We start from the raw sequence: 59,538 nt of genomic DNA, 5'->3' as shown, positions 1-59,538 counted from the left end.
CCAAGTTCACTGGGGCTGGGGGCCAGCTCTATGTCCTGAACCCCAAGAGGGACCATGTCCCCTCCTGCCATCAAGACCCGGCAGCTCCAAGTTCTCCGCCCAGCATTGGGTCCCCGCCTAATTGTCCCCTGACCCCCTGGGTGAGGACAAGAGGGACAGTCTGGAGCCTCCGTGCCCTGAGATTTAGAATGGAGGCCAAGGGTGCCTGAAATGCTCTCAGGAGCCGGGCTAGGAAAACATTCCTGGAGCAGCAAGTGACAGGGGACCCCTGAGATCAAAGTCCACACACTCCCTTCTGCAACCCTAGGAACCCTCCGTCCTGTGCCTGGGAAGCAGGCATCAGTAGGGCTCAACTCCAGGGGTCCTCCCCAGTGGGGCAGGAGCACTTGGGGTTCATCAGGAGGAAAGGCGAGGTCCAAGGTCCAAAGCAGTGCTGAAGCAGACCGGCGGGTCGGGTGGGAGGCCTTGGGGCCCAGAGCCGGTCCGGGTCCGGAGGGGAGGGGCCTGCGCGCAGAGGCCCCGCCCCCTGCTTCCACCCTGGAGCAGGTGACAGCAGAAAGGGCAGGATCCTTCTGTGTCTGTTAGGAGGACCCACACTGTCGTGTTCATGGTCTTCTATCTCTAGGGTCAGTGCCTCTTTTCCTGAGTGGAGGGTAACCCTCTCAGGGAAACCGGTCACGTGCTCACAGGGTTGAAGTGGATGACACAGAACCCAGAGCTAAGCCTCCTGTCCCTGCTTGATTGTCTGGAACGAGATAAATGGCTCTTATGCGAATAATAATAGTAAATAAATAGCTGACATTATAGACACTCACTAAACATATTATGACAGTCTGCACATATATTACATTCTTCCATCCTGAGAGCCAGACACTATTATTTTATGCTCTAGAGCAGAGAAGACTGAGGCTCAGAGAGTTTTGTGACTAAGTGACACAGGTTGGACTGACACTCTTGCAGGCTGACTGCAGCCTCCTACCCTTGCCCCCCACAAGATAACCAGGACAGGTGAGGACACTGAACACCCGGGGGGAAGCGCTAACATGGCTGTCAGAACCCTCTGCATACTCGGTGACCTCTCTGGCCCTCATCCTCCCATCTCTCCAGCCATGAGCACAGCTGGACTGTCCTGAGCACCCGAGCAGCTCTGAATAAGGAGAGGCAGGGTCAGCATCCAGTGACATCATAATCAACACAGCATGGCCAGGCGATGAGACAGTGTGATTTAGATTCAGCCCTCTGACTATGGGCTCTGTGACCTTAGGCAAGTTGCTTTGCCTGTCAGTAACTAGCAGTCACTCCAGACCATGCAGGTTCACTGAGTTTGCTCAAATGATGGTACAGTGACTTATTCTGTGGGGCTTATTGAAGGACATGCACAGGCCCTAGGGACACTGGATAAGCAAGGTTCCTATCTGTCTGTGCCCTCACCCTGAGCACGGTTGCAAACCAATGAGCCTTTCTCCAGGCACTTATTGGGAGCTGCATTAATGTCAGTGTGCACATAGAGATCGTAATAGCCACCATTCAGGAAGCCTGTGCCAGGAATCAAGCCACTGTCTTATTTACTCCCCCACATAGAAATGTCATCTTTTAAATTCTTTATTTATTTATATTTGGCTGTTCTGGGCCTTCGCTGCTGAGTATGTGCTTTCTCTAGTTACAATGCGCAGGCTTCTCATTGCAGTGGTTTCTCTTGTCGGGGAGAACAGGCTCAAGAGTTGTGGCGCACAGGCTAGATGCTCCGTGGCATGTGGCATCTTCCCAGATCAAAGATTAGACCCATGCCTCCTGCATTGGCAGGAGGATACTTTATCACTGAACCACCAATTGAAGTATTATCTTCTTCTTTATAGGCAAGAGGAAATGGAATCCCAGAGTATATCAATAACTTGCCTCTGTCAGGAAGTGGCAAGGTGGCTGTGAACAAGGGTGCCTGACCCCCAAACCCATGCACTCAGCACAGGCTGGCCCTTCTACAGGGCACGTGTAGGCAATCTGAGACCTGACTTCTGAGCCACGTGACTGCTCTTTTTTTGAACGTCAAATAGCAATTCCCTCCAGCAACCGCCAGGGGGCGAAACACCTGGAGTTGATTATCATTCCCTCAGCACATAGGACCCTGACAGGCTACAGTCCACAGAGTTGCTAAGAGCCTGACAGGACTGAAACCACTTAGCACGCACGCACCGGGCGCTTCAAACTACTGAAAAGCCATCACCCTGCAGAGGAAGGTGTGAAGTTCTCTATCTGAAACCAAGTCTCAAGTACACTTGCTTTTGCTAGAAAAGAGACTGGAAATTCCCTCCAAATCTAAATCACTTTGTGACTTTCAAGTAGCAAAGGGCTGAATTTTCAAGGAAGGGTGGACTTCAGCCTGACTTAGGGAGGAACTGTCAAAGATTCAGAGCCAAGTCATCACAGGGAGCTCTCAGGAAAAACGGGTGTCTTGTCACTGGAACTGGCCAAGCCAAGACTGATGTTCACTCTGGGGATGCCAAGCACAGCATCTGAGGCATGTTTGGTCTCACCGTGGGGCATTTGTAAAGTGTTTCCCACCAGGCTCCTCTGTCCACAGGTTTCTCAGGTAAGAATACTGGAGTGGGTTGCCATTTCCTCCTCCAGGGGATCTTCCGGAACCAGAGATCTTATCTGCATCTCCTGTGTCTTTTGTATTGCAGGAGGATTCCTTACCCACTGAGCCTTCAGGAAGACTAGATTATTAAAATATCTCATTAATGAAAGATAATTCACACACCAGAAAATTCATCTTTTTAAAAATTTGTTTTATTCATTTTTGCCACACCATGTGACATGTGAGATCTTAATTCTCCCACCAGCAATTGAACCCATCCCCACTGCATAGCAAGCGTGGAGCCGTAACTATTGGCCCTCCAGGGAAGCTCAAAATTCACCTTTTTAAGGCTTACGGCTCAGTGGTTTTTCAGTATATTCACAGTTGTGCAACCATCACCACTGTGCAACCCCAGAACATTTTCATCACCTCACAGAGAAGCCTCTACCCAGTAGCACTCACACATCATTCCCCGCCCCCCACACTCCAGGCATTCAGCAAACTCTGTCCTACTTCCTGCCTCTATGGATTTGCTTAATCTGAACATTTCATATCAATAGAATCATACAATCTCTGTCCTTTCATATCTGGCTCCTTTCATTAGCGTAATATTCAATATTTTCAAGGTTCATCCCTCTTTAGCATGTACCAGTACTTCATTTTTTTACGGCTCAATAATATTGCATTGTACAGACAGATATTATTTCATTTGTCCATTCATCAGTTCCTAGACATTTGGTTTTTTCCTGCTTTGGCCATGGTGAATTGCTGCTACTTGTGTACACGTTTTTGCTGGGACATATTTTCAAATATTGTTGGTATATAACTAGAAGTGGAATCGCTGGGTGATATGATGACTCTCGGAGAAGGCAATGGCACCCCACTCCAGTACTCTTGCCTGGAAAATCCCATGGATGGAGGAGCCTGGTAGGCTGCAATCCATGGGGTCGCTAAGAGTCGGACACGACTAAGCGACTTCACTTTCACTTTTCACTTTCATGCATTGGAGAAGAAAATGGCAACCCACTCCAGTGTTCTTGCCTGGAGAATCCCAGGGACGGGGGAGCCTGGTGGGCTTCCGTCTATGGGGTCACACAGAGTTGGACACGACTGAAGTGACCTAGCAGCAGCAGCATGATGACTCTGTGTTCGATATTTTAGGAAAACATTTTGGCCACACCACATGGCATACAGGATCTTAGTTCCATGACCAGGGATCAAGACCATTCCACCTGCAGTGGAAGCATGAAGTCTTAACCACTGGACAGCAGGGGAGTCGCCGTGTGGGATTTTTGAGGAACTGCCAAACACTATCCTAATGCAGTCATAACTATATTAGAGTTGCTTTTCCCCTCAACAGTAGATCATGACTGCCTGTTCCTGTTAAGAAACAGAGGTATGCATCACTAGGTTGAGTGAAAGGATAGCACTGCCTTAGCCGGCTGTACCAGACTGTGTTTAGAGAATGCCCCATTGATTGGACATATAATGATTGTATTAGACGGGCTTGAGCATCTTCTTTCCCCTAGTAGGTAAGGGCACTGTCACAGGTGTGCTCAGAGCACTCTGCATCCCTCTACTTTGGTGCTGCCACATTGCATTGCAACCCACCTATCACCTCCCTCTGCTTCTGTCTTATTACATGGTGACTCCTCCAGGAGATGGACCATGTCTTAGATTTATCTTTGTCTCCATAATACTTGGCATGCATGGTAAGTCGCTTCAGTCGTGTCCGACTCTTTGAGACCTTATGGACTGTAGCCTGCCGAGGCTCCTCTGTCCATGGGATTCTCCATGCCAGAATACTGGAGTTGGTGGCCAGGCCCTCCTCCAGGGGATTTCCCGACCCAGTGACCAAACCTGCATCTCCCTGTCTAGCAGGCAGGTTCTTTGCCACTAGCGCCACCTGGAAAGACGAATAACACTTAGCATAGAGCCCGGCATTTGGTAAATGTTTGGAGAATGAATGCATAAATGAAATAATGAATAAATGGAAGGAAGGGTGGAGGGATGGCTGGCTGAATGAATAATTAGAGTCAAAGACGATGGAGAGGTTGAGTCCCTTTACTGTTAGAACATTCTCTCCAAAGATTGCTGCCTGGAAAGGTAATGTGTTCCCTGACCCTGGAGGTGTGCAGCAGGAGGCTGAGTCACTTGGCAGGAACACTGTAAACTTAATCTAGGCATCAGAAGGGTGACTGGATGAAATTCAAGATGCTTCTAAAATAAGAACATGGAACTCTGAAATAAGCCCCTTAATTTTCTAGCTGGGCAACTATGGGGCTGAGAGTCGCTCTGAAAGTTTTCCAGTTGTTCTGAGGGCCCCAGAACAAAGGCTCCCGTTGTCTGAAGGCCTCTGTCTGCTTGTGCCTGCCCTGGGAATCTCACAGAGCACTAAGCTTAGAGTCCAGGAAGGGAGATGCATTTAGGAAACAAATTGAAGTGTCTGTGGCTACCTGTAATTGGAGAGTTAGGTCCGGGTTCTTGATTTAAAAGAGGGTGAAGTCTTGGTGAGCCACGCCCCAACCACCCACAAGGAAGGGAGGCCAGTTTTTCTGTTATTGAGCTGCTGGGGCAGGAGCTTGTGGAGGGAGCTTTGGGCCCAGAGTGAAACGGCCCTCTGGGCAGGGCAGAGACCTGTGGACACAGGAGCAGCTGTCTTTCCACAATGTGGCTCTTCGCGCTGGTTCTGACCGCCATCTCTACTTTCACAGCTTGGGGTGAGTCCTCCTGAATGCACATAGCTGGGGCTTCTTTGGAGATCCTTTTGGGGAACATGGGAGAGGAGTTGTGCATGGGGCAAAGCAGAGACAGGCCAGGCTCTGCAGCAGCGCGGGCTCTGTGAACTTGGATGGTGTAGCCCAGCCCGTGTCTCGCAGCAGGAGACACAGGGGGGCGTACACACCCTAGACTTGGCTGCGGGTCACCACTCCAGAGAAGGACAACAAGCTCACCTCCCACATTCCTCCGAGGACTTTGGCGAGCTCCTCCATGTCTTTCCTTCTTGATTATTAACACGGATATGGAGCGGGTCCTTACCAGAATCCTGGAAGGGGGTCTTTGTTTTTTTTGACTAAGTCCTGTCTGACTCTTTCGCAACCCCATGGAGCCCGCCAGGCTTGTCTGTCTATGGGATTTCCGAGGGGAGAATATTGGAGTGCGTTGCCATTTCCTTCTTCAGGGGATCTTCTGCACCCAGGGATCGAACCCGCGTCTCCTGCACTGCAGGTGGAATCTTTACCACTGAGCCACCCGGGAAGCCTTACCAGAATATTAATACCGGCTCTGGAGTCAGCAGTGTGGGTTGCCATCGCGGCTCAGCACTTAAGAGCTATGTGTTCTTAGACAAGTTATGTCCCTTTGCTGTGCCTTGGTTTTGCATTTTGAAAATGGGGGTGAGAACTGTATCTACGTCAATGGGCTGTTGTGAGATGGAAATGGGCTGTTGCTTCTAAAGAGTGCCTGAGATAGAGAAAGTGAAAAAAGAGATACAGGAGTTGTTTTCAAAGACAGTGTATTAACAGAAAGTTTGGGGTATTCTGAGGCCCACAGATCAGGAGTGTGTGTCTAAGTCCCTTCAGTCGTGTCAGACTCTGTGAAACGCTATGGACTGTAGCCCTCCTGGCTCCTCTGTTCATGGGGTTCTCCAGGCAAGAATTCTGGAGTGGGTTGCCATTCCCTACTCCAGGGGATCTTCCCAACCCAGGGATTGAACCCACGTCTCTTACATCTACGTATATTGGCAAGCAGGATAAGGAGCCAACTGCCATTGAAAAGATGATTAAGACACATTTCCCTGAAGAAGAAGGCATGGCCTTACCGTGGTGGGGCAGGTTATGAAGACAGGGGTGGGTCTCTAGGAAGAGGGAATAAAAAGAAATTGGGATTAAGGCCTTCATCTTGGTCACTGATGGCAAAGGAAGAGGTGAGACCGGATAAGCAGGTCTGGGAGTCCCAAGGGAGCCAATGTCAACAGATTACGCGCTGCGCACAGTTTTCAGGTATTTTGCAATGGAGTGATTGGGGCAGGGTGATAGTGACTGATGTGGAGGGCCTATAAAGAAGGGGTTTGGGGTACAGGCTATGGCAGGCTGGAAGGGAAAGTTCGTTCCTGTCTCCAGGGATTGGCTAACTCTGGGAGGGGCAGTCCCCCCAGAATCAGCAAGGCTCCAGCTGTCAGAGCATCAGAATCCGGGACATAGAGGACATGGTTAATACAAGGGTGCAACAAGGGACCTCAGAATGCATCGGTACCATTTTACAGATGGAAAAACTGAGGCTCAGAGAGGGAAACGTACGTACCCAAGGTCAGCTGGAAAGTCACGCTCTGAATTCTGTCTCTGTCTCCTGAGTCCAGATCCCATGCTCTGGCCATCAGTGCAACCCGGGCTGCACTGGGTTTTCTCTTCCTCCTGGTGCTGTGACACTGTGAGAGGCCCGGAACCGAGGGGAAGTGCCGAATAAGAAGCACATTAAAGTTGATTATCCCCTTTCTGCTGGTTTACCCGGGCAGGTCCATACCATTTCCACCTTTAAAAAGTCCGTACAGGCTTCCTCCATTTCCTCGGTTACCTCATCTCTGAAATGGACATAATGGTGTCTCCTTAGCCATACTTTTCTGATGAGAGTGCCCACGTGGTACATAGTAAGCACTCTATACACAAGCATGTAACACAAGTGTCAACCTCTGCTGTCACCATCAGTGCCTTTGCCTCTCAACCCAACACCCACATTTTCACCCTTGCCAATCGGGCATCTGTCCACGTCATATCTCTTGAAGGCTGTCATCGGATGTGTCTATAAGACCAGATCTGGGTTATTCTTCTCTGTTCTGGCCACACACTTTGAGAGAGAGGTTGGCCTTTCGTCTGTATCTAAAGGCGAACAATTGGCAGGTTGAGAGGCTGGAAATCGTTTCCTGTTAGGATGCTTAAACAAACTGCAGCTGTTGAGGACGGACAAGAGAGGACTTGGGGGATGAGCATGAACAGGGGTCAACACGAAGGCCACCTGCCTCATGAAGGTGCAGGATGTCCCCAAGCAGGGAGGACCAGGCCTGACGTGTCAACTGCAGGAGACGCATTTGAGCTCAGGGAGAAAAAACCGCCTGCTCCGCGGGAATGGGACAGACAGAATGTGACCCCCAGTCTTGCTCCCTCCGATGACCCTGCTCAGAGTCATCGGAAGGAGCCTCTTCAAGCTGATTGTGTGTCTCTCTCTTACTCCAGGATGGTTCACTGTTGCTCTTACCCCCTAAATAAAGCCTGAACGGTTGACCTGGCATTTGGGACTCTCCCAGCCATGAACCTTCCAGGATTATGCTCCACCCACGTGACTCTTCCTGGAGTCAGGAGGAAGACCCATCGCCCTTCCTCAGGCAGGCCTTGTGCTTTGCTGTCTCAGAGCCTCCTCTCTGCGCAGTCTCGTCTCTCTCTGTACCTTTATACCCCCTCTTCCACCTCCCGGGGTCACTCCTTCCACCACTGCAAGTCCCAGATGCGAGTCACCGCTTCCACAAAGCCATTAGTCAGAGGGCCTCACTCCCTCTTCTGTCTCCTATGGCACCTTACTCGGTACCTCTCCCAGGACAGGGGCCACTTCTCCCCACAGGAGGGTCAGGTATGTGTGTGCTCATTCTCCACGTAAGGTCAGATGTTTGAGAAGAGTAGCCGCCTCTTGCTCATCCTCTCATTCAGCATGCAGCTCACCGCCGGGATCCAGTGGTGACTGATTCCAGAGGCTCCTAAGTGTGGAAACTGAGTGCCATCTTCATTCCCAGCAACTTTCTTCATGCATTTATGTCTTATGTGATGCTGTGACACCTCCAATTGCAATTCATTCCTTTAGGTATCCCTGTGAGTTAGGAAGGACAGTTAGCTTCACTCTCTCTTATATAAGAAGAAACTGAGGCTTAGAGAGTTGAGAGGACATTAAAGATCACATGGGAAAGGTAACAAAATCCACACAGACTCCACTTCACCGTCACCACTGATGTGTCCTCATTTCCTCCCAATGTCCAGCAGGGCTGGCGCCCTCACCGCCTCTCGTGGACACCGCTCAGGGCAGAGTCCTGGGGAAACACGTCAGCTTAAAAGGATTTGCTCAGCCTGTGGCCGTCTTCCTGGGAGTCCCCTTTGCCAAGCCTCCTCTTGGATCCTTGAGGTTTGCTCCGCCGCAGCCTGCAGAACCATGGACCTTCGTGAAGAATGCCACCTCTCACCCTCCCATGTAAGTCGGGGGTGTGGCTTTGGCATCTTTCAGTGGGGATGTTAGTCTCAAAGGGATGCAGGAAGGAACCATGCTAGTCCTGTGAGTGGCTCATACTTCGTCCTGGAATCTTCAAGATATTGTAGATCCTTATCAACCTTCTAGAACTCTCACAGATTTCTAGAGCCCTTTATTCAACTAATATTTATTGAACAACTTTCCCAGGTATTTTCTAGTTTCCTGGAATCCACTAGTGACCAGAACAAAAATCCCACCTTCATGGAGCTTGCATTGTAACTGGGGCAGACAGATAGTAAGAAGTATGCAAATTAATACATAGATTATGTAATGTATCAGAATATGATAAATGCTGTGGGAAAAAATAGAAAGTGGAGCAGGTGAAGGGTTTCAAAAGTAACGATTCTGTTAACCTAAAACAAGAAAACAACCAGATATTTTCCCACAGAACCAGGGGTTTACTAGGAGCGGCAAAGAATTGCCATTGAGGATATGCAACTATGGCAAACCACATGCAAGTCAGGTAAAACAAAGGAAATTCTTTTATAGAAGCCAAGGGGAAGTTAGGAGGCACTGTTAGAAACAAAAAGTCCAGTGGAGGAAACTGGGAGTTTGTTATGTAGTGGCTTTTAATCCTCTGAGGAATGACAGTCTCTCATTGGCTGAGCTGTTGCCAAGCGAGGAGTTAATCTTTCTCATAGTAAAGTCCTGTCACTTCCAGCCAGAGGTGCAAAGTCTGTCTCCACCTCATGAAATCTGTATTGAGGTGAAGTGGTATGTTCCTGAGAACTGCCCCTCCTGGCCTCTGCATTTTACTTTAGTGAGGTTTCCCTTTATTAATTTTCACAGTCCTATTTATTTTCCTTCTTGAACTTCACCGTAGTGAGGAGTAAGGTGAGTCAGGAGATCTGTGGGTGGTAGTGCTCTGGGGGTGTTGATTGCACAAGTTCTCAGCTCCCAGTGTGTCTTGCTACCTCGGCACAAGCAGAACCACGGTTGATGTTTTCTAGTTAGCTGGCCAAGTTGGGCAAAGAAGCCACACAGCTGCTTCCCAAGGCATCTCGGATGTCTGCAACCTTTGAGTCACATATTATTTATCTCAGCAAGAGATTTCTGATTATTTCCAGGGTCCTGCATCTTACTACATTCTTTTCCTTTCTTCTCTTCTCTCCTGTCCTTACTCCCTTCCATCTTCCCTTTCTTTTAAAAAACATTCATTCTTTTTCTTTCCTGATTATAAGTAATAAGTAGTACATACTTATTACATAAAAGTGAGGGAACTTCCCTGGTAGTCCAGTGGCTAGGACTCCATGCTCCCCAATGTAGGGGGTGTGGGCTCAATCTGTGGTCAGGGAACTAGATTCCAAGTGCCGCAACTATGAGGTCTTGTGCTGCAACTGAAAACGCCCACATGCCACAACGAAGACCTGGTGCAGCCAAATATGAATAAATAAAATTTTGGGGGCTTCCCTGGTGGCTCAGAGGTTAAAGCGTCTGCCTCCAATGAGGGAGACCCGGGTTCGATCCCTGGGTCAGGAAGATCCCCTGGAGAAGGAAACGGTAACCCACTCCAATATTCTTGCCTGGAGAATCCCATGGACGGAGAAGCCTGGTAGGCTACAGTCCAAGGGGTGGCAAAGAGTCGGACACGACTGAGCGACGGAACGGAACGGAATTAATTTTTTTAAAGTATGGAAGTACAGGTGAGTAAAGTTAAGAAAATGAAAATCACACAGTTCCACCACCAAGCAAGAACTGCTATTCATATTTTAGATTCTATTTTTTCCAGTCTTTTATCTGTTGCATACTTTCTCCCTTAAAATGGAATCACATAATTTTCCCTACCCATTTCTAACGTGTGCGTGTGTGTGTTTCCCACGTCAAAAAGCAATTCTTGCACACCATGTGGGTACATAACAATTCAACTAATTCTGTCGCGGTTTTGCCAGAGATAGCATCAGATTCCATCCGTGAAGGGCTCAGTCCTGCATAACCTCCCTCTACTTCAAATGCCAATTCCAAGTTGTCACCTGTGCATCTGACCACAACTGGCTATAAATCAGAGGTTTCTGTGACCCCCTTCCTGGGTTCTAGTAATTTACCAGAGCAGCTCACAGAACTCAAGAAACTAGTTTCCTCACTAGATTACCATTTCATTATGAAGGATATCGGAGGATACACACCACTAGCCAAATGAAGAGATACATAAGATGAGGTCGCTGACAGAGGACCCAGCACGGTGGCCACCTCCCTGGTTGTCCAGTGGTTAAGAATCTGCCCTTCCACTGCAAAGGGTTCAATCCCTGGTCAGGGAAGTAAGATCTCACATACCACGCAGTACAGAAGAAAAAGCATTCTGTTTTGCCAGGACAATCTCTGAACCTGTCCTTTGGAGTTTTCATGGAGTCTTCATTATATGGGCCGGGTGACTGAAATAATTGGTGATTCATTCCCCTCCATTCCATCTCCCCTTTCCAGAGTTCAGGGGGTTGTGACAGAAGGTTCCCACCCTCTAATTATGTGATTAGTTCTCTGGCAACCGGTTCCTACTCTTAGGTGCAGTCCACAAGTCACCTCATTCACCCAATAGTATACACCACTCAGGAAATTACCGATACAAGGGTTTTCTCTCTCTCTTTAGTCACTAAGTCGTGTCCGATGGACTACCCCATGGACTATAGCCTGCCAGGCTCCTCGGTCCATGGGATTCTCCAGGCAAGAATACTGGAGTCGGTTGCCATTTCCTTCTCCAATACAAGGGTTTTAAGAGCTAGCTATTTAGTGAAGCTGGCCAAAGATCAAATACATATTTCTTCTTATATCACAGTATCATATTACACTATACAAATAATTTAGATGCCTGCTTTGTTTATGAAAGTATATCATGAACATCATTCTGTGTCGTTAAATATCACAATCTGACCTTTGATCACTATATTACATTGGGTATTGAATCATAATTTCTTTACCCAATCCTGTATTTGCAATTCTTCATTGTTGTTGATGTTTTTGATAATATAAGTAGCACTTTGTTGAACATCTTATAGCTAACTCTTCCTGCATGTTCATAAATATTTTTGGATTAAGTTCCTTCCAAGAAATGATATTTTAAAGTAAGTATTTTAAAAAATTTCCCTTCAGAAATATTCCAACTGCACCCATTTAATTAATACATGAAAAGCTCCATTAACTAAATTTTTGGCAATGCTTGGGGTTATTAAAAATGGCTTCCACGTATTGAACAGTCATTATATAATCATTTTTTTATTCTGCATTGATTTGAATATTAGTGAGATTGACTGATCCCTTTATTAAATGTTGAATTTCTTCTTTTATGAATACTGTACCCCCTCATGTTGGTCATATGGGGAAAGCTCCCCCAGGATGTAAATCAGGAGGTTCTCTTTGGAGCTCTGACTCTGCCACTTGACAACTGTATCATCCAAGCACCTCGGCGCCTCAGTTACCTCATTGACATACTGGAGGTCATCACGCCTGCCTTCTGAAAATCTGGAAACGTGGTTTGTAATGTTCTTGGAAACATAAGCGCTGCATAGTCTGGCTCTTCCTGGCTGTGTGACCTTGGGCAGGTTCTCTAACCTCTTTATGCCTCAGTTTCTCAACCATAAAATGGGGATAATAATAGAACCTATGTCAGAGAACACTGAATGAGTTAATATATAAGGAGATTTAAAACAACAATTGACACGTCTAGAGGACTGAATAAATATTACCTATTATCACCTCTGGTGCCTCTTTCTCTATAAATCAACTTGTTTTAAAATATATAAATTTATGTCTTTTTTACTGTGCTGTGTCTTCGTTACTGTCCACCAGCTCTCACTAGTTCTGGAGAGCGGGGAGTACTCTCTAGTTGCAATGCTTGGACTTCCCGATGCACGGGCTTCTCATTGCGGTGGCCTCTATGTTGGGGAGCACAGGCCCCAGGGTGCTTGAGTTTCAGGACTTGCTGCACGTGGACTTGGTCGTTGTGGTTCCAGGGCTCTAGAATGCAGGCACAGAGGTGTGGCTAGCGGGCTTAGCTTCTCTGAGGCATGAGGAATCTTAGTTCCCCAATTAGGGATCGAACCTGTGTCCCCTGCATTGGCAAGTGGATTCTTAATCACTGGACCACCAGGGAAGCCACATGTTGCATATTTTAGATATCCTATTACGGCAACCTGTAGCTCCAGGCTGTGATGAGTTGCTGACAGAATTTTAGCATGTCACTGCTGCAAGATCCTTACAGAAATCCTCCCCTCACTACACCAGACAGATTGGGGCCCAGAGCAGGCAAGGCATTTGCCCAAGGAAACCCAGCATATCAGGAAGAGGCAGGGCTAGGATGCAGTTCTAATGCTGCCCCACAAATATTTGACCCTGATCAGTTGTAGACCCTAAATATCTGCCGTTTGATTGATTTCTCCTGGTTTCTGGAAGTCTCCTGTGGACTAGAATGTGTTTCCCTGTGGGCAGAGTATAGGCTCTCTACAGCGGGCGTCATACAGCGCTGGTGTGGACCCAGGCATGCAGGAAATGGTCCCATCAGCACTTTAGGGCAGCATCCTACCTTGACCTGGGGCATTCCAGAGGCCTAGGAAGGGAAGAGGGTCAGGTCTGACCGTACATGGTCCTGGGAGACCTTGATTAGCCTGCGGATTCCCATCGCATGCCCCAGGTATGGTAAGAACAACTCTATTTACTGGCCTGAAGCTGGCAGTCCAAGGCCTTTGATGACCACAGGAGACATCTCCTTGGTCAGCTCTGATTAAACCTCAAGAATTCTCTCTCCTTGCCCCGCACAGGTGCTCCCAAGACCCAGTGGGGGCGCAGTTGCTCTCGGATCTCTTTACCAACAGAAAAGAGAACATTGGCCTCACATTTTCCGAAAACTGTCTTTACCTAAATATATACACCCCTGCTGACTTGACGAAGAGAAGCAGGCTGCCGGTAAGCAGTGGGAAACACTGGTCAAGGCTGGTGTAGACAGGAAGGGGTTGAAGGCAGTGTTGGGTGGAGGTGTCTTGGGCCCGAGGGTCTTCTGGGGCCCGAGGGCTTTCTTCAGCACCACAGCCAAACCTGACATCAGGGAGCGCAGGTTGCCCACGCCTGTTTCCCCTCGGCCAGAGTAGGGCCCCTGGGGGAGATTGCTGCACATCTGCAATGCACATTTGAATTTTTCCAGGGTCTCTCATGCTAATAGATGGACAAGAAGGATGACTTTAACTGCCAGGTTAGGAATCTGATACCCAGAGAGGGTAAAACGTCACTTCCATAAAGTTAGAGCTGGAAGGAATCTTGGAGATAAGCCAACAAGCCAACGCTTCCTTTACAGACAGAGAAACTGAGGTCCTGTGAGGGGAAGGCGAGGTCGCAGAGTAGGGGTGGCAGGACTGGAGCACGGGGCTCCTGGAACAGCCGGGAGCTCTCTGACACACGCTAGCACGGAGCCTGTGTGTGGCCTTTCCTCAGCACACAGAGACCCTCTCTGACAGCTTCCTGTGACTTGGTGTCACAGGTTGGGGGGCAGAGCCTGGAGCAACAAAGATGTATTTTCCTTGGCCTTTGCCAGCTATCAAGATTTTCTTGTATTTAATTTCACTTCCTAATTGTTTTGGCTAAAGCTGATGACCCAGTGAGTCAGCATTTCCAGAAAACATGGAACCCAGAGACAGAGCCGACTTCTAGACTCAAGCTGGACGTCTTCAGGGCAGGTCTGCTGGAAAAGGAGCAGTCAGTGAGGGTAGAGACAGGGCTGGGCACACCCAGCCATCGCCCAGGAACACCCCTGGCATGGTGCCCAGATTCGGAGAAGGGTGTCTGTGAACTTGTGAGTAGAAGCTCAGAGAGGTGGGGACAACTTTTCACTCATTCATTTCTTTTCCCTGTCATGTACTCAGTGCTCCCATAGACAGAGCTAGAGTTAAGGCTTAGGAGAAAGGAAAAGCATAAAACCATGACCACACAGCCCCTGCCTTCGAGGATCCGCACAGAACTGGACTGGCCTCTTCAGGAGATCACTGCTGACCAGCCTGGTCTCAGCGATCACTGCAAACTCAGTCCCTCCACCTGGAGGTAGTCAGGGAACAGAAGTGTTGGAGGAGCAGGGGCTCTGGGAACCTGAGGCTGGAGAATCTCTACTGTGGACACAGACTCTGGAACCACAGGGTCTGGGGGTAAATCCTTGTTCCACTTTTTACTGTTTCCTCAAATTGGGGATCATCACACACAAGTGTCCAGTGACGAATATGAAGATGTATGGCAGTGTCTGGCACAGCACATGAGGCTAATCTTCCTGATGCATTAGTTAGAGGTGAAGGGAAGGAATTCCTCCTGCCCCAACAGCCAACCTCCTGCACCATGGCCGTTGGCTGCTGTGTGCCGGGTGGCTCGACATGTGGCCTCTGCAGCCAGAATGCTTGGGGTCAAATCCTATCTCCACTGCCTAGAGGCTGCGTGACCTCAGGGTGGTTCAGTGCCTCAGTTTTCTTGTCTATGAAAAGGGACAATAGTAATTCCTTTCAATGCATGGTTTATTTTAAATGCTTAGAATAATACTTGTCACATAATTTAAATATGAGTTCTTTGATTTTTTGATTAACCAAATGTTTCTGTTGTTTTAGTCGTTTTCACTTTCGTTCTCTGTGAGCTCCTTAAACTGAGGGCTGTGTGTTATGAACTATCATGTTCACGCTCATCCTCAGTATTACTCAACCTAGTAGGTTTTCAGATCATATTCATCAAATGGTTGAAGACTTCTTGGAGGAGGTAGTTTTAGGCTGGGCGTGGGAGGATGGGTGAGATTTGGGGAGTGGAGGAGGCAGCAGGAAGGCATATTAAGATGAGGTACCACCCAGGGCGTGTGCTTCTTAACACGATCATTCATTCACTTGAGAAGTTGAATTCACCACACAGAAGGTAACTAAGATGAAGCTGAAACCAGCTTCTAACCAAGGGCTTCTGCATGCTGAGTGTGCTGAGCTGGGTGAGGGGTCCAGGAGTGAGGGTGGTGGGAGTGTTGGGGAGGAGAGGATGCTTGAGCTTGGCTGTCCCATGATGATGTTCTCAGCATGAGGAGCTGAGAGCAGGTGGCACTGGGGCAGGGGAGATAGGCAGGGGCAGCCAGGGAGCCCTGAGTGGGGTGGTGGCCTGGGCCGCAGCTGGAGAACGGGGAGGTGACCAAACCAGACAGCCTCTGAGGTCTTCCCCAGCTCTGCCTCCAGTGACCCTGTGGTTGCATCCTCCCCGTGCAGGTGATGGTGTGGATCCACGGAGGTGGTCTCATGATGGGCGGGGCATCAACCTATGATGGGCTGGCCCTCTCTGCCCATGAAAACGTGGTGGTGGTGACCATTCAGTACCGCCTGGGCATCTGGGGATTCTTCAGGTAAGACCCTGGACTCGCCTGGTGGCACCTTGCCCCCAGTGTGGAGGTGTTAGAGCCCCACTCCCATCAGGCAAGCCCTCAAGGGATCCTCGTTAGGTTTCCTACTAAGACATCTGAGTCCTCTCCGAATTGGGCTCCACCTACCTTCTCATTCCCCAGCCACCCTGGTGCACTTACTTCTGAGCTCTTACACAGAAAACTCCTAATCTCCCTGACAACTCCTACTATTCCTACCAAGCCCAACCCAGTTGTTATCTCATCTGAACTACTTGTCTCTTTTTCACTGTGCTGCCTGGCACGTTGCTCTGTCTTTAAGATGAGAGTTACCATGCAGCCGAGCACTTAGAGGCTCACACATCTTTCGTCCTGGGGAAGTAAAGAAGGGGTAGACTCATGTGGGAGCTCTGTGAAGTCTTGTAGGTGAAGGAATGGGTGCCTGGAACTGGGAAGTTATAAGGAGCATCTGACTACAGGGGTTCATCTGCTGGGAGGAGCGTTGGGTCCACTCACCCCATTTCCTTCCTGGACTTTGGCACATGCCTGAGTGAAGTCTTAAGTCTCCCACGTGGATTCTCTGGGGACAGGAACCAGGTTTCCAGCAGGCAGTTACTGAGCTTTTCCCAAATGCACTGGTGCCAGGAGATCTTACCCTGAGATGCTAGGGGATGGGCCAGGGGAGGGTTGTCCCAGGGGAGTCATGTCCCAGGATGTATCCCCTTCACGGAGACCCCTCAGCTCTTCCCCACCATGGCCCGTGTCTGCTCCAGCAACAGTGTAACTGCGCGTACTCGTCCCAATTCCTCTCCCCCAGCCTCTCCTCTTCCACGTGAGCCAGGGTTTTATCTCGACTGTACCAGATGCTCAATCAGTAGATGAAGGATAGATATTTAGAGCCCTACAGCAGAATAGGATGGAAGAAAATGAAGATCCCGTGTGAGGGCTGTGGAAGCCCAGTCCTTTCCAGAAGGCTCACCTGGACCCCCAGCCCCATCTCTGGTCCTCAGGGCCGTGCCAGGACCTCTCTGCTCCCAGCCCCACCCTGTTCTCTTACTCACAGCACAGGGGACGAGCACAGCCGGGGAAACTGGGGTCACTTGGACCAGGTGGCCGCACTGCACTGGGTCCAGGAGAACATTGCCAACTTTGGAGGGGATCCAGGCTCTGTGACCATCTTTGGAGAGTCAGCAGGAGGGGAAAGTGTCTCCGTTCTTGTAAGTCTTCCTGGCCCTGATGGGCTGCTGATGGGACCCCTTGCAGACCAGCCCATCTAGTCCTGGGACCTTTACTTCCAAGACCTGGATTCAAGGCTGACCCGACTCTGTTCAGCATCAGACGGTGGAGAGTTAATGGCCAGACTCCCCTTGGCCCCCGGGAAGCTCAGGGCTCAGCTTAGCCTCCGGGGCCGTAGCTGCAGCCACAGCTGCGACAGACACACTCTTCCTGTCCTGTGTCGGTTGAGCTCATCCTCTCCTTCTTAATCATTTTAACATTTGGACTCGCCTCACTTCTCCTGAGATTAGGGGTGGGTGTAAATGATTAATCAGAGGATCCAACTTGAGGTTGGTCTGAGTGCCCTTGTCTGACTTGAAGCCAGGCCTGCAGTTCAGGGAGACACGAGCACTAGGAACAGGTTGGGGTCCCCGCTGAGGGCTCTGAGGCTTGTCCATGCCCAGGAGGGAGGGCAGCAGTCTCTGGGGCTGAGGGATGGAGCTGGGCTGGGGAGAAGGGGAAGAGGAGGGATGGGGATGGGACAGGGGACGAGGGCCACTGACAGGACCTGGGAGTGTGGTGTGGGGAATGGGAATGAGGGAGGCACCAGGGAAGCAAAGCTGGAAAGCCAGATTAGAAGGTGCTGGGAGCTGTGAGAAACACTCCAGCTACCTCATGTTTGAGCAGAGGGCTAGTGCTATTACTGTTTTTTCTCTTTTTCTGTGGCCGCTTGACTTGGGGAATTCTAGTTCCCCAACCAGGGATCAACTGGTTCCCCAACTCAGTTCCCCAACTGAGCCCCCTGCATTAGGAGCTTGGAGTCTTAACCAGTGAACCACTAAGGAATTCCCTATTTCTGCTTTTTTAAAATCAATGTTGGTTTCACAACTGAACACTCTGAGGAAAATGTTTTTATTTTTCATTAAGTGGAGAAATAAAAGTACAGAAAACCTCAAAGAAGAAAAAAATTCATTCACATTCCCATTGTCTGTGGAGACTCACCGTGAACATGTTGATCTGTATTTTTCTAATTGTTTCCCATGATTCTATCTATGTATTCATCTAGGTGGAGTTTCTTAAATATGAGTTTCCTTAGCATTATACAACAACATAAACGTTTATCTAGAAGTTGCACACCCTTTCATATTCTGTGTGTACAGTCAAGTAGTTCCATTGTGAGAATGAAAGATAGCTTATTTACCCAGTCTCACAATGCTGCAACCGTGGCTCATCCCCAGGGTTTACTATTATAAACAGCATGAGTGTTATTCACAGTTGCTGTGTACCTCCATGCTCATTTTGCTTAGGATAAATTCCGAGTAATCAAACAGGAAATCAGGACTGTGCCTTTATTTTCTTTATTTTATATTTCCCCAGCCAGATTTAAAATTTTTTATTTACTTTTATTTTTTAATTAATTCCTACTGGAGTATAGTTGCCATAAAAACTGTGTCTCTAAAGTGTTGCTAGGAGTTGCTGAGCTGCCCTTCAGATCGTGTTGATGGTTGTGGTCAGTGGGCGCCACACGCCGCCTGCTCTGTCCCTCACTCTGCTCCTGCCTCCTCCAGCTGAGGTTTTCTCACAGGGGCTGGCCCCATGGTCTCCAAGGGAGCAGCCCAGGACAGGGTTGTGGATGGGTGTAGCTCTTGTAGACCACCCTCCGCATGATATTAAACTCCATTTCTCAACACGGTCCTCCCAGGTGTTATCTCCCCTGGCCAAGAATCTCTTCCACCGGGCCATCTCTGAGAGTGGCGTGGCCCTCACTTCTGTCCTGGTGAAGAAGGACATGAAGGCTGCAGCCAAGGTAGGACTGTCCCCACACCATTTGCTCTGCTTTCCTGGAGTTGTCGAGGGCTGTTCTTAGAATGGGGTCTGACGTGAGGGTAGCTGAACATGTAGGGTGAGGACACACCTCTCCCCACCTCCCAGTTATACCGCTGAGCAAGCTGGGAAGAGAGCTGAAGCACTTGCCAAGGTCAGCCGGTGACAAGGGCAGAGCTGGACTCAGGCTCGTGACTCTGGGCTGCCAGCCCCGTGCACTTTGCACTGAACATGCGTTCCAAAGTGTGCCAGGTGGGGTGCTGCGCTGAATGTATGTCGTTGTGTGTTGTCTCTCTCAAGGCCTGAGATCAGGTGAACTCATTTACACTGTGGTGGCCTGGAGTGGTTTCTCCCTGGGGACTTTGTGATGAGCCGGGTGCCTGAGAATGCTTCATGGCTTCATTGATTCATGCAACAGATAGTTTGGGGATAACCTGATACCTAGATTCTATTCTCAAGGAGGAGAGGAGTAGTGATTACATAATTTTAGCAGTTATAAAATGTCAGTTGTACCTAGAGCAATAATGGAAGCTATCCGAGGTCATAACAGAATCCAGAAGGAGCACTTTGTCCACAGTACAGGGGGAGGTTTTCAGGAGAGGCTTCCTGAAAAAAAGAAAGAAATGATCAACGAGTTGAGATGAGAAGGGTAAGCAGTAAATTACTTGGCAAGCAAGGAATATCCAGGAGACAGGAACAGTCTGTGCTAATGTCCTGTGGCAGGAGCAGATGTCTTGAGAGACTGAAGAGGGCTGATGTGGGCAGAGCAGGAAGTGCAGGAAAAACCTGGAGAAAACTGAGCATGGGATCATGGCAGGGCCTGGTGAGGACTGTGTCTTTACTTGGTGCGTGTTAGGAAGACTAGGAAGGGTGAGCAACACAGGGGCTCTGCTGAGCAGTGTGCCTTGGACTCAGTAATGCAGAGCGTTTTGATCAGGCTGCGAGCGCTGATTTGGAGAGCACGGGGCGCAGCACCGACTGAAGGGACTGGGAAGTAGAAAAGGAAGAGAAGGGGCTCCATGAATTCTTAGAATTTTTGAAAATGTTTTCAGAATTTTAGGATATTAACAGCAGATGCCCATTGATCAGGCTTAGGTCCAAAAGGGGAAGCTTATTTAAAGGAAAGAAAGGTCTCAGAGATGGGACTGGATTTTGCTATCAAACAGGACAAGAAATCAAAGAATGGAGAATCTGAGACTCTTATTTTGCACTCTTGCTGTTTCTTTCTCCTCTACTTCTTCCTGTGCCTTTTTATTTTTCCACCGAATACACGCTGAGCACTGACGTGTGTCAGGCCCTGGAGCAGGCTCCGGGCAGCCCGCACACACTCTCCAGGGCCCCGTCATCGTGGCGCCTGGCTTTTCTTCTGCATCTCCCCCTCTGGCTTTACTTTGCAACTGACTGGCCTGAGGTGAGATGGTTATTAATTGGATGAGTCAAGATATGAAATTAGAAACTGGGATTCTGGATTCCATGCTCTTAAGCACCCGCTCCGTGCTGCCTCTCCTTAGGTGTTCAGCTTTGAGATCATTATGCCCACTTTGTTTAACAGAGATTAGGCAGCAGAGGCTGAGGAATATAAGTGGCATGCCTGGGACCCAGGACCTACTGGTCTGGGGTGTTTACTGCTACCACGGACTGCCTATAGCAATGGAGGTTGGGACAGAACACTCAGTATTGATGGAGGGAAGAGGCATGGCTCGTGAATTCTGCTGTCACCTGTGCTCTCTCTACAGCAAATTGCTGCCTTTGCTGAGTGCAAAACCACCACCTCGGCTGTCCTTGTTCACTGCCTGCGCCAGAAGACAGAGGATGAGCTCTTGGAGATAACACAAAAGATGGTAAGTGCACCTACTCTCTTGGAAACACAAGCCCCGCACCCTGGAAACATGGCCCCAGGCTTCACCATTTCAGCTTCAGTCCTCTTGCCCTGGAAAAACTAGCTGGGACGGTTTCTCAGTTCCAGGAGCAGTGTCAGCCTCTGGATCTCGGTGGGAAATTTCCTTCTTTCTTTTTTATTTTTATGAGTATCTCAGATGTTACCAAAGACATTAAATAACAAAATGAACAGCTGAACAATGACCCCTCATATTTATCGAAACTTACCTTTTCCAATCTTGTTTTCTGATATATTTTTAAGGAATTAAACATTACATATGCTCAGCAATAGTTATCACCTTGAATTTTAGGAATGGGGTTATGTAGAACAAATAATTTCAGAAACCTCGCCACACCTTGTCTCAAAACCACCGCAGTTATGACCCAGTGGTAGCCCAGTTTTCTAGGTTTTCTGCATGTCTGCCTCAATCATCATTCTGTCATAACTGTTTATCTACCCATTCATCCATCCACCTGTTCACCATTCATCAGTTCGTTCATCATCTTATTATACATCTGTCCATCTATCGATGAATTAGAATTCATTAGTATCTTTTCATCAGTCCAATATCAATTCATCTATAACATTCATTCATCTGTTACCAATCATCTGCATATCTATATTTTATCACCCATCTCTGTAAAATCAGTGAACCATCTGTCAGCTAATCTGCTGGGTATAATCCATCTGCCCAGTTATCCCCCCAGTTCATCCATACGCCACTTAGTGATCAATTTCATCAATCCATGCATCCGTTTATCCATCCACCCATCCATCCATTCATCCACCTCTGCTAGGTGTATGGATGGAGGTAACAGAGTGGGTGATGCACACATAATTGGATATAGTCCCTGTAGGAGAAAGACACATATAGACTTATGTGGATTAGGTGTGGTGGGAGTACAGAGAGGGGAAGCATTCATTATAACAAGCAGGGCTGCTTCACAGAGAAGGTGACATTTCAGGATTGATGGCAATGGTGGTGGGTCATCACAGGAAGTTACAGCAAGAAGGATACCCAGAGAACACCACATTTAGAGCCAGTGGGAACTGTTGGAGTAGCCTGAGCACCTGGACTCTCTGTCTGGACCCTGGAATCCTGAGGCTACTCCTGGACTCCCAGGGACTAGACTCCAGCACTGGACTCTGCTCTATTTCCATGGTTTAAGTCCAAAGTAGCCTTGAATCTTGGTTTCTCAGGCTCAAATAAGGTGACCACTGTGCTCAAAGATAAACACACAACTGTTTTCTGGTTGTATAAATTTCTTTTTGAAACTCCATGTGGCACAAGAGATCCACCTTATTAGGGGGAGATTCGGTTACTTTGGGAAAACCCAGAGAAGCTAAGAGTCCATGTGATTCTTCTGAGATCGTCTGAGATCATGTGGAAGTGTTTCCAGGATTATCTTCTCTCCCTATTACACACACACACACACCTGGATTGTGGGCCTACAATACATAATGGAGGGATCCTTATTGGGATTTTCCCTTACAGGTCAGGCTTGTTAGCTTCAGAATCACAATAGAACTAGTACAGTCTTGGTAAGCTCACAACAAAGAGAAGTGTGGGGTGGACTGAATTTCAGTCAGCTTGTATGAGTCAGGATTTTCTAAAGCAAGATAAGAAAACTCATCTCAAAGTGCCTTGAGAAAGGAATATGTTGTAACAAAATCTTTAGGTAACTCACTGACAAGTCTAGGAGTTGATGGCTTCAGGCATGCCTGGATCCAGATGCACATATGATGCTATTAAGAAACTGTCTCTATCCCTCAACTTTTACCTTTCTGTGTTGGCATCATTCTCAGACTCATTTGTCCCCTGGGGAGATTAAAGACAGCAACAGTACTCTAGTCTTACATACTATGCCCTTAGAAACCCTATTTCCCAACGATTGCAGCAAAAAATTGCGTAAACTCTATTGAACTGACATGGGCACATGTCCGCCCCTGAAGTAGTCCCTGAATTCAGGGATTTGGTGCACCAGAGGTCACATACAGATGCCTGCAATCATGGAGTGAGATGGGAAGGGGGGTCCCCCAAAGGAAACTCGGGGTGTTGTTGCCTGGAGGAAGACGGGGCAGTGGTGGAGGGCAGGGCGGCTCAGCAGCAGTCCTCTGCAGAGCTCCCCTCCCACAGCCACCCCTGCACCCTGTGCTGGTCCCAGGGGAGGGCGTCCTGCCCGCTTCCCTCCAGCCCAGCCAGGGAGGCGCCAGGAGGGAGCGCTTGGTACCTTAGGGCACAGCTCACCGAGGTCAGCTTTCCTCCCAGAAGCCTCCTCACCACAGCCTCTGTCTTTCTCTTCACAGAACTTTTTCGCTCTTGATTTACATGGAGACCCCACAGAGGTAAGGACCTTTGATTTCTTGAATACACACGTTACATTTTGACTCCTTAAGCTTCAGTTAATGATTAGAAAAGAATGACAGAATTCTTTGTGTGGAATCTTAGTAAATCCTAGTGTTTACAGTGCTGACGCCCGGAGAGGGGCTGTGACCTCCTGGGTCTCACAGCTAGGACGACCATATAATGGGACCAGAACCTGTACCCCGACCCCCAGGCCAGTGCTGTCCGTCATCAACTCTGTGTCCCGGTCCCCAGCCAGCCCCTAGTCTTGTGTATATTCCTAAAAACGCCCAGTTGGGAGAAGGTGGATGAGAAACCTCCACTGCGGGGACTGGAGATGACGGGGTAAGGGCTCTTCAGGAGGCTTCACGAGGAGCCCGGATCATCTCCTGGGGGCTGCAGGGTTAACTGGCTGTGCAAGTCGCACTGTTTCCATATCTGTGGGGAAAGGAGCCGTGAATCTCAGTTCTCAGGACACCACTCCCCTCCCAGTCTCACAGGAAACTTCAAGAGCAGCCTCCCCGGGCTGAAAAACATTGAGCCCTTGTTGACTGGTATTTCATTATCAATAAATATTACATATAACTATCTGTAAGAAATGTTTATTATATAAGGTATCTTTATACAGAAACATTTACAGAACAAGGTTGAAATAATGTGACCAAAGGCTCTCAGGAACCTGATCCCTTATTTCGCCGAGGCAGCAACTCAGTATTCACTAAATCAGAGTCATGGTGACTTTATAGAACTTAAATGTGACGAATAATGAGAATGTTACCAAGTCAAGAGGAGTTCCTGGTGCTGGCCAATTACGACCTTTAATCAGAATGCTCACAATCTGGGGAGATGGCGGACTCACTTTCCTCCCCAAAACCACCAAGTTTCTGTTTGGCCGTGAAACTTTTTAAGGAGCAACAGAGAAGTCAACTCAGTCCATCCGTGAGATGAGGGGTCCAGAGTGACCACCATCCCTGTCTGCCTGCAGGCTGGTGTGCAGGTTGCTGACTCCTCCTGATCTTCCTCTGGGTGTTATCTTGTCCTTATATTTGGGAGATTCCAGATGGGTCAGCTAGGGAAGAGATCCGATCATCTGCGAATGTCTTATTCTTCATTTCTGCTTCTTTGATCTATGGGAAGAACCAACAAGCTGGGCAGGGCATTGGGGGATTAAAAGATCTGAAAGGGGTGCTTGGGCTGAAGATGAGTAGAGCATTGGGAGGCCAGGTTCAAAGGTTAGTTATCTTATAGCTTTTCTAAAGTGACCAAAAAATGGGGGGCTTCCTTGTGAGGCTGGTTTCCTGTAAGAGGTGCTTATAAGAGCTGACTGTAGATGGTGAGGTGCATAGGGATATAGTAATGTATGCTTTTCAAATTAAATACACGTTGTATTGGATATTTTTATACCAATTTGAGTGAAAATTTGCCCCCATCACCTGACTCTTGCTGTCTCCTGGTCAGAGTTCTGCCCTCTGGGGTCCACAGACTTAGCCCTGAGCATGTGGCACCGGCCACGAGCACAGGCTGGTTGTGAACTTTGGCAGGTGGAGACGGGGATACGGTTGTGAACTGGAAGGGGAAGCACAGACAATACTCTGCCTCTTCCCCAGACCTACCCTTTCCTGCCCACCGTGGTTGACGGAGTGCTGCTGCCAAAGATGCCCATAGAGATGCTGGCTGAAAAGAATTTCAACACCGTTCCCTACATCGTCGGAATCAACAAGCAAGAGTTTGGCTGGCTTCTGCCACTGGTGAGAAAGTGCAGGCCTCGTAGACTTGTCTCCCCTGCCCATCATATCACCCCTGCCATCCCTGGTCACATCACCCCTCACATCTCTGGTCACAGAACCCTTCCTTCTGCAGACCCCTCTCTAGGACCAGGGCAGCTGTCCCCTTCATACAAAAGTTGACATTTCCATGGAAACCGTCTCCGATGGTCCACACTGTCATCTGGGAGATGTAGCACTGGGGACCCACGTCCCCACACACTCTCTGATTGTCCTCCCATCCATGAATCCTGAAATGTTGGTTCCAGGAGGGCTGTAGAGATCACCATTTGGCAGATGAAAAACACAAGGCTTGGAAAGGGCAAGGGGCTCAGGAGTTCTGGAGAGTGAGGTCTGGAACCTGCAGCCTCTCCCCTCGGGTTTGGTGCTTTCATGCTTTCTCCACAAATCCGCCCCACTCCTATACCCATGCTCTCAGTCATTCACCGGAAAAAGTCAAAAGAGCCTGCATCTTCCTGGGTTAAAATTGACTTCAAAAGTTAGGAAGTACTTTCCTTTCTGCCAAAGATAAACAAAGCTGGACACTAAGTGACATGGTAACAGATTTGATTCAGTTACACCCCTGCTCTAGGGAAAAGATCCATCGTGAACTGAACCCAATCCCTGAAATGAAAGCCTGGAGCTTATTTAAGGAGTGGATGGGAGTGGGGTGGGGTGGGGTGAATTGTACATGTGACTGGACCACCTGGATTTGTTAGCTGGCATTTATCTGGAGAAGAAACAAACTTCTGTCTTTATGACAGGAGGCAGTGGTGTAAGTAGAATCAAGGACCCCACTGAAGTTAGACTTTATCATCTCAAAAGGACTGGAGGACAGAGCAAGAATTATCCCCTGAATGTTTGTTTTTCATAGAGATGGCTCTTAGATCCTTGAGCAAACAGTTTGGGGTAGAAGAGTTACATCCAAAGGGGCAAAGAAAAGATTTATACTTACAAGGTTTCTAAAGTACTGCTCTAAGATGGGTTTCATGGACCTACCTGCCCATCACCAGGTTTTGGCTGAAACAAACAGTAAAATCTCCTGGCAGCCCAGAGCTCTTTAAAGGAGCCTGCGGTAATCCTGGGGACATGGCCTTAAGCTTCCTGCAGCTGTTCTAGAGTGTGGTCAAGTCTCTTAGGACAGAGTTCTGTGGGTCTTCAGCACGTTTTCAGAGGTTTTACCGAAGAACCAAAATCATAATGGCAGTATTTGGGGCTTTCTTAGTTATCTGACATGGCAGGGTATTTGTGGGGCTGTGTCCTCTGCCCTAGAGCCTTCCACTTCAACACTAGGCTGGCTGAAACCTTTCCTTTCTGTCTTGATGACCACTGTGGGGGCTCTAAGCCTAACTCTGTGTGTGTGTGTGTGTGTATGCATGTATATGCTTCCCTGGTGGCTCAGTAGTAAAGACTCTGTCACCAGATGAGATGTAGGTTCAATCCCTGGGTCAGAAAGATTCCCCTGGAATAGGAAATGGCAACCCACTCCAGTATTCTGGAAAATCACATGGCCAGAGGAGACTGGACGGTCCATGGTGTCACAAAGAGTCAGACACGACTTAGAGACTGATCGTGCACATGTGTGTCTGTGTGTGTGTGTGTGTAAACACACACACAAAGACTGGGGCAGCTTCTGTTAACAATTACATTATTCTTTTTGCACTCCTTGATCTCTGGATGTGAAAGTCCATTTGATTCATTGATTGTACCCAACTCTTCAAAGACCCAAGACCATCAAGACACGACAAAGTGACCTTCAGCCTGCGTTAGTTTGCTTTCTTGGTCACTTTGGTTTTTCCTGCCATTACCTGGTGATTTCACAATTGCTTAACCTTTGTTTTAACAGTTCATGGGATATCCAATCTCTGAAGACAAGCTGGACCAGAAGACAGCCACATCACTCGTGTGGCAGTCCTACCCCATGCTGGTAAGAGGCCAGGAATCACGGGAACTCAGGGGTGTGCAGTTACAGCATGGCTTCTAAAGTGAAAATGAAGAAGCGCTTCACCTTTTCAGCGATCGCTTATTGCAATAGAGTTTTTCAGGTGGCAGAGGGCTGATTAAAAGTGGTTATCTCATGCCATTTTAGGGAAATGATGTAAGTTTATTTTGTGATTGTCAGAGGGTTTTAAAAAAATAACCTAAATTAGATTTTGCTTATGTGCATGAAAAGCTACAGGTTTGTTTTCATGGCTTAAATGGTTTTGTCTGCACAGATAATTCATAAGTCTGGTCTCCATTTTGTATTTAATTTTAACAGTGGTCACTTTCACTTGATCTATTTCAGAGCATTCTGGAGGAACTGGCTCCAGTGGCCATTGACAAGTATTTAGGAGGGACAGATGACCCTGTCAAAAAGAAAGGCCTGTTCCTGGACTTGATAGCAGATGGAATGTTTGGTGTCCCATCTGTGAACGTGGCCCGTCACCACAGAGGTGAGTCCCGCACATTGAACAGGAGGAGGTCACCGCCACGCCACCATCACTGACTCCTGCCCAGACCTCACCCCAAACACATAGGTGGAAACTGCTGAGGGTCATCAATCCAAAACTGATTGCATCTGGGGCACTGTCCTAGTTTGGTTTCCACCAGAAGCAGACTCTGAGAAAAGGATCCAAATGCAGGTAGTGTATTTGGGGGTGATCCCAGATAACACTGGTAGAGGAGTGGAGAAGTGACGCAAATGGAGACGGAAGTCAGTCTACACTGTGCTGTCAAGCAAGTGTCCACCGTGGATACCTGGAGCTGCGGAGCTCTGGGAAATCAGCAGGAGACCTGGCTCAGGGTTTTCCCGAGTGAGTGGCAAGAGAGCTGGGGTGTTTATCCTCCAAATTCCATGAGTCATCGGTTGAAGGTTGAGAGCTGGGGTGTTTATCCTCCAAATTCCATGAGTCATCGGTTCAGGGCAGTTAATTCCCTGATGCTTTGACCTTCTACACACCTGGGCAGAGTGGTCTCTGGCTGCCAAAGACCTCAGGCAAAGAGCTGCAGGTATGGGAGGTGGAACTCAGGCCAGTATGCCAGGAGGCAGAGAATGTGGGGAAGCACCGACAGCCTCTGCCCAGAGTCCCTCACCTGAATTACAGTAGTCTGTGGGACCACAGGACACATATTGGAGGTTTTGTCTTAGAAGCCTTCCAAGGTCAGAGCTAGCTGCAAACTAGTTTGTTAGCCAGTGGAGCTGGGGATAGCATGAGGCCAAGCATAGGATCAGGAGTGTTGTCTGGAGGACTTCGCTGATGATCTGTGGCTAAGACTGTGCTTCCAAGGCAGAGGGCAGGGGTTCGAGCCTTGATCAGGGAACTAATAGCCCGCATGCTGTGCAGTGTAGCCAAACAAAAAAAGGGAGTGTTGTCTGGGACCAAGAAAGTACAAAGGACTCAGCACTGGAAGAGTATGGTCTGGTAAATGTCAATGTCTGTGACCGACTTAGGTTTATCCCAGTGTGTTCTGTGTCTACCACAGGACCTTCCAACACTGACCCGAGTCTGTGTGTGGGATGTGAGGTCAGCGATGGATGAGCCCACCTGGAGAAGAGGTGTTCTTTTTGGGTACCTTTTGAGTTCCTCTCAGGACCCTTCCTTTCCTGGAGCCCTCATTCACCTAGTCTGCAAACCAGGAGATGGCGCTTTGGTCCAGACCTCTCTGCCTAACCGTGCTGCTGCTGCTGTTGCTGCTGCTGCTGCTGCTAAGTTGCTTCAGTCGTGTCCGACTCTGTGTGACCCCATAGACGGCAGCCGACCAGGCTCCGCCGTCCCTGGGATTCTCCAGGCAAGAACACTGGAGTGGGTTGCCATTTCCTTCTCCAATGTGTGAAAGTGAAAAGGGAAAGTGAAGTCGCTCAGTCGTGTCCCACTAGTAGCGACCCCATGGACTGCAGCCCACCAGGCTCCTCTGTCCATGCGATTTTCTAGGCAAGAGTACTGGAGTGGCTTGCCATTGCCTTCTCCGGCCTAACCATGCTGCTGCTGCTGCTGCTGCTAAGTCGCTTCAGTCATGTCTGACTCTGTGCGACCCCATAGATGGCAACCCACTAGGCTCACCCATCCATGGGATTCTCCAGGCAAGAACACTGTAGTGGGTTGCCATTTCCTTCTCCAATGTGTGAAAGTGAAAAGTGAAGTCACTCAGTCGTGCCTGACTCTTAGTGACCACATGGACTGCAGCCTACCAGGCTCCTCCGTCCATGGGATTTTCTAGGCAAGAGTACTGGAGTGGCTTGCCATTGCCTTCTCCGCTAACCATGCTAGGAGGGTTTTAAACTTGGAGACTTTATAAGCAAATAAAATGTAGCTACAGCTGACATAGTCTGTCCCCAAGTATTCAGTAATTTTGAGGTGCTAGCTACCACTTCCTCCTTCCTAAGGTCCTGATGACCAGCCAGGGGCTGCCCGGAGTCAAATCTTCTTTCATGTACTTGGTCTTGCCTCTTGCTGTGTGTCTGATTTGTAGTATCGCCTTCTGCATCCGTGCCGTTCCCAGCCATGCTAGGCTTGAGTTTTCTTTTATCTGACTTCTCATGACTTTTTTTTTTTTTCTGATTTTTACACTCTTTATTTTATATTGGAGTGTACCCAGTTACCCATCCTGTGATCGTTTCAGATGGACAGCAGAGAGACTCAGTCATCTAGGTACATGACATCTCACGACTTTGAATTCAGGGTCTTATTGCCAGCACTTCTTGGAGCTTATCATTGTTATGTTTTCATTATTGTAGTTCTCTCAATCTCTTTTTGCTTAAAAAACGTGTTACTCTAAAAGAAAAAAGCATTTTCTGAATATGAAATTAATCTTACCATTGTATAAAGTTTTGAAAATAGGGGAACATATACAGAAGCAACTATGTATCACTCATAATTCCTTCACCTAAAGTATCAGCTATAAAGTTTTGACATATTTTCTTTTATTAATCTTTCCATATCTTATGTATAATTTTAAAATTATTATATTGTTCACAGAACACTGTATTGTAGTCATTTCCTCACTGTTAGTACTGTTTCATGAAAAATCTCAATTATTTCATGGCATGATGGATTAAATTTCCTTTAGTGTCCCTCTCCTAGTGGATCTTTAGCCAGGCTGCTCATTTTGATGCTACATACAGCATCATACTCAGCCTCGTGTGCATATATCTTTAGCCACGTCTCAAATCATTTTCTTGTCGTTGGTTTTTTAGAAGTGAAACTATTAAGCTGGGCTGTTGGAGCATTTTAATGTTCTTGATACATTTTGTGAAATTGCTTTCCAGTGTGTGAGAGTGCAGATTTCTTAATTATCTCACCTGGGATAGTCAGATGAAAAGAATAAAAATGATGCTGCCAATTTTCTACAAGTCCTTCCTCACCAGAAAAAGGAGAACTTTGCATGTTCTCATCACTAGCTTTCTCCCTCCTCCTACTTCTCTTGTAGCTCCTGAGTGTCATTATTGAAATCTCTGATCTACACTTCTGTGAAGATTATGTTGTGATTCAAAAAAAAAACAGTAAGAGGAAGGGAAAGAAGATTATCATAATTGAGTTCTGTCACTCACACTAGGTCTTTCTTGTATGGTTGGGTTCTGAGTTTCTTTCTCGTTTTTGCCCACAATGTGCGGCATACTGGATCCTGGTTCCCTGAGCAGAGATTGAACCTGCGCCCCCTGCAGTTGAAGTGCAGAGTCTTAACCACTGGAACACCAGGGATGTCCCCTGAGTTCTAACACTTCTGAGTGGCAGAAGCAAGAGTAAACACCCTCAATACAACAATTTCTGCTTGACCATGAAGCACCTGTTTAGCACGTGGATTATGAAACCATGGAAGGATTGTTTGTTCCAAACAACACCTCTTGCTAAACCAAGGGTGACATGATGGGGTGGAAAAAGGAGGCAACTAAATTATGCTACATCCTCCTGTCAGGGTGGTGTATATTGTTACACCATGGAGTGGACAAATATTTAATAATATAAAGAAATTATTATAGTCATTACAAAACTACATATCCAATAATACCCTTATTTTTTATACATAAGTGCTAAAATATTAGCAGAGGCTTCTTTGAGTGGTGTGATTATAGGTGATCATTGTGTTCATTTTCCTTTATCTGCATTTTCCAAACATGGTAGTGTCCCATAGTGGGGAGAAGCTGTGATATCTCCGCACCAGCCTGCCTTGGGGCCTGACCCTTCCCCATTAGAGTCCCTGGCTGCAGCATAAGCATCAATGCAGAGCACAGAGCTCCCCAGGTGGGGGGCCCACGAGTCAGCCCTGGAGCAGCAAGATGGGCATCTCTGCTGAAGCATCAGCAGGAAAGTGACGTCTTCTTGGGGCTTCGAGAAGGGGATGGAGAGAGGGGAGAGGGGAGGGAGGAGAGGCCAGGAGAGAGGGGCTGTCCCCTTCCCCCTACTGCCACTGCTGTACCCTCCCCGGGCTGCGCAGGAAGCAAGACACGGGAGAGGATGGACACAAAGGAAATACTGGATTGAGGTTTCCTGGGACACGGGCAGTAAATTGTCCTCTTTCTGCATAGGTTTGTGTTTCAATATCTGCACTTTCAGGCCAACAACATGAATTTCCTTGAATTTGCTTCACTCTTAGTAGGTGAGAAAAACACTGGAAATGCTAAAAAATAGGCAGAATCGAAGGCACCTGTTGAGCTGCAGGTATTCTCCACAAGAATGAAAAGTTACCCGCTCTCAAAGCAATGCGGGCTTCCCAGGTGGCACTAGTGGTAAAGAATCAAGAGACATAAGAGATGCTGGTTCGATCCCTGGGTTGGGAAGTTCCCTTGGAGAAGGGCATGGCAACCCACTCCAGTATTATTGCCTAGAGAATCCCATGGACAGAGAAGCCTGGCGGGCTATAGTCCATAGAGTGGCAAAGAGTCAGACAAGACTGAAACGTCTTAGCACACACATATCAATGAAATGCAGTGGTGTTTCTGTGTACATAAACTGTATGTATCTAGACGTTCTATTGTGTCAATGCATGGGTAGGCAATGACGTTTACGTGTATTTACCCAATGCCTCTGTAATGATAGTTATTTTGAATCAATTTCTTCAGAGTTTCAACATTTATTCATTCATTCCATAAACACCTGGCTCAATCTAGTTCTACCTCCACCACTAATACACCCTTAAGTCATAGAATTTTTCCCAGACGCTTCCTGCAGGGACACAGAGCGTCTGGCACACGGTTGGCTCTCACAGTGGGCAGCTGCTAATAATATTGTTGTTGTTCCCTCAGGACCAGGTGTGCCACGAATTTCCTGATTGCTCACGCCCTCTCGAGACCTCAATACCATGCGTCTGCTGAAATGAACTGTGTATGAATCCATGTCTTACAGATGCTGGAGCCCCAACCTACATGTATGAGTTTCATCATTGCCCAAGCTTCTCACCAGAGCTGAAACCAAAGACAGTGATAGGAGACCACGGGGATGAGCTCTTCTCTGTCTTCGGGGCTCCATTTCTGAAAGGTGATGGCCCTTTGATGACTATAAGCTTGGAGTTAGAAGATCAGGGTTCAAGTTTTGATTTGGTGACCTTGGACAGTTCCTCCTTCTCTCCAGGTCTTACTTTCACCAAAACAACGTTGAAGGACAGACTCCCAACCTTTTTTTTGCTCTTATGTGCATGATGAAGAATGTATATCCTTGGGTCTTCACCCATGGCCACTCTAAGAATCTAGACCTGGGCATCAGCACGATGGGAACTGGGTCACCCACAGGGCCCTGCTCAGGGGTAGAAGGCCACCACTCACTCCACACTCATAAGAGCACATGAGAATGTGAGTGATAGTAAGGTTAGAACTGCTGTCAACCTTGAACAAGGACTAATGTGTCTGTATATCTAACCATCCATCTAAAGCTCATATCTTTTTAAATTAAATATATTTAAATTATAATATTTTAAAGACTACCTCTCACAAATGTCCTGAAGATCTTTAATGTCTTCACCATCAGCAGTTATAGACAACTTGTGTGTGACACACCCCAGGGCTGTGCCCCTGGATGTGATGGATGACTATTTGGGGATCTTGCAGCTTGGTTATTTTTCAGATTCTGTGAAAACATATGTGGGTGAAGGAAACTGAGAAAAAACCTAAAGGAGAGCATCCTGGGAGGTGGGGTTAGTCTAGCAGCAACCCTGGGGTGTGTCCCTGAAACATTGAAGGGGGAGGGCAGTCAGGTGGGCACAGAAGACAAGGCAGTCAGCTTATGGATTGACTCCAACCCTTCACTGAGCCCTGGTGGCTCAGATGGTAAAGAATCCACCTGGAATGCGGAAGACCAGGATTCGATCCCTGGGTTGGGAAGATCTCCTGGAGAAGGGAACGGCAACCCACACCCGTATTCTTGCCTGGAAAATTCCATGGACAGAGGAGCCTGGTGGGGTACAAACCATGGGGGTCACAAAGAATCCGAATGACTAAGTCCACTGTCAGTAGGTGACAGTCAAGCTTAAAAGCTTGAATAACCGAAGATCTTCTTACAATGCAGGTTTTAACACAGTAGGTCTGGAGTAAGGGCCCCATTTCTGAACTTCTAACAAGTTCTCAAAGGCTGCTGTTACCCACGAACCACACTTTGAGTAGCAATGGCTTTGTCTCCTCCTCACAGATGGTGCATCAGAAGAGGAAATCAATCTCAGCAAGATGGTGATGAAATACTGGGCCAACTTTGCTCGGAATGGGTGAGCTGCTGGCAGAGACGGAGCAGGGTTGGGACGGGACAAGGGACAGGGTTGGGGGAGCTTCCAACGAGTGATAGTCGAACACCCCACCATGTGACCTCCGACATGAGAGCTCCCTGTGATGGACTGGCTGCCCAAGACGTGGTCAGTCTCCTGTCTCTGGAGGCATATGAGCCTTTGGCAGAAATGAAGCCACAGGGTCCCTGACCATCTCAGAGGGTTGTTGGGACCACACTGTTGCTTAGGTAAATTTCTATTTGATTCTGTTTCAGGAACCCCAATGGGGAGGGGCTTCCCCATTGGCCGGTATATGATCATAAAGAAGGGTACCTTCAGATTGGTGTCAACACTCGAGCAGCTGAGAAGCTGAAAGACGAGGAAGTGGCTTTCTGGAACGAGCTTCTGTCCAGGGAGGTGGCAAAGAAGGCACCACACCTAAAACATGTTGAGCTGTGAATGGGAGGCTCAACTGGGCCCCCAGACAGGGGTTTCTCTAGAAGTGTTTATGTGCCAAAGAGGCGTCTTATTGTGGAGGCTGAGGAATTATCCGATGGCAGTGGCAGAGGGCAGGGAGGGGGAGTTTCTGTTTCTGTGGCCTCAATTTGGAAATAAATGTTCTTCTGGAGACCAAGCCAATGTCTTTGTCTTGTGCTGGAATAAAGTCATCCTCCTCAGTGAGAGAAGGATGAAGACCGTGGGCACCATTGGCAGGAAGGTGCTCTGGCCGTTCTGGCGTGACGTCTGAGCATGCAGAGTGGAGCAGGCTGGGCCCTGGGAGGTGCTGAGGGGGACGCTGCATCTGCTCCCTGTCTCAGGGCCATCCACAACTCCAGTGAGAGGATGCGGGAGACCAGAGTGCCGTGTCCCCCTCCTCCATGCAGAGCTGCCTTTAGAGATGGAGGCGACACAGCCTGAGGCTGTCCCGGAGTGAGCAAGAGGGGACCTGGGCTTCGCGACACTGAACATGGCTGCCTGGCCCTTCCCGTCCCTCCCACAGTCTGCAATTCTTTCTTCAACTCACGTGTTATCCTCTAGGCCCCTCCCCAGGCCATCTCTTCCAACAACTCATATGAATGCTTTCTGTGGCCTGGACCACATCAGGGCCAAGCAGTGGCCACCTTGGAGTGAGTCCCTGAAGTGTCACCTAAAAACTGTCTTTTTCAGAATGCCTGGGGTGACTTCTGGCTTCTCCTGGGTTGTAGAAATCTCTAAAAAATGCCACTCCCACCTTAATACAAAAAAATTATATTATCCTTATAGTCATGACCTTTTCTGACTGTTTCAGAGCGGTTGCAAGGCAAACCATTACCCTGAAGTTTCAGGGAAGATGGGCACTGTGGAGGAGACACGGGATGTGAACATTGGCTGACCGTCTGCCGACAGGCGGAAGATGGAGTCACTGCACGTGTGAGTAGCATGAGTACAGTGAGAATCAGCTGCTAGAGGCCGACGGTGGGTGAGTACGGGAGTGTGCAGTCCTCAGGAGCGCAGACCCATAGGGGAGCTTACACCCACTGCAGGCCCTTCTCTGGACCCCTCCAAGGGACCCATGAGAAATAACAGTAATAGGTAGTAGCTGTTATTATTCTTATGCCGCTAAGTCGTGTCTGACTCTTCTCAACTTCATGGACTGTAAACGGTCAGGCTTCTCTGTCCATGGGATTCTCCAGGCAAGAATACTGGAGTGGGTTGCCAATTCATTCTCTAGGGGAGCTTCCCAACCCAGGGATCGAACACACGTCTCCTGCATTGACAGGCAGTTTCTTTACCACTCAGCCACTGCAGAATCCCTTTCTCTTGGATTGAACATCAAATAGCAATTCCCTCCAGCAAACACCAAGAGGCTGAACACCTGGAATCGATTGCATTCACTTAGCACACCCTGCTCTTTAGTAAACACCAGCAGGCTCTCCTACTGCTGAATAAACACCAAGCAGAGGAAAACATGAAACCCTTCCCTTGGAACCAAGTCTCAGGTACACTCACCCTTCCTTGACAATGGCTAGGAAATTCCCTCCAAATTCAAGTGAGTATGTGGATTTCCACTAGCCAAGGGCTAGCTTTGAGGAAAGGGCAGCTTTCAGCCTGAGCTAGGGAGGAATTTGCAAAGATTCGGAGTCAGGCCACTTCAAGGATCTGTCAGGGGTCCTGTCAGTAGCACTGGGAAAGCCAAACCAATGTTCCCTGTGAGGAGGAGGGGAGCAGAACCACCCAGGTGACTGTGGTCCGCACAATGGGGCATTGGTGAAGTATACCCAGAACAGGCGCACATCTTCAGTGAATATACATGCAGCTTATAAAAGTTTCTCATGTTAGTAATTTGTTCTTCACATATTTAGGTGAATGTATGTATTGAAGGGAAAAATGGGTTTGATATATTTTGTTTCAAAAAATTTTTTAGAAATCCTTTTATTGACCAAAGTTTAAAACTGTCGTGTAAAAAAAAAAAAATAGATTTTTTTTTCATGGTGTTTTAGAAGCCAGCCCTGTGTAGATGTCAAGAAAGAGGTGTGTTGGATTTCGTCCCCTCCAAGTAGTTTTCCAGGCTGTCACCAAAACTGAGTTTGCAAGGATTCCCAGAGAAGGAAAATGAGGAATTGAAAACTTTCTCTGCAAACCATACTCTTAACACCAATAGAGTAGAAACTGCCATTGTCTGATGCCCTAATTATCTGGACGATGCTTTCATTTTGAGCTGAGAAGCTGAAGATATGAGAGCTGACCACAGTGAATAGGGGTGTGAGAGGGCTACTATCTGGGCCAGAACCCAGGTTTCTGGGCTTCCACTCCAGTTCGTCACGCCAGTCCTCATGAACATGAAGTTTCTGTGTCCAAGACAAACAAAGGAAAACAGGGCCAGAATAAAGTCAACAACTTTTATTACCACTCAGGTATTTCATAGAAACAGGAATGTGGCGTCGAGTCAGGCTGTATGAAAAAGAATAAACTGCAGGTTTGTCCTGGTTGCTCTGTGGAACCTGGGGCAGGGTCACCCGTACATCAGGTGCAGTAGTTGTACTTCTCCGAGGCCCCTTTGCAGACATAGCCCTGGGCACACTTGGCACAGCCCACAGGTCAGCAGGAGCAGCAGCCTAGGGAAGCAAAGGCAAGGAAAAGTCAGAGCACACGTTATCCAGCAACACCCTTCCCACCAGCAGGCCTGACACAAGCTGCCCTGACGCCTAGACCCTGAGTTTCATGGAGTCTGCTGTCCTGACATCATTGCTGTTGGTTACCAGGTTAAGCTTTCCTGCCCCATGTTTACCCAGGACAGGGTACAGGGCCTCAGAGAAACAATGACCAGAGCCTCTGGGGACAAGAGAAAGCCAGCTCTCAGAGCCATCACTTAAGAAAGAATGTCCTCCGGGTCAAGGTGGAGGCCATGACCTTCACAGAGCACCTCCCAGTGGGAATAGGGATGGTCTGGGCTGCTTCTACAGGAAAGGGCAGAACCAGGTCAGAGAAGGCACACATGGTCACTAGTTCATGTCCCTAAGGTGCTTCGGTCCATGAGAGGATTCAGAACACTGAATCAGGAGGCAGGAGAACTAGGTCGAGTGGTGGGTCTGAGTCTGATTGGCTGGGACCATCCGGGCCTCCGTCTCCGTGTTCCCTAGTGAGAGCTTGATGCTCAGTCATCTCTGAGGTGATTCAGAATCAGTTCCCAATGAGGGGGTGCCAGAAAGTGTGGTCAGTGTTCTGCTCCCGCCTGCTGAGCTCTGGGTCCCTCACTGGACTCAGCTCAGCCCCCAAGTTTCCAGAGGAGGCCCTGCACTCTTCTCTTCTTGCAGGAGGGACATCTGCAGGCCTGGCAGGAGCAGGAACCAGTGCAGCTGCAGGAGTGGCCAGCCAGGAAGGGAAAGGCCAGCAGTGAGCAGGAGAGAAAAGGAGCCACGGCACACATCAGCAGGGCCCTCCCCCTCATCCTGGGTCAGGACCAGCCCTGGGAGAGCTCCCCTCCACTCAGGCAGATGAAGAAGCCCCAACTCCCCTCTTTGGGTCCCAGGAGAGAAGATCCCCTTCCCAGGGAAGGCCCCAGGCTCCAGACCCAGCCCAAGTTCACTGGGGCTGGGGGCCAGGTCTATGTCCTGAACCCCAAGAGGGACCATGTCCCCTCCTGCCATCAAGGCCCAGCAGCTCCAAATTCTCCACCCAGCATTGGGTCCCGGTCTAGCTGTCCCCTGACCCCCTGGGTGAGGACAAGAGGGACAGTCTGGAGCCTCCGTGCCCTGGGATTTAGAATGGAGGCCAAGGGTGCCTGAAATGCTCTCAGGAGCCGGGCTAGGAAAACATTCCTGGAGCAGCAAGTGACAGGGAACCCCTGAGATCAAACTCCACACACTCCCTTCTGCAACCCTAGGAACCCTCCGTCCTGTGCCTGGGAAGCAGGCATCAGTAGGGCTCAACTCCAGGGGTCCCTCACCAGTGGGGCAGGAGCACTTGGGGTCCATCAGGAGGAAAGGCGAGGTCTAAGGTCCAAAGCCGGAGAAGGCAATGGCAAGCCACTCCAGTACTCTTGCCTGGAAAATCCCATGGATGGAGGAGCCTGGTAGGCTGCAGTCCGTGGGGTCGCTAAGGGTCGGACACGACTGAGCGACTTCGCTTTCACTTTTCACTTTCACACATTGGAGAAGGAAATGGCAACCCACTCCAGTGTTCTTGCCTGGAGAATCCCAGGGACGGGGGAGCCTGGTGGGCTTCCGTCTATGGGGTCACGCAGAGTCGATCACGACTGAAGTGACTTAGCAGCAGCAGCAGCAGCAGCAAGGTCCAAAGCAGTGGTGAAGCAGACCCGCTGGTCGGGTGGGAAGCCTTGGGGCCCAGAGCCGGTCGGCGTCCGGAGGGGAGGGGCCCGCGCGCAGAGGCCCCACCCCCTGCCCCCGCCCCACCTCCTGCGCCCGGCCAAGCGCGCGGCTCCGCTCGGGTGCCGGCAGGAGCCCGGGGGCCTGAGCCCAGCGGTGAGCGGGGGCCCGGCCTCCCCGGCCGCCCGTCCCCTTGTTTGCCACGGGAGCAGCCACCTCGCGGCTTCCCCGCCACAGACCCCGCGCCGCCGACCTCTGGGTCGCCCTTGCCTGAAACCAGCGCACCGCCCCCGCCTCCCGCTCGCTCGGGTCCCACTTGGCTGAGGCCGGGGAGCGGTGCCCCAGATCCAGGGTGGAGGCGACCCGCGCCTCCATTTCCCCTTCCCCGGGTCCCCAGGCATGGCCTGCCTCGGTCCCCGTCACGGTCATTTCTCAGCGGTTTTCCTGTAACGTCTCCTGTAACAGCCCCGCGGCCACATTTCCCTGGGCTTCCGTCTTCCTTTCCTGAAGAGACAATGGCGCGTTTCTCCAGGCGCCTCTTTGCCTCAGTTTTCCAGCGGCTTCTCTCAACTGTAACGGGGCCTTTGCACTGCAGGACGGGGGTTCCCTATAGGATGCCCCCCGCCCCAGGGAGATAGGCAGACCTGGCATTCAGTAAGAAAGACCAGTGGGTATTACCCTGTCAGTATTGCTGACAGTTTACACCTTGGAGACTGTGCCAAGCCTTGTTAATTACTTTTGCTCTTTGAATTCTCACTGTAACCCCAAAGGGAAATACTAGTTACGACTGCCTTTCTCAAAGGCAAAACTGCACACAGTACAAAGAGGCTACTCAGGCAGGCTCACAGTGCTGGGAACTTACTCCCTTCTGGTTTTTTGTCACTTCCCAATTGAAAGAGAAAGTCAGTGAGAAAACCTCCCTTTGAGCCAGAGATATGTCTTCAGGACTTCTCACTGTGTAAGGCTCTATCCTGGGAGTGACACATGAGAAAGAAAAGGAATGTATATATGATTTTCTGGCTATGGTCTTACTGTCCTTTTCAGTAGTCATTTTTCATATAATGAAATTTTCATATAACTCTATATTTCATATGATATATCCAAGAAAATATGAATCATTGAAAAGAAAATGGTAAGGAAATCCAGAGGCAGGTGACAACAGAAAGGGCAGGGTCCTCCTGTGTCTGTTAGGAGGACCCAGACTGTCGTGTTCATGGCCTTCTATCTCTAGGGTCAGTGCCTCGTTTCCTGAATGGAGGGTAACCCTCTCAGAGGAACTGGTCACGTGCTCACAGGGTTAATGAGGATGACACAGAAGCCAGAACTAAGCCTCCTGTCCTTGCTTTATTCTCTGGAAGGAGGAAAATGGTTCTTATGCTAATAATCATAATAAATAAATAGGTGATATTATAGATACTCACTAAGTGCCAAACATATTTTGACAGTGTGCCCATGTATTACACTCTTCCATCCTGAGAGCCAGACTATTATTTTATGCTCTAGAGCAGAGAAGACTGAGGCACACAGACTTTTGGTGACCAAGTGACACAGGTTGGACTGACACTTTTGCAGGCTGACTGCAGCCTCCTACCCTCACCCCCCACAAGATAACCAGGACAGGTGAGGACACTGAACACCTGGGGGGAAGCGCTGAGGTGGCTGTCAGAACCCTCTGCATACCTGGTGGCCTCACTGGCTTCATCCTCCCATCTCTCCAGCCAGGAGCACAGCTGGACTGACTCTGAGCACCCTTGCAGCTCTGAATAAGGAGAGGCAGGGTCAGCATCCAGTGACATCATAATCAACACAGCATGGCAAGGCCAGGAGGTGAGACAGTAGTTTAGGTTCAATCCTCTGACTGTGGACTGTGTGACTTCAGGCAACTTCTTTTACCTCTTTGTAACTAGCAGTCCCTCCAGACCATGCAGTTTCACTGAGTTTGCTCAAATGGTGGTACAGTGACTTATTCTGTGGGGCTTATTGGAGGATATGCACAGGCCCTGTGGGCACTGGATAAGCAAGGTTCCTATCCATCTGTGGCCTCACCCTGAGCACGGTTGCAAACCAATGAGCCTTTCTCCAGGCACTTATTGCGAGCTGCATTAATGTCAGTGTTGATACAGAGATCATAATGGACACCATTCGTGAAGCCTGTGCTTGGAACCAAGCCACTGTCTCATTTATTCTCCCACATTGAAATATCATCTTTCAAATTAATTATTTATTTATATTTGGCTGTGCTGGGTCTTCCTCACTGTGCTCGGGCTTTCTCTAGTCACAGTTCGTGGACTTCTCATTGTGGTGGCTCCTCGTTGGGGAGCACAGGCTCTAGCGCACAGGCTCATCAGTTGTGGCACACAACTGATCGGGGGGCTTAGATGCTCCGTGGTATGTGGAGTCTTCCCGGATCAAGGATCCAACCTGTGTCTTCTGGATTGGCAGGTGGATTCTCTACCCCTGAACCACCAGGGAAGTCCTTTTATCTTTTTTATAGGAAGGAGGAAATGGAATCCCAGAGTATCAATAACTTGCCTCTGTCAGGAAGTGGCCAAGTGACTGTCAGCAAGGATGCTGACCCCCCCATACCCATGCACTCAGCACAGGCTGGCTCTTCACACTGGGCACATGTAGGCAATCTACATCCTGAGTTCTGAATCACAAGACTCCCCTTTCTTTTGAACATCAAATAGTAATTCCCTCCAGCGACCGCCAGGGGGTGGGACACCTGGAATGGATTACCATTCACTCAGCACATGGGAGCCTGGCAGGCTAGTCCATCGGATGGCAGAGTCGGACAGGACTGAAGCAACTTAGCACACACACATGGCAGCACACACACATGGAAGCACACACTGCTCCCTGATAAACACCACGGGGCCCTTCAAACTGCAGAATAGCCATCACGTGCCGAGGAAGACATGAAGTCCTCTATCTGGTACCAAGTATCAGGTACACTCGCTTTTGCTGGGAAAAAGATGGGAAATTCCCTCTAAATTTAAATTAGTTTGTGGGTTTCCAGTAGCAAAGGGCTAAATTTCAAGGAAGGGTGGATTTCAGCCTGACTTTAGAAGGAATTTTCAAAGATTCAGAGCCAGGTCAGCACAGGGAGCTATCAGGAAAAACATGTGTCTTGTCACTGGAACTGGCCAAGCCAAAACTGATATTCCCTCTGGGGATGCCAAGCCCGGCATCTCAGGCGTGTGTGCTCACACAGTGGGGCATTTGTAAAGTGTTTCTAGGGCTCATGAACGCCTTCAGGGAACATATAAAAATCACAAACTTAAAAATTATCATCTTCATATATTAATGTTGCTTATTATGTGTTGAATCCTAAAGTAGGTTTTACATACTGTAGATTTTAACAAGTTTTTAGTAATTAATTTTTTATTTTTCAAAATAAAAGTGTGGCAGAAAATAAAAACAGGTCATTTTCGTGTTTTAGAAGCAAGCTAAAACATGGAAATCAAACAAGAGGAGCGTTAAACAGCATCCCCTGTGAGTACTTTTGAAGATTCAAATCACCGAGGACTGAGGTTGTCACAAATCCCCACAGAATTTTATAAAAACTGAAGTTTCTGAGCCATCAACCCTCACAGTGAGAACAGAGCGGAACCAGCGCCTGCCCGATGCCGCTGTGTCGCGCGCACACCATTTTCCTTTTGAACCGAGAAACCAAAGCTCTGAGAGGTGGCCTGACCTGCTGAGACCCTCAGAGCCCAGATCTCTGCACTTCTGGTCCATTCCCCACCCCCACCGTAGGCATGAAGTCTCTTTGTCCAAGACAAACAAAGGAAAACAGAGCCAGAATAAAGTCAACAACTTTACTAGAAATCACATGTCTCATAGAAAAAGGACATGCAGCACCAAGTCAGGTTGTATGAAAAAATATATATATAAATTTGTCATGGTTGCTCTATTGACAACTAGGGCAGGCTCTCCCAGGTATCAGGCACAGCAGCTGCACTTGTCCGAGGCCCCTTTGCAGACACAGCCCTGGGCACACTTGGCACACCCCACAGGGCAGCAGGAGCAGCAGCCTGGGGAAGAAAGGAGAGAGTGGAAGTCAGAGATAATATTACACGAAAATGCCTTTCCCAACAGCAGACCTGCCACAGGCTCTTCCTCCAGGCCTGGAGGACTCTGACTTCAGAATAGAAAGCTGTCTTCAGAAATTCGCTCTGTGACAAAAGGAAAAGGCTGCCCTGCCCCATGTGCGTACAGAAGTCAGAGGGCCTTGGAGAGACAGTGACAGAGCCTTGGGACCAAGGGAAGGCCACCCCGAAGCATCCAATGAAGTGAGAGGGTCTTCAGGGTCAGAGAGGAGGCAGGCTAGTTTCAGAGCTGGTCAGGAAGACCAGGTATGCTCTAGGCTGCATCTGCAGCAAAGGACATGGTTCAGAGAAGCTACACATGGTCACCAAGTTCAATATGAAGTACTCAGGACTCTGGAGGGTTCACAAAGTGGCATCAGAGAAAGGAGACCTGGGTTCTAGTTCCCGATCCATTCTTGACACTATTACGTGACTTCTGTGGGCTCAGTTTACCAGTCTACCTTTAGAGAATGAGAGGTTGGGACTAAACAATCTTTATGGCTTGTATGGGTCTCAATCTGTTTCAGTGCTGGGGGTTGGGGGCGGGCACAGGACATGTAGGGAAGTGTGGTCAGTGTCCTGCTCCTGCCTGCCGAGCTCTGGGTCCCTCCTCAGCCCAGACCCCAAGTTCCCAGAGGAGGCCCCACACTCACTCTTCTTGCAGGAGGGACATCTGCAGGCCTTGCAGGTGCAGGAGCCAGCACAGCTGCAGGAGCCGCCTGCCAGGAAGGGAAAGGCCAGCGGTGAGCAAGGGGGAGGAGGAGTCACCACAGCTGTCAGCAGAGCCTGTCCCCATCTTCCTGGGTCAGGACCAGCGCTGGAGCTCCCAGTCCACTCAGGCGGATAGAGAAGCCCCAGCTCCTCTCTTCTGGTCCCAGGAAAGTAGATCCCCTCCGGAGTTACTCCCCAGGGAAGGCCCAGGCTCTAAACCCGGCCCAGGGTGACTGGGGGTGGGGGCCAGGTCTGTGTCCTGGAGCCCAAGAGGCAGCATGTCCCCACCTCCCATCAAGGCCCGGCAGCTCCAAGGCCTTCTCGCAGCACTGGGTCCTGGTCGAGCTGTCCCCTGACCAGGTGGGTGAGAGGACAAGGATCGGCTGGAACCTCAGTACATTCAATTCAATAAGAAGCAGGGATTTCCCCGGTGGTTCAGACTCCCCGCTGCCACTGCAGGGAGGCATGGGTTCCATCCCTGGTCGGGGAACTAAGATCCTGCACACCGTATAAGACAACTAACTAAAAACGAAACAAAAAGGGGCGGGGGGTGGGGGCAAAGGGAGATAAACGCTCTCAGAATCCTGACTAGGAAAAGCCAATGGTCCAATGACAGGAGTCCCCTTGAGCACAAGCTCCACACCCTCCCTTCTCTAGCTGCCGGGACCTTTTGTCCTACGCCTGGAAGCGCGCATCCTAGGGCTCAACGCCAAGGGGCTCTTACCAGTGGGGCAGGAGCAGTTCGGGTCCATTTGGAGGAAAAGCGAGGTCCGAGGTCCAGAGCAAGTGGCAAAGCAGATCCACTGGTCCGGTGGGAGGCGTGTTGGAGCCCAGGAGCCGAGCGCTATTATAGCCACAGGAGGCGGGCCGGGTGCAGAGCGTCTGCCCCCGCCTGCACCCGCGTCGCCCGCTGCGCCCGGGCCGGGCGGTGAGCACTACGCGAGGCCGAGCGCAAGATTCCCGGAACGCGGCTGCGCTCCGTGCGCACCGAAACGCCTCCCTCCCCCTACTCGCCCCCAACGCGGACGGACTTTGTCCCGAGCTACCAGTAGCGCTCCAGACTTCCGGCCCGCGCCTTCCCAGGTTTCCACGACGTGGGCAGCCATCGGTGTTTACGAGAACCCAGCTCCTGAGTCCTCGCAGTCTTCCCCGCCCCCGCAACTCTTTGCTTTCACCCTTTCCCAGATCCCATGCGCAACCGAGCCTCGTGCTCACATCCCAGGCTTGACTGGAGCCCCTGTGTCGTGTGCAGAGACCCGTGATAGATGTGCGCTTCGTCACCAATCCCCCGAACCCCGCTTCCCTAATATTTCCTCCCACAGCCCCCACCGTGGACTTTGAACAGAGTTTCTCTGAAGTTTCTCCTGAATCAGCCCAGCAGCGAACTCAGCCTTCTGTCGCCCGGCCTTTCTTACATTCTTCACGACTGAATAGATGAATGGGCAAGGGAATCCACTGCTTAGCCAGTACATCTGGCCCCAGGATGGAGGTTCCCTAGTCATACGATGCCCCCTAGGGAAAGCATCCTTGTAAGTGATAGGCAGACCTGGCATTCAATAACGAAGTAAGACAGTGGGTATTTCCCTTTGAATAGTCCTGACAATTACATATCAAGGAGTCTGTGCCAAACCTTGTTTCATCACTTTTCCTATTTGAATTCTAACAGCTAAAGGGAAATACTACTTGGGAGCCTGTTTCCCAAAGGCAAAAAGTACATCCAGTACAAGGACGCTACTAACCCAAGGTCACAGTGCTGGGATGTGGTGCCCCAAATGCTATTCCTGTCTCTTCTTATGGAAGAGTCAGTGATGAAGCTTCCCTGTGGCCCAGAGGTGTGTGTTCAGCACTTGCTACTGCATTAGCTCAATCATGGGTGCCGAAGTGGTATGAAAGGAATACATATATGTCTTAGTGGCTACCATCAATGTCTGGAAGTAAATTGATCTTCATATTCATAGCGTTAAAGAGTTTGCTTTTCATGTAAATGAATGGATATGTATATAAAATGTTAAGTAAAATCTTGGTGCAGGTGACAGCAGAAATGGCAGAATCCTTCAGTATTTTGTGAGGAGAACTCGGATTGTCTTCCTGATGGCTTAATATCCCTAGTGCCAGCCCCTTTTTGTTGGGAGAGGGGCATAACCCTCTTAGGGGAACTAGTCATCTGCTCCCACGTTTGATGAGAACAAGAGAGAACACTCAGCTAGCACACCAGCTCCAGCTTATTGGTCTGGAAGTAGAGAAATATATCCTATGCTTCGACTGATAATAATAATAGCTAATATTACTGTATTACTGATGGTGTGCCAGGCTTCATTCCAATTTCTTTGCAAATATTCAATTCTTTAATCCTAAGAGCCAGACACTATTAATTTGCCTTTTAAACCAGATGAGACTAAAGCACAAAGAAGTTATGTCATGTGGATGTGACACAGGTGGGACTGGCACTCATGCAGGCTGATTGCACTCACCCCCTACTGGGCACCATGACATCTCACAACAGGTGAGGACACGGAACACCTGGCGTGGAAGGAGCGGTGGGAGAGCACTGAGCTGGCAGTCAGAACCCTCTGCATAGCTCCGTGACCTCTCTGGCCCTCAGTCTCCCATCTCTCCAGCCAGGAACATAATTGGACCATCTCTGGGGACCCTTGCAGCTCTGAGTAGGGAGACGCAGGATTCAGCCTCCAGGGGCATTGTAACCAACAGTGTGTGGCCAGGAAGTGAGACAGCTGTAGTATAGGCTCAGTCTTCTGACTTCTGACTGTGTGTCCTTGGGCAGGTTGCTTAACCTCTCTGGAAGATGGCACAATGACCCCAGCACCCGCGCATTTATTCTGGCACTGGTTCCTGTGCAGATCAAATGACATGAAGGGTGGGAAAGTCTTCCAAGTCTGTCCTGACACCGTGTAGCATCTTACCCAATCGATGTCATTGGAGGGCATCCCCACTCCCATGGCACTCAGTCAGCAAGGTTCCAACCCATTCCCAGCCTCAGTCCTGGGGAATCCTCCCAAATCCATGAGCCATTTTCTAGGAGTTTGTTGGGGCCTCAATGGATTATCCACATAGCCACAAATTTCGTGGATAAAGTGATTATAATGGCCACTTCTTAAAGCCATATCTAGGAATCACCACTATCCCATTTATGCCCCTGCCATTGAGATGCAATCTCCGTTATGCACATGTGAAAATAGAGGCTCAGGCAGTATCAAATACATGCCCAAGTCAGATAGCGGCTAGGTAGTTGTGAACCAGGATGCCTGACACCAAAACCCATCCCCTCTTCACAAAGGAAATCCACGGGCAACTGTGGTTCTGATTTCTAGGCCAAGTGACTTGTTTTATGGGGTTTATTATTATTATTATTATTGTACAACAAATAGCAATACCCTGGAGTAGGAAGGGGAAACCTATTCCAGTATTCTTGCCTGGGAAATTCCATGGACCAAAGAGCCTGGGGGGAAAACAATTTATGGGCTCGCAAAGAGTCAGACACAACTGAGCCACCCGAGCACACTTGCACGCACACAGCTTACATTAAGTGAACACCACCTCGCCCTCCAAACTGGGGAATAGCTGTCACCCTGCGGACATGAAGTCCTTCCCGTGGACCCAGTTCTCAGGCACACGCCTTCTTCCTGGCAAACAGCTAGGTGGTGACTCCTCCCACTTTCACAATCACTTTGCTGCTTTCATGTAGCCAAGGGCTGGATTTTGAGAGCGGGACGGATTTCAGCCTGCCCTAGGGAAGAACGCCCAAAGATTCTAAGCCAACTCACCACAGGAAGCTGGCAGTGGTGGTGGCTGTCCTGTCAGTGACCCTGGGCAAGCCAAGGCTGATGTTCCCTGCAGGTATGTGGGGACAAGAGCTGCTCCAGATGGGTATGGTCCACACAGTGGGGCACTGGTGAAGTGTTCCCAGGAGGGCTTGTCCATGGCTTCGATGAACATATGTGTAGCATTTAAAACTTAAATTTTCTTATTGGTTCTTCATAGATTGATGAAACTCTGTGTATTGAATCTAAAAATGGGTTGGGTTTTTTTTTCACTGTGACCTCTAAAATTTTTTTAGTACATTTACCAAAGTTTAAATTTGTGAGCATTAGAAAATAAAAACTGGTCCTTCAGCAGTGTTTTAGAAGCAAGCCCTATGTAGAAGTAAAACAATTAGGGTTCGGATTTCACGCAGTCTGAGTACTTTCGAAACCTACAAACCTAATAACGCTGAGGCCTGAACTTTGGTAGGGGAAGCCCAGAGAGTGAAAATGAGAAATTGAGAAGTTTCCCCATCATCAACACTTAAAATAATGAGGACAGTGAGGACCTGTACGTGCCCGATGCCTTTATGTCACTTGGAGGATGTGTCCCCTATTACCTGAGAAGCCAAAGCTCAGAAAGGTAACGACCTGTTTAAGGTACTCAGTGTCTTAGGGGCAAATAGTTAGGTCCAGAACCCAAGTCTCTGCATTTCCACTCAAGACACACAAACAAAAACAGAAGCCAGAATACAGTCATCAAGATTTATTACAATTCACATATTTAATGGAAAAAGGAATGTCGTATCGCGTCAAGGTAGTGAGAAACAATTGTTAAATGCAAGTTTGTCATGGTTGCTCTGTGGACACCTGGGGCAGGCTCTACCCGACATCAGGCACAACAGCTGCACTTGTCCGAGGCCCCTTTGCAGATGCAGCCCTGGGCACACTTGGCACAGCCCATGGGGCAGCAAGAGCAACAGCCTGGGGGGAGTGAGAGTGACAGACAACATTACATGAAACCACCCTTCCCAACAGCATACCTGGCACAAGCTGACCCCAGGCCCTGAGGACCCTGACCTTAGGAAAGTATGCTCTGTCCTAAGAAATTCGTCTCTGACACTCTGAAAATTGCTCTGAGTTCAGGACAGGGCAGAAATCCTAGAGACTGTTTTGGGGCCTTTAGGGGTAGTGAAAGGGCAGCTAACACTCCTCAGAGGGCTTCCCAGGTGGCACTAGTGGTAAAGAACCCTCCTGCCAATGCAGGAGACATAAGAGATGTGGTTTCGATCCCTGGGTTTGGAAGATCCCCTGGAAGAGAGCATGGCAACCCACTCCAGTATCCTTGACTGGAGAATCCCATGGACAGAGGAGCCTGGAAGGCCACAATCCATTAGGGTCACAAAGAGACGTGACTGAAGCGAACATACAGTGAAGTAAGCATGCACACACCCCTCAGAAACATACAGTGAAGTAAGGAAAGTGGTCAAGTTCAGAGAGGGGCAAACTGCTGCCACAGCTGTTCACCAGGGGTCAGGGAAGGACTGTGCTGCCTGTACAGCAAAGGGCTGCACCCCCAGGGCAGAGACACTGCACCTGGTCACCAAGTTCAAGAACCTAAAGTGCCCAGGACACTGGAGGGTTCACAAGGTGACATCAGAGACAAGAGACCTGGGTTTTAGGTCTAGTTTCCATCCTTGACCCCATTTGCTGACCTCTCTCAAACTTATTTAGCCATTCTAGAATGAGAAGTTGGAACAGAATCATCTCTCTGGCTCTTTCAGCTCAGATTCTGTTTCAGTGCTGGTGTGGGGGGAGGGGGGTGATGTAGGGAAGTCTGGTCAGTCCTGCTCCCTGCTGAGCTCTGGGTCCCTCCTCGGACTCAGCCCAGACCCCGGGTTCCCAGAGGAGGCCCCACACTCACTCTTCTTGCAGGAGGGGCATCTGCAGGCCTTGCAGGTGCAGGGGCCAGCGCAGCTGCAGGAGCCGCCTGCCAGGAAGGGAAAGGCAAGGGGTGAGCAGGGGGGCGGAGCCACGGCAGCCGTCAGCAGGGCCCGCCCCCTCCTCCTGGGTCGGGACCAGCCCTGGGAGAGCTCCTCTCCACTGGGGTAGATGGAGAAGCCCCAGCTTCTCTCTTCCGGTCCCAGGAAAGTAGATCCCTTTCCCAGGGAAGTCCCCAGGCTCCAGACCCAGCCCAGGTTGACCGGGACTGGGGGCAGGTCTATGTCCTGAATCCCAAGACGCGCCATGTGCCCTCCTGCCATCAAGGCCCGGCAGCTCCAAGGTCCCCTCCCAGCACTGGGTCCCAGTCTAGTTGTCCCCTGACTCCCTGGGTGAAGACAACAAGGACAGTCTTGAGCCTCAGTACTCTCCATTCAAATATGGAGTCTGGGAATTCCCTGTGAGTCCAGTCCTTAGGATTCCCGTGCTCTCACTGCCCAGGGCCCATGTTCAATACCTGGTGGAGGAACTAAGATCCCACAAGCCACATGACTGGCTGGGGCGGCGGGGGGTGAGGGGGACGGTGGGGGTTGGGGGGAGGGGAGAAAAAAAGTGCTCTCTCGATCCTAGCTAGGAAGAAAGCACTTTTGGGTGAACCCTGGGCGTCCACTTTAGCTCAAATTCAAAATCCTCCGTCGTCTAACCCCACGGAACCTCTGTCTAGTTGCCTGGGAAGGGGGCACCCTAGGCCCAGAGCCGGGGTCGCTTACTAGTGGGGCAGGAGCAGTTGGGGTCCATTTGGGGCCGAGCTGAGACCAGGGGGCAAAAGCACGCAGCAAGGAAGAGACACCCGATCCGGTGAGAGGCGTGTCGAGTCGAGGAGCCCGCTCGCTGGGTTTGTAACCGGAGGAGACGGCCCGGGCGCAGAGGGCCCGCCCCGCCTGCACCCGCCCGGAGGCTCCGCGCCCGCGCCGCCCACAGCTCCCGGGGCCGGGCGGTGAGCCCCAGGCGAGCCGAGCGCACGAGTCTCCCGGTGCCCTTGGGGCCGCTGTGCACACGGAGGCCGCCTTTGGCCCCGGCCCGCGGAGAGGGACAGTTTGCCTGGAGGTACGCGGTGTCCTAGCCTCCCCGCCCGCCCCCTCCCAATCTTCCCGAGGGCGGTAGCCACCCTGCTCCCGGCTTTTTCCGGGAACCCAGCCTCTGTGGTTTCGCCGTCTTCCCCACCCCCGACCCCCGCGCTGTTCTCTCCGCGTTCGCCACTTCCCGGAGCCCGTGCGCAACCCTAGTCTCGCGCTCAAGTCCCAGGCGCGGCTGCAGCTGTGTGTCGTATGCAGAGCCCCGTGGTGGATGTGACCTTCACCGCCCAGCCCCCGACTCTCTCTTGCCCCACCGTTCCCTATCCTGGTCCCCGCGAAGGGCCCTAGGCAGCGTTTCTCTTAACATTTCTAACAGCCCCAGGACCAACTCACTCAGGCCTCTGCCTCCCATCCTTCCTTCTTCTCCACGACTGAATGGATGGATGGGCACGTTTTTCCGGGTGCTCTTGCCCTAAACTTTTCAGTGGTTTTCCTGAACCTAGCCAGTCCACCCCATTCCAGGATGGAGGTTCCGGAAGCATGATGACCCAAAGGAAGGGAAGATCATAGCTGTGACCTCTTGGACTTCAGGCTCCCATCTCTTCTGCCATTAGCACAACTAGCCTGTCTCTAACGAGCCTGCCAGCTCTGAATAATGAGAGGCAGGGCTCTGCATAATATGACCTCTCGTAATTATTCACCTTTGGCAAGTAGGTGAGACAGCTGTAGTATAGACTCAGACCTCTTAAGTGTGATCTGTGTGCCCTTGGGCAGGTCGCTTAAACTCTGGGTCATTGGCACATCCCTCCATCCCCTGCAAGTTCACTCTGTAGTGGGCTCAATGCAGATCAGATGATATGAAGGGTGGGCATTGAATTTGTGGTTGTCCAAGTGGTGTGGCAGCATCATACCCTAGGGGGGCTGTCACAGGGCATCCACAGGCCCCCTGGCAATGGATTAGTACATTTCCAATCAAACTTTACCCTCCCACCTTTCCCCAAGAGCTTGTTGGGATTCAACAAGATTCTGTCCCAATAAAGTCACAGTGAACTGAAGGATCGTAATAGACACTGTTTATTAAGCCCTAGTGAGGCGCTAGGCCACTCTCACTTAATACCATGTGGAGACACAACCTCCTTTTTATACGAAATGGAGACTTCGAGGATTTGAGAGACTCATTCAGGATATGGGGCTTCCCTGGTAGCTCAGATGGTAAAGTGTCTGTCTGCAATGCAGGAGACCCAGGTTCAATCCCTAGGTCGGGAAGATTCCCCTGGAGAAGGAAATGGCAACCCACTCCAGCACTCTTGCCTGGAAAATCCCATGGATGGAGGAGACTGGTAGGCTATGGTCCATGGGGTCGCAAAGAGTCGGATATGACTGAGTGACGTCACTTTCATTCAGGATATGTGGCAGAAAGTGCCACTGCTTAAATAAACCAGCACACTGGGTCTAGAAATCCCCTCTTCACACAGGATACCTGTGGGTGAGTGTGGTACTGACACTTGGACCATGTGACTTGTCTTTCTCTTTATCAAATAGCAAATCACTCCAAATGTTGTTGGCGGGGACTAGCCATGACCATCGTTTACAAGTCGCTTAGCACCTCTCTCCTTCCAAATACACACAGCTACAATTTCGTAACTGCAGAATGTGACACTGTGCAGAATGCACACAGGCAGACATGAAGTCCTCCTCAGGAACCAGTTTCCAGGTATACTCCCTCTTGCTGGGAAATGGCTGGGCATTACCTCCTAATTCCTAGCCACTTTGCTGGTTTCAAGTAGCCAAGGGCTGGATTTTGAAAGCAGAGTTCAGCCTGACCTAAAGAAACTTCCAAAGACTTAGAGCCAACTCAGTGCAGGGAGCTCTCAAGGGAAGCAGGTTTCCTGGCACTGGACCAGGTGAGATGGATGATCCCCGTGGGGATGTGGGGAGGAGCTACTCCAGGTATGGTTGGTCCACACAGTGGGGCACCTATAATGTGTTTTCAGTGTTCAGCATACACCTTTGATGAACAAATGTGTAGTTTGTTTGTTTTTTAAACTGAACTATAGTTGATTTACAATATTGTGTTAGTATCGGGTGAACAAACATGTGGTTTTTACTTAATTTTTCTTGTATTACTGTTCCCCATGTATTTATTCAAATTTGTTGACTCAATAATTGGACTTTGTATTTTGTATCCTTGTAAATTTTTATTAGTAATTCACTTAATTTTATTTTGCCAACATTTAGGTTTGTGAAGATAGAAAATAGAAACCACAGCCAGAAAATTCACATTAGTCTTTCAGTGCAGGGAGTTTGAGAGTCCCAGGTAGGGATTTAGGTAACTAGCGGTGTGAGTCCAACTTCTTTAGAGTCTATCAAGCCTAAAATCTATGAGGATAAAAAGTTATTCAGGGCAATCAGAGGATGAAGCCACCAACCCTTGACACGAGAATGGAGGGGCCCCTGAATCTGCTCAGCACACTTAGTTTATTAGGACCTAACACTTCGTTCTCGTAACCGCGTCTCTACAGTTCTCATCCAGTCTCCTACACCAGCCCTGGATAGCACAAAAGCGCTCATTCCGAATGCACGGAAAAGAAAACGGAGTCAGAATAGTGTCAACAGCCTTTATTACCGTTCACATATTTCCTAAGAAAGGGAATGTAGTGATCAAGTCAGAGCTGTATAAAAATGCAGGTTGGTCCGTGTTCCTCCACTGATACCTGGGGCAGGCTCTACCTGACATCAGGCACAACAGCTGCACTTGTCCGAGGCTCCTTTGCAGATGCATCCCTGGGCACACTTGGCACAGCCCACAGGGCAGCAGGAGCAGCAGCCTGTGGAGAGATGCGGGAAAGCAGGTGTCCATGATGCATTTCCCAGGCACCTCCCTGCCCAACAGCAACCCTGCATCAAAACCCTCAGACCCAGAGGACCCTGAGTGCAGAAAAACATGCCCTAAGACAGCTTGGAGGACCTTTAGCATGAGTTCTACCAGGAAATGGCTGCCTGGCTCCATCTAAGCCCAGGACAGGGCAGAAAGTTAGAAGTAGCAGTGACAGGTGAGTGCCCAGAGGCAAAAGAGGGCCAGCCCCCCAGAACCCACTCTGGGTTCCCTCCCTCCCCCTAGCTGCACCACTTCCCACCCATCCCCTCCCTGGGTTCCCAGAGGAGGCCCCGCACTCACTCTTCTTGCAGGAGGGGCATCTGCAGGCCTTGCAGGTGCAGGAGCCAGCGCAGCTGCAGGAGCCGCCTGCCAGGAAGGGAAAGGCCAGCGGTGAGCAGCGGGGAGGAGGAGCCACTGCAGACATCAGCAGGACCCTCCCCCTGCTCCTGGGTCAGGACCACCCCTGGGAGCTCCCGTCCAGCACAGAACAGAAAGAAGGCTCATCTCCCCCTCACCCTCCTCCCTGTCACCCCTTCTCTGCCCTTCGGTGTATTTACCCCCAAAGATGAGCCCCAGGCTCCAGTGCCCATTCAGGAAGCCTGGGTCTGACGGCCCGGACCTTATGTCTGAGCCCAGAAGAGGCAGTATCCCTTCCCCACCCAGCCTAGGCAATACGGAGGCCTGGATAGAGCACTGGAGCCGACCCAGAGACCCCCAACACCTGGATGATGTGGGACCGGGCAGCCTCGAGCCTCAGACCGCTTGCCTCTGAAACGGAAGACTAGGAGGAAGGGAACGCTCTAATGGGAGATGAAGGCACTAGTTTGGGGAGAAAGCACATGCTGGGTTAACTACAAAAGCTCACCCAAAATACTCCCTCTTCTAAACCCAGGGACACTTCTTGATATTGGGGAGGGAACATCCGAAGTCCCAGAGTCAGGGATCCCTTACCAGTGGAGCAGGAGCAGTTGGGGTCCATTCGGAGACGAGATGAGGCCGTCCAAAGCAAGTGGCAAAGAAGAGGTACTTGGGCCGGTTGGGGACGTGTTGGAATCCAGGAACGCGCGGTTCAGTTTATACCCAGAGGAGGCGGCGCGGGCGCAGAGGCCCCGCCCCGGCCTTGCACTCCGCCCGCCGGCTCGGCTGGTCCACGCGGTCCGCCCGCCCCGCGGGGCTGAGCGCACCTGGCGGCGCCCGCCGAGCGCAGGTTCAGTGAGCAAGGCTTGGTCCGTGCGCAGTGCTCGGGCCGCCCCCTTTGGCACAAGAACCCGCGGAGGGGAGGTGTGCCGGGTTGCTCTCGGCGTCCCAGCTTCTCTCCCCGCCCCTTCCCAATTTTCCCAAGGTAGGATGCCACCTTTGTTGCAGGATCTTCCAAGAACCCAATCATCCGTCTTCGCCACCCCAACCCCCCCAACCACTCTCGCCGCCCGTTCCTTTGTACTCAAATTCTCGAGTTCGTCCTTTCCGGAGCCCGTGTGCAGCCCCAGCCTGTGCTCACGTCCCTGCTGAAAGGAGGCGGTGGAAAAACCCGAACATTTCCTCCCCCAGTGGTCAGAAGGCCTTTGGCCCTGTTTTTCTGTCTTAATTCAAGGCGACACTGCGCCCGGGGAGCCTCCTTTGGGTATAAACGGAAATGGCCTCTGCTTCCATCCTTCCCCCACTCTCCAGTTTGAAAGGATATATGAGCACATTTGTCTGGGTCCTTTGCGTATCTCTACAGCCTAGCCAGCCCACCTCACTCCAGAAAAGATGTTCAGAAAGTGGGATGCGTCCAGAGGAGGGATATTTATTAGGTGATATTCAGACCTAGTCTTATATATCATTTTGTAATTGTTTCCCTTTCAATATTACTATTTGACAGCATTTTGCGTGTATCACACCTGGTTAATTTTTTTTTTTTAATCTTTCATCCCTCACAATGAATCTAAAGAGGAACGCTATTATTTATGAGCCCATTTGGCTGATGGGAAGGGAAGTCACAAGGATGTTAAGTAACTTGCCCACAGAGCTAGGAATTAGTGCCACTGGATCTGAGTCCAGTCAGCTTCCCAAGGGAAGGAGAAGGTCAGGGATCAAGTTTTCCTTTGATGTGTCTTCAGCATCAATGTACTGCTTGAGATCTTTTAAAGAGAGATAGGCCTCAAGCTTATCAACTCTCCAGGCTTGTGTGGTGATTTTGTCTTCAGGGACTTAGACTGTCTTTTCCTTCTCCAAGACACCACACTGGTCCAGTACATTGATGGTATGCTGATTGGAGCTAGTTGCAAAACATAGCAAGTACTCTAGGCTAATGGGTAAGACTTCAATGGCGCTATGAAAGCCTATGTAACAGGAGATTCCTCAGGGCATCTCTTAGTACTTCCCTGCCCTGAGATTAAAGTCAGTGGGCAACTACTATAACAACCCAATCAAGACCGGATTGATAAAGGCCCAGACCCTTCAAAACAAAGGTTTAGGGTCAGCCCACCAGATCAAGAACCATGACCAAATGTGGTACCTGCAGGGGGCAAAGTGAACACAGAGTAGGTAGGAGAAGAAGGTGTTTATAAATGTCAGCCGTGACCATGTGGCTGGTTCCAGAAGCAGAAATGACAACTGTAACTGTTATGAGTACTTCTTCGTTATTTTTTTACAAATATGTAATATATATAAATATGTAAATAGTGTAATATATTTGGTGTTTAGTCACTAAGTTGTGTCTACGACCCCATGGACTGTAGCCTGCCAGGCTCCCCTGGCCACAGGAATTTCCCAGGCAAGAATACTGGAGTGGGTTGCCATTTCCTTCTCCAGGGGATCTTTCCTATCCAGGGATCAAACCTGTATCTCCTGCATTGGCAGGAAGATGCTCTACCCCTGAGCCACCAGGGAAGCGCATGTAATATATATATATAAATAGGTAAATATATATGTATATGGTAAATATCTTTGTTTTCTTCCTTCTTTTATTCCCTTCTCATATAACATAGAATGTATTAGTTGTACATTGTAGTAGTCATGTATTGTTAATATCACAGTATTTAAGGTACATGATAGCAAGTACAAAAGTGACCATCACCCAAGGACTTTGCATCCTACTTTTGTTATACATTTTCAGTTACCTTACCTTTCAGGTAAGGTAATTGTGTTATATTAGACAGAAGTATGACCTTGTTATTGTCTTTGTTGGGAGATTAAGTATAGTTTAAGAAGTTGTATGGAGAAGGCAATGGCAACCCACTCCGGTACTCTTGCCTGGAGACTCCCATGGACAGAGGAGCCTGGTAGGCTGTAGTCCATGGGGTCGCTAAGGGTCGGACACGACTGAACGACTTCACTTTCACTTTTCACTTTCATGCATTGGAGAAGGAAATGGCAACTCACTCCAGTGTTCTTGCCTGGAGAATCCCAGGGACGGGGGGAGCCTGGTGGGCTGCCATCTATGGGGTCGCACAGAGTTGGACACAGCTGAAGCGACTTAGCAGCAGTAGCAGCAGCAAGAAGTTGTATGGGTGACGAGTGATGGTCTATAATGGTTAGTTTTACGTGCCAACATGTCTAGGCTATCATACCCAGTCCTTGATCATACACGCTAGTCTGATGTTGCTGTGAAGGTGGTTTTTTTTTTTTTTCCATGATTAACATTTAAATCAGTATTCTCTTTTGAGAAAAGCAGATTACCCTTCATAATGTGGAAGGCCTCATCCAGTCAGTGGAGGCCTTAAAGAAAAAATGAGGTCTCTTGAAAAGGAGAGAATTGGGCCTCCAGATGGCGTTTAAACTCAGGATTGCAACCAACATCAACTCCTACTGGAATTTCCAGGCTGCTGGCTGGCCCTGCAAATTTCAGTCGTGCCAGTTTCCACAGTTACATACACCAATTTCTTAAACCTGGTGTGCTCTCTCTCTCTTTCTATCCATCTACATCCTGCTGGTTCTGTTTCTCTGGAGATGCTGATACAAATATATTTTAAAACATATAAACCACTTAAATGTTAAGTAAAATACTGGTGCAAGTGTGGTAGCAGAAATCACAGGCAATTGTCTGTATGCACCATAAGGGCACAGACTGTTGTGCTCGGGGTTATAAACCCCCAATGCTGATCACAATTTTGTGAGAATCAGTGACTCTTTTTGGACCACAGGTCACGTGCTCAAGTGGTTGATGAAGACCACAGGACATAGACCTAGGCACACCAGCACTGCTTCTGTGTCTAGAGGGTACTTGAATAGCCGCGATGTTATGAATAATAATGATAATAATAAATAGCTGACATTATAGACCATTCAGCACGTGCCAAGTACCATACTAAGTTTTTTACATGTATTAGTTCTTTAATCTCCTGAGCCATATGCTTTTGTTTAAAAAATATTTATTTATTTGGTTGTGCCAGGTCGTAGCTGTCACATGTAGGATTCAGTTCCCTCACCAGTGATTGAACCTGGGCCCCCTGCATTGAGAGCACAGTCTTACTGAGCCATATGCTTTTATTTTGCCCCTCAAACAGTGGAGGAGACTGAGCCATAGAGAGGTTATGTCCTATGACGCAGGTAGGATTGGTACTCTGGCAGCCTGACTGCAGCATTCTGCCCCCACCCAGGCTCCCACACCCCAACTTCACATGACCAACAAGGATGCTGAAAGCTGGCACAGGGGCAGCAGTGGGAAGCGCACTGAGCAGGCAGCTCTGTGGCCTCTGGAATTCAGTTTCCTACGTGTCAAGTCAGGAGCACCTTCAGACCTTTTCGAAAGGTCCTTCTACCTCTCAGTAGCATTCCGTGACATCATGATCTGCCAGCTGTGGCCAGGGGGTGAGATCAGCTGTAGTATAGGTTCAGGCCTCTGACCTCTGAGCTGTGTGTCCTTGGGCAGGTTACTTAACCTCTCTGAAATTGGCACAGTACTCCAGCCCCTGCACATTCACTCTCTCACTGGTTCCTGTGCAGATCAGATGACATGGTTGGGAATGTGTCCAAACGCTGTGGTAGCATCTTGTCCTGGGGGTGCTCACTGGAGGTCATCCATACTCCCTTTAGCCCCAGATCAGCAAATTTCCAAACCCATCCTTAACCTCCAGCCCAGAGTATTGCTTCTAAACCAATGAGCCTTCCCCCAAGAGCTTGTCGGGAGCTGAAAGGATTCTCTCTCCGCGAATGTCAGTGTGGATATAGTGATCAGAATGGCCATTGTTTATTAAGCCAGGACACTATCATTTAATCCCCACATAGAGATATAATCTCCTTTTCACAAATGGGAAAATGGGGGCTTCCCTAGTGGCTCAGTGGTAAAGAATCCGCCTCCCAGTGCAGGAGCCACAGGTTTGATCCCTGATCCAGGATGATTCCACAGGCCACCGAGCAGCTAAGCCCATGTGCCACAACTATCAAGCCTGTGCTCCACTACAAGAGAAGCCACTGCCATGAGAAGACCATGCACCACACCTACAGAGTAGCCCCAGCTCGCCACAGCTAGAGAAAAACCCGCTCAGCAGCACAGACCAAGCACAGCCAAAAATAGGTATATATAATATATATATATATTTTTTTTTTAATAGGAGAATGGAGACTCAGATGTTGAGTAACTTGCCCAGGGCTTACCACTTGTGGTAAAATAGGCTGTGAACTGCAACACCCATGCCCTCAGCACAGGCTGACTCCTGGGATCCCCTCTTTACCTAGGGCACCTGTGGACAAGTGTGGTCTTGACTTCGGGGCCACATGACTTGCCTTTCCCTTTTATTTGACATCAAATAGCAATTCTCTCCACAAGCAGCCAGGGGGGACTAACCGTTGGCATTAATTACAAGTCACTGGGCACCTCAGTCCCGCCGAACAAACACCACCACACCCTCCAAATTGCCATCACCTAGTTCTGGCAGACATGAAATACTCTCATCTGGGTCCAATTCTCAGGCATCCACCCTCTTCATGGGAAATGGCTGGGTAATTCCCTCCGAATCCCTGGTTACTTTGCTGTCTTCAGGTAGCCAAGGGCTGGATTTTGGAGGGACCAATTTCAGCCTGAGCGATGGAACAGCTCCCAAAGATTGAGAACCAAGTCCCAGCAGGGCGCTCTCAGGGCAGTGGATCTATTGTGAGTGGCACTGGGCAAGTCAAGTGTCTGTTCCCTGTGTGGGAGCCAGGGGTGGGAAGGCAGTGCTGTGCAAGGTGTGTGGGGCCCACACCCCAGGGCTGTTTTATGAATTGCTTCCGGTTGCTCTTGGACACTTGATGAATGTATGCACAGCATTCCTTTTGCTGGTTTGTTTTTGACTGCACTTGGTCTTAATTGCAGCATGCAAGATCTTTAGTTATGGCATGTGGGATCTAGGTACACCACCAAGGATGGAACCCAAGCCCCCTGCACTGGGATTGCAAAGTCTTAGCCACTGGACCAGGGAAGTCCCCCTGTACAGTATTTTAAAA

At 49.5% G+C, this 59,538-nt stretch overlaps 4 protein-coding genes across 5 annotated transcripts; 1 reads left to right on the top strand and 3 right to left on the bottom strand.

The window, feature by feature from the left end:
- The first annotated feature begins 4,892 nt into the window (after window positions 1–4,892).
- LOC129547093 (liver carboxylesterase-like) lies at window positions 4,893–34,515 on the top strand. Of its 2 annotated transcripts, none has more exons than XM_088830143.1 (14): window positions 4,893–5,295; window positions 8,596–8,803; window positions 13,606–13,750; window positions 16,054–16,187; window positions 17,245–17,398; window positions 19,099–19,203; window positions 20,957–21,061; window positions 23,407–23,445; window positions 25,051–25,191; window positions 27,053–27,133; window positions 27,494–27,641; window positions 32,529–32,660; window positions 33,804–33,876; window positions 34,149–34,515. In XM_088830143.1, the coding sequence occupies exons 1-14, from the start codon at window positions 5,244–5,246 to the stop codon at window positions 34,330–34,332; spliced, it is 1,701 nt and encodes a 566-aa protein (XP_088686269.1). In that variant the 5' UTR covers window positions 4,893–5,243; the 3' UTR covers window positions 34,333–34,515. The 2 variants fall into 2 exon arrangements, with proteins under 2 accessions (XP_088686269.1, XP_088686270.1); XM_088830144.1 differs by having other exon boundaries at window positions 4,900–5,295; window positions 8,599–8,803; window positions 34,149–34,514.
- A 7,970-nt stretch (window positions 34,516–42,485) lies between these two features.
- Window positions 42,486–44,535, bottom strand: LOC129547094 (metallothionein-1A). Its single transcript, XM_088830145.1, has 3 exons — window positions 44,205–44,535; window positions 43,423–43,488; window positions 42,486–42,715 (listed from the first exon to the last, which is right to left on the bottom strand). The coding sequence occupies exons 1-3, from the start codon at window positions 44,230–44,232 to the stop codon at window positions 42,624–42,626; spliced, it is 186 nt and encodes a 61-aa protein (XP_088686271.1). The 5' UTR covers window positions 44,233–44,535; the 3' UTR covers window positions 42,486–42,623.
- Window positions 44,536–47,997: 3,462 nt separating this feature from the next.
- Window positions 47,998–50,263, bottom strand: LOC148774409 (metallothionein-1B-like). The gene is made up of 3 exons (XM_088830009.1): window positions 49,950–50,263; window positions 49,163–49,228; window positions 47,998–48,222 (listed from the first exon to the last, which is right to left on the bottom strand). The coding sequence occupies exons 1-3, from the start codon at window positions 49,975–49,977 to the stop codon at window positions 48,131–48,133; spliced, it is 186 nt and encodes a 61-aa protein (XP_088686135.1). The 5' UTR covers window positions 49,978–50,263; the 3' UTR covers window positions 47,998–48,130.
- Window positions 50,264–52,859: 2,596 nt separating this feature from the next.
- Window positions 52,860–54,234, bottom strand: LOC148774408 (metallothionein-1A-like). Its single transcript, XM_088830011.1, has 3 exons — window positions 54,085–54,234; window positions 53,434–53,499; window positions 52,860–53,083 (listed from the first exon to the last, which is right to left on the bottom strand). Exons 1-3 carry the CDS (start codon window positions 54,110–54,112, stop codon window positions 52,992–52,994), a joined length of 186 nt encoding a protein of 61 aa, XP_088686137.1. The 5' UTR covers window positions 54,113–54,234; the 3' UTR covers window positions 52,860–52,991.
- Between the last annotated feature and the right edge of the window lie 5,304 nt (window positions 54,235–59,538).

The sequence above is a fragment of the Moschus berezovskii genome, chromosome 22 (genome assembly GCF_049115385.1).
Source record: "Moschus berezovskii isolate FMDL1 chromosome 22, NW_MosBer_1.0, whole genome shotgun sequence".
In the NCBI taxonomy this organism is placed as follows: Eukaryota; Metazoa; Chordata; class Mammalia; order Artiodactyla; family Moschidae; genus Moschus; species Moschus berezovskii.
This window is presented reverse-complemented; position numbering and strand designations above follow the sequence as displayed.

What these genes read in the sequence shown, in the direction of transcription:
- LOC129547093 (XM_088830143.1), top strand. Translation starts at nt 5,244, where the DNA reads ATGTGGCTCTTCGCGCTGGTTCTGACCGCCATCTCTACTTTCACAGCT. An exon ending in CGTGGCCCGTCACCACAGAG is followed by an intron (nt 27,642 to 32,528) that starts GTGAGTCCCGCA and finishes CATGTCTTACAG; the next exon opens with ATGCTGGAGCCCCAACCTAC. An exon ending in CGGGGCTCCATTTCTGAAAG is followed by an intron (nt 32,661 to 33,803) that starts GTGATGGCCCTT and finishes TCCTCCTCACAG; the next exon opens with ATGGTGCATCAGAAGAGGAA.
- LOC129547094 (XM_088830145.1), bottom strand. Translation starts at nt 44,232, where the DNA reads ATGGACCCGAACTGCTCCTGCCCCACTG. An exon ending in GAACTGCTCCTGCCCCACTG is followed by an intron (nt 43,489 to 44,204) that starts GTAAGAGCCCCT and finishes CCTTCCTGGCAG; the next exon opens with GCGGCTCCTGCAGCTGTGCT. An exon ending in ATGTCCCTCCTGCAAGAAGA is followed by an intron (nt 42,716 to 43,422) that starts GTGAGTGTGGGG and finishes TTTCTTCCCCAG; the next exon opens with GCTGCTGCTCCTGCTGCCCT.
- LOC148774409 (XM_088830009.1), bottom strand. Translation starts at nt 49,977, where the DNA reads ATGGACCCCAACTGCTCCTGCCCCACTA. An exon ending in CAACTGCTCCTGCCCCACTA is followed by an intron (nt 49,229 to 49,949) that starts GTAAGCGACCCC and finishes CCTTCCTGGCAG; the next exon opens with GCGGCTCCTGCAGCTGCGCT. An exon ending in ATGCCCCTCCTGCAAGAAGA is followed by an intron (nt 48,223 to 49,162) that starts GTGAGTGTGGGG and finishes CACTCCCCCCAG; the next exon opens with GCTGTTGCTCTTGCTGCCCC.
- LOC148774408 (XM_088830011.1), bottom strand. Translation starts at nt 54,112, where the DNA reads ATGGACCCCAACTGCTCCTGCTCCACTG. An exon ending in CAACTGCTCCTGCTCCACTG is followed by an intron (nt 53,500 to 54,084) that starts GTAAGGGATCCC and finishes CCTTCCTGGCAG; the next exon opens with GCGGCTCCTGCAGCTGCGCT. An exon ending in ATGCCCCTCCTGCAAGAAGA is followed by an intron (nt 53,084 to 53,433) that starts GTGAGTGCGGGG and finishes ATCTCTCCACAG; the next exon opens with GCTGCTGCTCCTGCTGCCCT.